The sequence below is a fragment of the Dromiciops gliroides genome, chromosome 1 (genome assembly GCF_019393635.1).
Source record: "Dromiciops gliroides isolate mDroGli1 chromosome 1, mDroGli1.pri, whole genome shotgun sequence".
Classification (NCBI taxonomy): domain Eukaryota; kingdom Metazoa; phylum Chordata; class Mammalia; order Microbiotheria; family Microbiotheriidae; genus Dromiciops; species Dromiciops gliroides.
Genome location: NC_057861.1, coordinates 611,432,874 through 611,504,962, shown reverse-complemented (window position 1 = coordinate 611,504,962; position 72,089 = coordinate 611,432,874). Strand labels below are relative to the sequence as shown.

The 72,089-nt window shown below is 37.1% G+C and overlaps 1 protein-coding gene across 1 annotated transcript; it reads left to right on the top strand.

Annotated features, from left to right (window-relative positions):
* Positions 1 to 21,680: 21,680 nt before the first annotated feature.
* Positions 21,681 to 60,262, top strand: CEP78 (centrosomal protein 78). Its single transcript, XM_043979815.1, is given in 20 exon segments — positions 21,681 to 21,857; positions 22,639 to 22,924; positions 25,958 to 26,133; positions 26,228 to 26,300; positions 27,064 to 27,167; positions 28,004 to 28,178; positions 31,227 to 31,340; positions 32,641 to 32,705; positions 33,003 to 33,111; positions 36,506 to 36,523; positions 38,373 to 38,508; positions 40,388 to 40,433; positions 41,962 to 42,093; positions 53,363 to 53,440; positions 54,774 to 54,940; positions 55,444 to 55,612; positions 59,419 to 59,492; positions 59,494 to 59,669; positions 59,672 to 59,814; positions 59,817 to 60,262. Coding segments are annotated over 19 exon segments (2,367 nt in total). The 5' UTR covers positions 21,681 to 21,857; positions 22,639 to 22,671; the 3' UTR covers positions 59,976 to 60,262.
* The last annotated feature ends 11,827 nt before the right edge of the window (positions 60,263 to 72,089 follow it).

Genomic DNA, 72,089 nt, shown 5'->3' with positions numbered 1-72,089 from the left:
TGGGGTAAGGGTGGGAGGGGAGGGAGGAAGAGAAGTTGAAACACAAAGTTTTAAAAAAAATTGATGTCAAAATTTACATGTAATTTGGAAAATAAAAGTCTAAAAACAACAACAAAAAAAGAAGACTACAGGGCAGATGCTAAATTTATTGGGAAGTAGAGAAAATTAATTAGAGGTCTGTAGATGATTGCAACAAGGACCTGGAATGGATGTTACTATTATGTAGAAAACTTATTCCCTTACTTTTAAAATTCCCTTCTTTTCTCTGTTTGGTACTCCCCATGTTCCCTTAGTTCTAGGTTTTCCTTTTCTTCTCACTTTTATGCTTCCCTTTGCTAACATAGTTCATAACTCTTAGCTGGTATTGCTGATCCTATTTCTAATACCAGATAGTTCTGGGAAGACCCATGTTCCTCCTGGCAGATAGAATAACTGGTATTTATACATCACTTTAATGTTCACAAAACATCTTACACATTATCTTATATGAACCTTACAACAACCCAGTGAGGTAGGTTCTATTATAATCCCTATTTCAAAGATGAGGAAATTGAGAAGACCAAGCTTAAGTGACTTTGCCCAGGATTATCTAACTAGCTAGTTAGTGTCTGAGGGAGGATTTGAAGTCAGGTCTCCCTGACTCTATTTTCTGTACTATTTGCCCAGAACTTTCCTAAATTTGGCAGTCTTTAACCAATTTACAGACATACTTCAAACACATAGGAATTCTAGGAAAGAAACAGTTCTTTTGTGTTTTCTTTTCTTTTTTTCAACCTCACTAGTTGCTTTTCCCTAGAGTCCCTTCCCTAGGAGCAAGAAAAAGATATTTCTGCAATAAAACATGCTTCCCAAATTCTGATCCATTCACAGCATCCAGAAGGGTCAAATTCTACTGCTTTTCTGTTCAGAATTTCATTGCAAGCAGCAGCCTCCAACCCTCACTCTGACTGCTTCCTTGCAGATTATTAGCCAAAGTTTAGAGGCTTCTGAACACTCCTACCAGTTTATTCATCACTGATAGAAAAGTAAAGTCAAGGACAGGCCACATGCATTGCTAGACTCTCTCCACCTTGATCTCCAGCTTCCCTTCCTTGTTCCCTTGTATTCTTCATCCTCCTTTACTCTCCTTGTATTTGAGTTCTGTCTGACTGAAGACTATTTCCCTTCCCTCTCTATCTCCTCAGTTCTTCTCAGCAATTCGGCTTGATGAGCAAGGCTAACCCTATAAAAAGCTGCCTTGGTTGTCAAATGGGGCCTTGATATTTAATCTCCTATTTCAATAGACTTAGAATTGTCCCCTCCCTTTCTACTACCCCTAAGAAAGTATCACATATTATCTTGAATTGTAGTTGATTGTAGAGCAATGGGAATGGGTTGCTAAGGGAGACTGTGGAGTTTTTTTCCCCTAGAGATCTTTAAAGGTAAAAAGAGATACCTTTCTCAATGAGATCATTTAAATTGAGTCCTGTTTTAAGGCAGGAGGATAGACTTAATGAATTTTAAAGGCCCTATACATCTCAGTGATTTTAGCATTTTTAATAAGTAATTCATTCTAATTGTCACGGAACCCCTGCTTAACACAATGCTAGCTTGATAGCTAATAGTAAAGAAAATAACAGCATTTATACAGTGCTTACCCTAGCTAATTTTGGAGAGACCCATTACCAGTTTGGGTACCGGGTGATGATTTTTTTTTAACCACAATAACACTTAAAAACCCATCTAGTGAAATGTAGAAGGTTTGAGAAAATCAGAATTAGTGGAATACTCTCATCAACAAAATCACAGACGCTTGAAGTATTCAAATTAACTCCCTCAAATAGAAGCTGTGTGGCATAGCAGTTAGAGAGCTGGCCTTGAAGCCAAAAGGACATGGGTTTGAGGTCTGTATCTCGCCCACATTGCTTGGGTGACCCTGGGCAAGTTACTTAACTTACTAATGTCTTAAGCAATTCTCTAAGAGAATCAACAAAGAAGTTTTTGATCTGCTTCAACAGAGGGAGTTTTCTGACCAAGTTTTCTGACGCTTTACCTATAAAATCAAGGGTTCAGTCTATGGGGTTGTATGCAGGAGCTAAGAGGAGATTTGGATGTCCTACCCCAGAGGGGAACCAGGAAGAAACTTTGAGACGTGGCAGCCCAGGTTGGGGAGGAGTACAAGCTCATTGGAGCTAGCAAGCACTGCACATAAAGTTTTGCTGCATGGTTGATTGGCAAGTTGGCTGGGGGTTATTTATGGACCAGAGAAAGGGCCAGGAAAGTGAAGAAACTGCCCCTCATTAAATCATAACACCTGGGACCCCCTGAAGCTTAGGACAGTATATCCTGGAAGCAGGACCCCACATAAGAAGGAGTTAAAAGTCAAGTGAAAGACAGGCAGGATGAGCAAGCAGAGAAAGTTGCAAACTATGGATAGCTTCTTTAGTGACAAGGAAGATTGAGGTGCACCCTCAGAAGAGGATAGCTACATCAGGGCCACTATATCTAAAGCTTCCAAGAAAAATATGAATTGGTCTCAGGCCATAGAAGCATTCAAAAAGGACTTTGAAAATAAAGTTAGAAAAGTAGAGGAAAAAATGGATAGAGAAATGAGGGTGATGCAGGAAAGACATGAGAAAAAAGTCAAGAGCTTGAAAAGCCAAATAGAAAAGCTATCTGATGAAAATAATTGCCTAAGAATTAGATTGAACAAATAGAAGATAGTGACATTTTGAGAAACCAAGACACATTAAAGCAAATCAAAATGAATAAAAAAAAAATAGAGGGCAATGTGAAATATCTTCTTGGAAAACCTGCTGATCTAGAAAAACGATCCAGGAGAGATAATTTGAAAATTATTGGACTACCTGAAAACCATGATCAAGGAAAGACCTTAGATAACATCTTCCAAGAAATTGTCAGGGAAATTTGCCCTGATGGTCTAGAAGCAGAAGGTAAAATAGAAATTGAAAGACTCTACCAATTACCTCCTGAAAGACATACAAAAGGAAAACTTCAAGGAATATTATAGCCAAATTCCAGAGTTCCCAGGTCAAGGAGAAAATATTGCAAGCAGCCAGAAAGAAGCAGTTCAAGTACTGTGGAGCCATGGTAAGGCTAGCACAGGATCCAGAAGCTTCTACATTAAAGGATTGGAGGGATGGAATATGATATTGTGGAGGGCAAAGGAATTTGATTTACAACCAAAAGTCACCTATCCAGCAAAACTGCGTATAATCTTTCGGGGGGGGGATGGGATTTTAATGAAAAAGAGGACTTTCAGGCATTTGTAATGAAAAGACTTGAAGTGAATAGAAAATTTGACTGTCAAATGCAAGACCATAGAGAAGCATAAAAAGATAAACAGGAAAAAGAAATCATGAGAGATGTTAAAAGGTTAAACTGTTTATATTCCTATATGGGAAGATGATATGTCTAAATCATAAGAGCCTTCTGAGTATTAGGGCAGATAATAGGAATAAATTTAGACAGAGGGCACAGGTGGGAAATGATTATGAAGGGATGATATCCATAAAGCATTTTTTTGTTTCTTTTTTTGTTGTTGGGGGAGGGTGGAGGGGTGGCAAGTGGGGTTAATGAGTGTCTTATGTCCAAGGCTGAATTTGGGCTTGGGTCCTCCTGAGTCCAGAGCAAGTGCTTTGTCCACTGTATCACCTAGCTGCCCCATGATGACATCTTCGGGGTAAAATTAAGGAGGGAGAGGTATACACTGGGGAAGGGGAAAGGGGAGTGGCAGAATGGGATGAAATCTCACATGATAGAAACAGGAAAGGGTGTATGGAGTGGGGAGAGAGATTGGGGAGGTGTGGGGAAGTAAAGGAGCCTTATACATATCAGAATTAGCTCAAAGCCCTTAATCTCATAAGAGTTGGCTCAAGGAAGGAATAACATACACACCCAATTGGGTAGAATAATCTATCTAACCTTGCAGGAAAGTAGGAAGGGAAGGGGATAAGGAGGGAAGGGTGAAAGAAGGGAGGGCAGAGCAGGGTAGGGGGAAGTCAGAAGCAAAACACTTTTGAGGAGGAATAGGGTAAAAGAGATAGAAAATAGAGTACATATCATGGGAAAGGAATAGGATAGAGCAAAACAGTTATGATGATTGATTATAATGGCAAAATGTATGGTACTTACTTTGCTGGGCTATTGTGAAGAAAATTCTTTGTCAAGTTTAAGGTACTATATAAAAGTTATAATGAACAGGATGCTATCAGAAAAACCTAGAAAGACCTACATGAACTGAAGCAGAGAGAAATGTACTATATACAAAATAACAGCAATAGTATAAGATGATCTGCTGTGAAGGACATGGTTATTTTCAGCAATTCAATGATTCAATATAACTCTGAAGGACTTATGAAAATTACAGTCCATCTACAGAGAAAAAACTGATGGTATCTGAAAACAGATTGAAGCATAATTTTTTTTGATAGTTCCTTGATCTGCAGTTTTGGTTTTGTCTGTTTTTTTTTTCACAACCTGGCTAATGTGGAGATGTTTTGCATGACTACTCATGTATAACTTATATTGAATTGCTGGAGTTCTTGGGGGTGGGGGGTGGAGAGGGAGGGAGGAAGAGAAGTTGGAACACAAAGTTTTAAAAAATGATGTCAAAATTTGTTTTTATATGTAATTTGGAAAATAAAATTCTAAAAAACAAAAAAATAAAATCAACAAGTATTTTTGAGTGCTGGGGATACAAAGAAAGGTAAAAACACAATTGTGTTGTGCCCTCAAGAATCAATGTATGAATTTAGTTAAAAATTACTTTTATGATGTTAAAAAGATGAGAAATTAGTTTTATAATGGTTGTGTTGTTGGGAAGCTGTTATTTACTGGGAAAATTGTAACAAAATTTGCATTTCCTTGTGACCATGTAGCAATCACCTGTTCATACTACATGAACAAAGACACTTAATAAATACTGAGGCCTAGTTCTATTTGGGAAGGGAGAATAGGCTGTTCTAAAGCCACAGACAAATACTCAGCATTTCTCTATACATTTATTCATGTGTTTTGTGTTGCTGTGAAACAGTATATTGTCTAAATACAATCATGTAGCCTTGAAAGTGGAAAGTGACCAGGAAGCAGAGACCATGTGATTATGAAAACTGGTTGAATGATTGATTAATTCATTCAACAAATGTTTATTGAGGACCTACTACAGGCCAGGAACTGTTTTAGGTGCTATGTAGGATATAAACTGAACAAGAAATGATTGCTCTGTAAGAAGCTACAATTCAGCAAGGGAGATAAAACATGCTCACAAATAACTATAGTAAAAGGGGTAAAGAAGAAGGGAACAAACATTTGTGAAACACCTATGTGCCAACACTATGCCAAGTGCTTTATAAATAACATCTCATTTTGTCATCATAACAATGCTGTGAGGTAAATGCTATCATATCATCTTTGTTTTACAGATGAAGAAATTGAGGCAGACAGTGATTAAATGACTTGCCATGGGCTATATAGTTAATATGTGTTTGGGGGAGTTTGAATTCACTTTTTCCTAACTCCAAATTCAACATTCTATCCACTGAACCACCTAACAGGGAAAAAATGTCAGTGCCAGATCATGGAGAGCATTTGATGCCAAGCTAAGGAATTTTAACTTCATTTTTTGAAAAACTGGTATCCTTTGAAGATTTTTTTGAAGAAGAGCAATATAATCTAGTTTAAGAGATTATTTAGTAATGGATATAGGGCAAATTGGAGGGAGGAGCTCCAAGAAACAGTTAGTAGGTAAGATAGTGGGGTATAGCACCAAGAATACTGGATTTGAAGTCAGAAAATCTAGACTGATAGACAGTTGGACTTGGAATCAGGAAGATTTGAGATACTTTCTAGCTGTATCATACTAGTCAAGTCACTTAACCTCTTTCTATCTCAATTTCCTGATCTGTGGGGATAATAATAGCACCTATTTCTCAGAGTTGTCCTGAGGAACAAATAATATAAGATGTGAAGTACCTTTGCATTCCATAAAGTTCTCTAAATATGTTATTATTGTTATTACTGATGGTAGTGATAATAATGATGATAATGAAAATAATAAACTGATTATGTTCTAATGATATATCAAAACATATCAGTGATATGCCCACATGATACATAGGCCTAGGCAGTTGACATAGTAAATACAAACATGTGTTTTTCAAGTACCCTATCCACCTATGCAAGGACATGCATAAAGGGAGCTATCAAAAAATGGAAGGATAGAGAAAGCACAAATATTCAGCAGCAGATAGTGAAATTAATCCATAGAAGTCATGTGAATGACATTTTATCAGCTGATGCTTCTACCTCATTGTGACTATAGAAATAAAAGGCAGGCATAGCTTGATAATGGTTATTTGATCTACCTGCATAATACAAGCAAGGTATTATTGAGAGACATCTGTGGGCTCCCTAACAAAACCAATGAGCTCCTTTGGCACTGATCCATTTCTCTTTCATTAGTATGTTTCTCTAGACAGTAAGAGTGCCTGCTAGGGGACCCATTTGTTATCTTGTGAGAAGGAGGGAACCTATGAACTGACTTTAGTCTGTCATAATAGAATGGGGGAGTAGCTGTTTCATTATGGCACATTGCTTTGTTGGCACTGGAAAGTACTTGAAGATTTGTTGGGGAACAAGGAATATAAGTGATTGTTAAAGATAAAATATAAAATGTTGATTACATAAGATTAAAAGACATTTTAATGAATGAGATTAATAGACATAATAAGAGGAGATACTATTTAGTGGGGGGAAAGTTTCACAGTAAGTTACATCAAAATATCAAATATTTCTGATAAAATTTTGAGATGTAAGATGTCAACTAATCAATCAAGAGGTATTTCTTAAGAGCCTAATATGTGCAAGACATTGTGCTAGGCTCTGGGGAATACAAAACCAAAAATGGTTTGCTTTAAATAATTCCTGACTTCAGAGAGCCTATATTCCAACAGAGGAAATAACATAAAATGTATAGGTGTATGCAAAACAAATATAAGGTAATCTTGAAGGGGAAGAGACATTAGTTATGAGGGGAAGGAGGAAAGGTCTCATGTGGTAGGTAGCACTTAAGCAAAGTATAGAAGGAAACTAGGTAAATCCAAGATGTGGCAGTGAAAAGAGAGGAATGTGATAGATAATGATCCAGCAAAGGAGACTTAAGAGTGGTTAAATAGGTAGGAAGAGCATTCAAAAAGAGCAGGGTCCACCAAAATGCAGAGAGGAAAGAATATTTGGAAGGAGAGGGTGGTTAGCAGTGTCAAATGCTGCAGAGAAATCAAGAAAGAAAAGGACTTAGAAAAGGTCATTAGATTTGGCAAGTCAGGGGTCACTGGTAACTTTGGAAACTTCAGACAGAGTAGCTTCAGGTGAGTGGGGCTGAAAACCAGATTGCAAATGGTTCAAAGGAATGATATAAGGAATGTGGTTAAAGGACATGAATAATTTTCAAAATAAGAAACACAAGGTGTCAACAAGCACATGAAAAATGTTTCAAATCAATAAAAAGACATGCAAATGAAAACAATTCTAAAGTTTATTTAATACCCAGAAAATTGGCAGAGTTGAAAGAGTTATCACTGGAGAAGCTGTGAGAAGACAGGGACACTAAAACTATATGTGGAGCTATGCCTTAGTCAAATCATTCTGAACAATTATTTGGAATCATGAAAAGGTCACTAAAATGTTTATACTTCTGGATCTAGTGGTCCTACTACTAACTATATATTTCAAAGACAGAAAAAATTTCCCATATATCATAAAGAAAAATATTCATAGTATTACTTTTGGTGGTAGCAAAAACCTAGATACAAAGTGAATAACAATCTTTTGGGTAACAGCTGAACAAATTGTGGTACGTGGGCATAATGAAATACAATTATACTATAAGAAATGGGTGAATATGAAGAGTTCCAAGAAACATGGGAAATTTGTTTAAACTGATACACAGCAATGTAAGCAGAACCAAGAGAACAACATACCCAAAGACTACAAGAATATAAAGGAAAAGAACACAATAATGCAGTTAAACTCAGATTAACCACAATGACCAATCTTGGTCCCCAAGAATAGAAGATAAAAAACATTTCCCCTAGTCTCAGTAGAGAAACTACAGGTGCAAAAAGATGCATTTGTTCTTAATTGAGGTAGTTTTGTTGGTTGGTTTCACATAGCTGTTCTTTTTTTGTTGTTGATTTATGGGAAGGCTCAACAAAGGAGATATATTTAAAAATAACTGGTGCAGAAAATGGAAGGCATCAATAAAAACTTTTAAAAAGAAAATGCATATGTAAAAAGGTGTTAGGCTAGAAACTCCTGACCAATCACTTAGATAGTTTTTCTTGCCTTGATCTTCATAGATTTCCTTTAAGTGTCAGACAACAATTTTATTGACTTCAATCCCAGATTAATTTTTTTATTACCTGCTAATAACTTGGAATGGTATGTTTTTTTCAATTTCTATTTATCCTTTTCATTTCTTCTTGCTAATAACCTAGTACTGATGGAAGAGTTTGATTCTTGCTTTTTCTGAAAACCATGGACAGGATGGACAGATTAGCAAAGATAACAATGTGACAGAAAGCTGAGACAAAGAAGAATGACTCAATTCTTAGTTTGTTTCTGCTTTTTGCGCCAAAAAGAATGATAAAACAAAATATATTAACAGGTACTTTAAATCCAAGAAAAGTAAGAGAGCACTTTTACTGCTCTCCATAAGTTCAAGTCCCTGGGACTGAACTAACTACATCCTGGGTACTGAAATTACTGTCAGATTTAATTGTTGAAATTCATTCACTTACTTTTGAAAAACTGGACAATTAACAGGGAATAATAGGGAAAGGAATAAATATTTATATAATCTCTACTATGTTCCAGGCTCTGTGCTAAGCACATTTTAAAAAAAATACAAGTATTATCTCATTTGATCTTCATAACAAACTTGTTAGGTTGGTAGGTGCTATTATTATTCTCATTTTACAGTTGAAAAAACTAAGGTTAAGGGACTTGCCCAGGGTCACATAGCTAGCAAATGTCTCTGAGGTCATATTTGAACTCAGGTCTTCCTGAGGAGTACTTGCAGTCAATACTTTAATAATATGTGATATTAATTAATAATAAATGCTGACCCCATCTTACTGCCTCTAATGGGGGAGGTGCCACAAGATTGAAGAAAAGCTAATACTTCAATTTCAAAAAAAGCAAAACTTTGGCCAAAATTCAAGCATTTATTTTATATCTCACATCCCCAATTAGGTTATGACCTCCATGAGAGAAAGGACTCTAGCTTTTCCTGTATATATTCTCTATACTTAAATACAGTGCTTGGCACATAGCAAGCACTTAATAAATGCTTTTTCATTCATTCATCCATTTGTTAAAGGGGAAAGTTTATGAGTATTTAGGAAGGGAAATGATGATTAGTAGGAGCCAGCATAGCTTCATCAAGAACAGGACATGCCCATTTTTTCGGGGAACAATTCCCCCAAAAGAGAAAAGAAAATTCACCTTCCTCCATTCTTGGTAGAAGTAGGGAATTACAGGTATAAAACCTTGTATAGTCTGTCAGACTAAATCAATGTGTTGACTACTTTTGCTGAATTGCTTTTCCTCCCTCATTTTTATTCTTCATCCCAAGGGATTAGCTCCATTGGTAGGAGATGTTTATATTTTGACATGAAGGTACTATAAAAACAAATCATAGCAACAAAATTTAGCTAAAAAAAACAATTGTGGAATATTCAGAGAAACGTGGAAGATGTTGGATGTAGGGCTAGAAGGGACCTAAGAGATCAGCTAGTCCAATGTCCTTTATTTTACATGTGAGGAAACTGAGGCTAGAGAGGTTAAGCAACTTGCTTAAGGTCACACAGGTGATGGAACCAAAATTTGGTCCAACTTCTTCCATATTAACTTCAGAACTCATTCCTCTTCACTAGACTGCTAACAAATTGTTAGGAATGTGGGAAGAAAGGATTCTTGTTCAGTTAATAGATTGCCCTATATTGCCTTTGAGGTCTTTTCAACTTTTAGAGTCTATAAATAACAGAATTCTTTTCCTTGCCAGATAAGTGGGCAATAGACCCATCTCCAAAAAAAGACTCCTTAAAAAGTTAATCTTTTCTCTAGCAACAAGAAGTTGAAATTAGAAGTTTCACATTTTTGATGTGTTGAAAATTCCTGTATTTACTATGATGACATATTTCCTCCTTGAATATAGAGAAGTTGACTTTTGGAATTATTCCCATGACAATCGACACTGCAATAACAATGAAAACAAATACAGTATTTAGTTGGGTTTGTTTATTAATTTAAAACAATTTCCTTGCTCAAAAATGAAGATGGCTGCCTGGTGTTTATCATCAGGTTCAGGTAACAGCCATACTGCAATTTTAATGGGTTTCTGTTATTTAAATTATTGGGGGGCTAGGTTGGGTTTTCTAAAATATCACTAAATTGTATATTAATGGCTATTGCACCAGTTTTGGCAGTAAGCATTTATTATTAATTAATATCACATATTATTAAAGTATTGACTGCAAGTCTCGCATTTATTATTAATTAATATCACATATTATTAAAGTATTGACTGCAAGTCTCCCTGACTTCCTCACTAATCACAGGCTTACAGGACTAAACAATTACATAACCAGTGTATTGAGCCAAGAAGGAGAAGAGAGGGTGCCTGGAGAGTAAAAGAGAGTCCAGGGAAGAAGAGAGCCAAAAGCCCGACCCTGGAGTGCCCTGGGATTCTATCTTCTTTTTGGTAGAGGTGGGTCACCATAAATTGATCTAAGCTAATTGGTTAGCATCATTCAGCTCCATTGATTGACATGACTTAAGGGTAGGGGTGGGGTCTAGAGATCAAACTCCAACCATCTAGGTGTGCATCTTCTCCTAGCTAATCAGAAGAATCAATCTGCATTCCTTTTGTTAAGATGCCTGGGAAAGTTTCTGCTGTGAGGGGAAGAGAGCAGCTAAAACTAATGTCTGGGTTTCTCCTAGAAATCCATTATTGATAATTATTTTCTCACAGATTCACAATATCAATGCCATGGCTCTGTGTATTCACTGGTGCAGATTACAATCAATCCATGACTCCTTATCCTATACACAATTCCTGTTCATATCTTCTCAAAAATGCTCCATAGATTCAATGCACTAGAGGCTTTTCTTGAAATCTTTTTGCATTATATGGGTATCATTTCAGCAAAAGGATCTGATATTCCTTGCTCTGCCTATGTGATTAAGCCAACAACTTTATCCAGTTATCCATTTCCATTTTGATGTCTTTATTTTACTAGTTCTACTATGTAAACTATTATTGGCATTATGCTACAATCTCTTGGCATGCACTATATTGACCTTTATGTCACCTGCATGTTTAAAAATTCTTTGGAAATGATCTGCAAACATATGGCATCACTGCAAGAATATTGGTGGTGAAAAGATATTTTTTTGTCAAGGTGCAGCTTGGGATCCTCTCAAGTGCTATATAATTTTCCCAAATGCAATACAAATAATTCTCCTTTTCCTATTCTGTTCTTAGTGGATGCCTATGTATAGTACATATCTAACTTATATAAATGTTGAAGAACCAATTCAATAGGCTTCCTATGCAATTGCATATCATAGTCTATCAATTTACATTTGTTATCCACTTGGTTTTCCTGTGTAGACTGTTAGCTTTAACTCTTTTGAGTGGCTGCAGAGCCACTGTAGTCTTCAATACAAGTCAACAAGCCCTGATTAAGCACCTTCTGTGCTCAAGGCATTGTTCTAGGTATGAGTGATAGGAATTCAAAACAAAAACAAGAACAAAATTATCTTCTGACAAGAAACTTATATTCTGAGGCCTTCTGAGGGGTCTGAGGGTTGACCCAATCAATGTTTCCAAATAAGAATATCTGTAAAACCTCAGTCTTTAGAAGATCTCTCTTCCGTTATGATATTGCATAGGACATTGTCCATGATGTCTACACATTCAAAATATGATTGAGTTCAATCCACAACATCATCATGACAGCATCATGAGCACTCATCTGACTATTTTTTATTTTGAATTTGATGACCATAATATTGTTGAATAAAGTTACCTCTGCTTCTATAAAGAATCCTATATTATCCTCCACGAAACCATGCTGGGGCCAAAACTTCAAAGCTATGTTTTCTCCTTATGGAATCTCTCTGGGGAGTTTATTGGAGGATATAGATATCTATACTGTAATGTGGTAATGGCACATCCCTTGCATCTGTCTCCTTCTTAACTTAGGTGACTAAAAGATAGGATTGACTGTGATGGTCATTGTTGGAAAGAATAGCCACAGAAATGAGACTGATTTCATATCACATACTTAGTGTCCCCTTTATATACTTTACATAACAGGCAACCTGGCTTGCATGCCATTCTCTGCAGACAATGTTCTATCTCTTACTTCCTTTGCACACACTGTTCTCTATTCCTGGAATGTTCTTCTGAATCTCATCTCTTAGAAGCCCTACTTCCCTTCACTCACATGCCACATACTACCAGAAGCATTTCCCAACCCCTCCCCCCCCATAGTTCATGCTTTTCCTCTGCTTTGTATGTACTTTTATTTATGTATCTGTATGTTTTTATTTACGTATCTGCATCTATATTTTTGTGTCCACCCTCCCCCCCCCTTTAGACTGTTATGTTCTTTGAAAGTTGATATTGATTAATTATGTATTTATCTGAGTGTCTGAAACTGTGCCTGGCACATAGTAGATGCCTATTAAATACTTGATGAATTATTTTTTCATCATTGAGACAAAATATAAGAGTTTAAAATGATTCCTTATGTATGTGCATTTAATATGAGGTTGCAGGAAATGTATGATAAGAGTTGTGGAAGTAATGCAAAAAACAAATGATTATGTGACTGTGTAGTATTCAAGGAGTGGAACCCCAGTCCACAAACTGAAATGATCATAAGATAACAATAATACCCTACATTTGTATCCCACTTTGTAGATTTTTAGACATCTTTTATACTCATTTTGTCTTCTAATAAGCGTGATGCCATCAAAAGAGTATTGGAGAATTGGTCTATGCACAAGCTCTGGTTCTAAAGCTAATTAGCTATGTGGCATTGGGAAAGTAGCTTTAGTTTCTGAAATCAAGATTATGCTTATAGATAAATGCATATAAATGTTCGAAGTATGATTAAATTCAAATCACATCAGTTCACCTCAAGATTTATTAATGTCTCATTTTTGATGTGCTGGGGCAACTAGGTGGCATAGTGGATAGAGTGCTGGGTCTGAAGTCAGGGAGACCTGAATTTAAATCTGGTCTCAGACACTTACTAGCTTGTGTGACCCTGGGCAGGTCACTTAATCCTCTTTGCCTCAGCTCTTCATCTATAAAATAAGCTGCAGAAGGAAGTGGAAAACCTCTCCAGTATCTTTGCCGAGAAAACCCCAATGGGGTCACCAAGAGTTGGACACAACTGAAAAATGATTGAACAACAACAAAACTAATGTGCTGGGTACTGGGTATACAAAGAAGAAATAAGACAGATCTTGCCTTTCAACAATTTACAGCCTAATAGAGGAGATGAAACATATACAAAAGTAGCTAGGATATAGAAGGGAATGTGGCAAATTCAGAGCTGAGGTTTAGACAAAGAACAGCAAGCAATCTGAAATCAATTTCAGCTGGTAAGATATGAAGGCAGATAAAGATTTCTAATGAAAATATAATAGGGTGGGAATTAATGAAAAAAAAATGTGGTAGAAGGTGGCCTAGCCATAGCAGATCTCAAACTGTATTAAAAAGTGGTAATCATTAAAACAATCTTGTACTAGCTAAGAAATAGAGTGATGGATCAGTGGAATAGATTAGGTACACAATACATGCTAATAAATGACCATAGAAATTTTGTGTAAACACAAAGATCCAGACTTCTGGGACAAGAACTTGCTATTTATCTAAAACTTTTGGGAAAACTGTTTGACAGAAACTAAGTATAAACCAACATCTCACACTATATACCAAGATAAGGTCAAACTGAGTGCATGATTTAGACATAAAGGATAATACCATAAACAAATTAAAAGAGCAGGGAATAGGGGCAGCTAGGTGGCACAGTGGATAGAGCACCGGCCCTGGATTCAGGAGGACCCGAGTTCAAATCCAACCTCAGACACTTAACACTTACTAGCTGTGTGACCCTGGGCAAGTCACTTAACCCCAATTGCCTCACCAAAAAAAAAAAAAAAGAGCAGGGAATAGTTTAACTGTCAGATCTATGGATAAGGGAAGACTTTATTACCAAACAAGAGATGGGGAGCATTATGGGATATGAAATGGATAATTAAATTTAAAAGGTTTTGCACAAACAAAACCAATGCAGTCAAGATTTGAAGGAAAGAAGAAAATTGTGGGAACTTTTTTATAGCAAGTTTCTTTAACAAAGGTCTCATCTCTCAAATATATAGAGAACTGAGAAGAATATGAGTCCTTCTACAATTGATAAATGGTGTAAGGATATAAACAGGCAGTTTTCAGAAGAAGAAAACAAAGCTATGGTCATATGAAAAAAATGATCTAAATAACTATTGATTAGAGAAATGTAAATTAAAGCAACTCTATGGTACCACCTTACACTTATCAGATTGGCTAATATGACAGAAAAAGGAAATGACAAATGTTAGAGGGAATGTGGGAGAATTAGGACACTGTTAGTGGAGTTGGGAACTTATCCAACCATTCTGGAGAGCAATTTGGAACTATGCCCAAAGGGCTATAAAACTGTGCATACCCTTTCAAACAGCAATACCACCACTACTAGATCTGTATCCCAAAGAGATTTTTTAAAAGGGAGTGGGTGGGAAGGACCTATATGTATAAAATATTTATAGCTGTTCTTTTTGTGGTGGCAAAGAATTGGAAATTGAGGGGATGCCCATTAATTGGGAATGACTGAACTAGTTGTGGTGTATGATTATGATGGAATACTATTGTGCTATTAGAAATTATGAGCAAGATGCCTTCAGGAAAAAAACAACAACTGGAAAGGCTTACATGAACTTATGTAAAGTGAAGTGAACAGAACCAGGAGAACATTATACAAAATAACAGCAATATTTTTAGATGAAGAACTGTGGATGACTTAGCTATTCCCAGAAATACAAAGATCCAAGACAATTCTGAAGGACTCATGATGAAAAATACTATCCCCCTCCAGAAAAAGAACCGATGGAATCTGAATACAGATTATTTTAATTTCTTTCTTTTTCTTTTTGTTGTTTGTATTTTTCACAACATAACTAATATGGAAATATGTTTTGCATGACTGCACATGTATAATCTTTAACAAATTGCTTGCCTTCTCAATGATGGGGGAGGGCAGGAAAGGTTGGAGAGAATTTGAAACTGAAAAGTGTAAAAAATGTTAAGATTGTTTTTACATTTATTTGGGAAAACATTAAAATTTTTAAAACAGAAAGGAAAATATAATGGGATGAAGGGAATCATCCAATTAAGGATGATTGCAGGAGCATGAGCATAGAGTAAGGAGTGTGGAGGATAAGAACAAGGGATGATGACTGGTCAAGTTTGGCTAGAACATAGAATATATTCATGAAAATTGTATGAGATAAGGTTGGAAAGGCAGGTTGGAAAGTTATTGTGGACAGTCTTGGATGGCAGAATAAGATATTGATACTTTGTAGAGAAATAGGAGTCAGGAAGATTTTTGACTAGAAGAACAATGGGAAGAATAATGGATTAGGAAAATTTGGTAGAATGAAGAATAGATTAGTCAGGAGATAATGTAGGCAGGATGACCAGTTTAGGAGATTAGGAAAATAATTAAGCAAAAAGGCTTGAATTAGGGTATTTACAGTGGAAGCAGAAAGGAAGAGATAAAGGTGAGAGATATTAGAGAGTCAAAGATGACAATGAAGTTTTAGACCAAAGGTTTGTGACATCAACAAATGCAGAGAAATTTAGGGGGAGGTACAAATTTTAGGGAAGAATTTGATGAAATTGATATTGAACAGATTGAATTTAAGGGGTTAGTGGGATATATAGGTTGAAAGGTTCCATATGGCTGTGGTAAAATAATGGAATTTGGCAGATGCCCAGGGGTATGACTTGATTGATCTGGTAGTGTTTGAGTTGGGTGTGAATAAGAAACTACTAAGTACCCACTTAAGATGATTAGATTTTTAGCCACCTAGTTTAAAATTGTCCAACCCTGAGAAGGAGTGTCCTCAGAGGCTGTGGATTGTGTCATCAACAGGGAACCAGTCTCAGCCACACTACTTGAAGGACCTCCCCTTTGGGGGAGAGAGAAAAAGGTAGAAAAGGGGACCCCAACATAGAAATTACGGACCCCTGTTGGTGAGTTAAATCCAGTCCTTTGAATTAGCTGAGCTGAAAGCAAGTTTGGGTTTGAGACAGCCCTTGATAGAAGAACCAGGGAGATTATCCATTTTTCCTCTTTACCTATTCTTTTGTCCTTGACTTTATTAATTTCACCTTTTCTATGTATTTTATTCACATTAAATAAAACCTGATTTATTCGTGGAAAAGAGACTGTTAAGCTCCTTTCTTATTGGCCTGTGAGAAATAACTAAAAATGGTAGTTCGGAGAGGAGGAAACTTTGTACCTAGAGGTCCCTCATTATTGTGTGAACTCCAATATTAAGGCAAGCCACCCAATTAACTCTCTCCATACTAAATTTGGCCCCTACATGGCACAGAGCCTTAGGAGAGAGGTGAGAACTGAATATATAGACTTGAGAAGTTAAGTCACCAGAGTGGATGTGTTTGACAAGGAAGAAAGACTGAAGAAAGAAAAGGACAAAGGATGGAGCCTTGAAGATTTAAGCACCGTGAAGTATGTAGCTAGTCATTACAATCATCCTATTCAACAGTAAGGAACCAGAGGCATTCATTCCTGTTTATCTTTGCTGTTATGCCCATCTAATCCACTGGATGGAAGTGCTGAGTTTAAAAAAAAAAAAGTTCTCTATGCTTCTCAGAGTTGAAGCTTTTTCTGTTATAGTATGTCATAGTCAATAGTATGAAAAAAAGGATTTTCCAGTCTTATCTCACACTACTTTTTGTATACATTCTATGTTCTAGCCAAGGGGTGTGCTAGTCTGCTGACTGATTTATGGCTCAGAAATCAACCCACACTACAAATCAGGACTTGATCTATTGTTCTGTTGATTGTTGACTTAAGAAAGTGGTGGAGAACATGTTAATATTACAGATTAAACTTAAAAATGTGTTTGAGTACTGATTTTTTTTTTTGAGAACTGGTTGTTAAACATTTAACACTCCTGCCTGACTCAACCCCTTTCTATGTGGCACTTGCTTAGGTGGTTTGGAATATTGTGAAATAACCCAAACAGAAGTTAGTCCTTACATCCCCACCTCTGGCAAACCCTTCTTGTTCCCTAAATTTTACTATGGTTTTCTGATCCCTAGTCATGTAGCCCTGGCATATGGGGTCAACACTCCATAGAAGCAAACATGTTTAATTGTATACTATGATTTTTTCCTTACATAGAATTTAATGACATTATATAATCTAGAACTCTAAGAGACCTCAGAAATTATCCAGTTCAACCTTTCATTTAAAAAAATATTCTTAATTAATTGATTAATAGCATTTCCCCCAAGTAACAAGCAGTTATTTTTCTCTCCTTCCCACTTTCACCCTCCATGAAAAATAAAAACAAAGGCAAAAACCTGTAACATATAGAGTCAAATTCCCACAAAAGAATTCCTGCATTGGCCATGTCCAAAGACGTATGCCTCATTCTGCATCCTGAGTCTACTACCTCTGTCAGAAGATGGGCAGCATGCATCTTTACTGACTCCTCTCCCAAAGAGGAGACCAGGCTAGAAATAAATCTACCTGCACCCTTAAATATTTTACTTTAAAGGATGATGTAATTTCATATTCAAGCTAAACTCTTTATCACTATTTCTTTTTTCGTTTTTGCAGGGCAATGGGGGACAGCTAGTAAATGTCAAGTGTCTGAGGCCGGATTTGAACTCAGGTACTTCTGAATCCAGGGCCAGTGCTTTATCCACTGCACCACCTAGCTGCCCCTATCACTATTTCTTAATAGAGAAGAAAGGCCCCAGGGGCAGCTAGGTGGTACAGTGGGTAAAGCACTGGCCCTGGATTCAGGAGCACCTGAGTCCAAATCCGACCTCAGACACTTGACACTAGCTGCATGACCCTGGGCAAATCACTTAACCCTCATTGCCTCACTAAACAAACTAACAAACAAATAAATAAACAAGCCAACCAACCAACAAATAAATATATAAATAAATGAAAGAGAGAGAGAGAGAGAGAGAGAGAGAGAGAGAGAAAGGCTCCAAGCCATATATTCAAGTCTACTTCTTTCCCATCAAATGTCATTTCACAATGGACATGCATAGTGAATAGTAAAGAAATCCATTTATCTAAATTGGGAGAAAACCAGAAATTAGAGAATACATATTATGAGAATCTATCTATCTATCTCTAATCTATGCCTACATATCTATAAGACAATATAAATTGAAGGAGCTCTCCCATTGGCAGTGAGATAACTCATTCAATCAAGAGAGTCCTAGATCTAAATCAAAGAGAAATTCTTCAAAGTCTCTACCATAGCAATCTGAGAATAAGGACAGAACTGAAGTTCTAAAGTTTGCTTCTTCCTGGAGTCTTTCTTCAGAAACCTGAAGGGAGGTTGGTTATGGCCATCATCTCTCTTAAAGCAAAAGAAGGCAGAAATACTGGAAATGGAATCTGTCTTCTTTCCCAATCTCACCAGTCCCACCTGGCCCTTCATGCAGGACCTGGGCATTGATCTCCAGCCATGAGGAAACAGTTGCATACCAATTAGCTTTGGGGCTTCACTTAGGTATTGCTAACAGGCAATCATGAAGTCATGAGACTTATGTGAAAACCAGGTTTATTAGAAAAAAGATGAACATACATGGGAACCCAACGGGTTTGAAGTTTTATGGAAGTTTACACTTTTATAATAGCAGGACAAAGGGAGGAGGGGATACCAAATGTTATGGGGGAAATGGGGTATGGGTTTGGGTTAGGGGTAGGGGTTCTTAGGAATTCCTCTTTAAAGAATTACACCCTCTTGCACACAAAAGCAGTTAGAATAAGATGGTAGTTTATTTAGGGGCGAGGGAAGGGAAGGGAAGGGAAGGGAAACCAAGAGAAATCCTTGGACTTCTCTTGGGGAGAAAGGCACAAAGCACGTGGCTCTGAGGTACCAATCTCCTTGGGCAAGAGCCTGGCAGGTACTTTTTTTTTTTTTAGTGAGGCAATTGGGGTTAAGTGACTTGCCCGGGGTCATACAGCTAGTAAATGTCAAGGGTCTGAGACCAGATTTGAACTCAGGTCCTCCTGACTCCAAGGCCGGTGTTCTATCCACTGCACCATCTAGCTGCCCCTGGCAGGTACTTTTATAGAGGACTGATGGGTGTGTGTGTGTGTGTGTGTGTGTGTGTGTGTGTGTGTGTGTGTGTGTGACCATTTGACTGTGGAAAGTTCCTTTAGTAAGGGAGGACCATCCCCCACTGGTGGTGGCTAGAGAAATTGGGTGGCTATGGATCTCTCAAGCTTTCTCTCTCTTCAGGACACAAAGGCCACAGCCACACCCAAGTTACCTCCTCAGGGGTAAGGGAGATCAGAATGAAGGGCAGAGGTCCAGAAGCTAGATCAGTCCGATCTGGTTCCGCTTATCTCTTTAGGTGTATCTGTCCTCTGGTTTAGTTTTGTCATGGGGTGCAGAGTACCCCAGAAGTTTTCGGGGGCACATCAAGGAAACTTCTCCTTGAGAAACTAAACCAGAGGACAGATAAAGCCTAGAGAGATAAGCTGAACCAAATCGGACTGAGCTAGCTTCGGATTCCTACCCTTCATTCTGGTCTCCCTTACCCTGGGGAGATAAATTTGGGTGTGGCTGCGGCCTTTGTGTCCAGAAGAAAGGTCTGTAGCCACCCCTCACCCAATTCCTCTAGTCACTACCAGTGGGGGATGGTCCTCCACTCCTCACCCAATTCCCCCAGCTACCACCAGTGGGGGATGGTCCTCCCTTACTAAAGGAACTTTCCACAGTCAAATGGTGACCCCTCCCCCCATCAGTCTTCTATAAAAGTACCAGCCATTCTCCTGTTGGAGGAGATTTGGTACCTCTGAGCCATGTGCTTTGTGCCTGTCTCCCCATCAGAAATCTAAGGATTTCTTTCATGGTTTCCCTCCCCCCACCCTTCCCTTCCCTTGTTCCTAAATAAACTACCACCTTATTCTAACTACTTTTTGTGTGCAAGAGGGTGTAATTCTTTAAAGAGGAATTCCTAAGAACCCCAACTCTTACCCCAAACCCGTATCCCACTTCCCCCCTTATCAGTTTCTCAAGGAGAAGATTCCTTGATGTTCCCCAGAGAACTTCTGGGGTACTCTGGGCCCCATGACACAAGAAAGGGAGAGGGGGAACAGTGTAGGACACCAAAACCATTCCCCACTGGGAGAAGCAGGGGAACAGCAAAAGCCCCGTTCTTTTGCCTTGGGAACTGCTAAACTACGAGGATAGGAGAGTCCCCTTAATTACAGAAGACCCCCGCTGCACAAGCAGCATCCCAGCCTGGCACCTGGCTGGGCATGGCTGGCGCCTGTCTTATCTCCCAGGGACACACAGGGAATCCTGCTTAGCATACAACAACAAATGAAGTCCACTCAGAGGGAGCTTCGTCCTTGACACGTTCAGGGACTCCTGCATGCTCTGAGACCATTGTTTCTGAAAAACATGGCAACTCAAAAAGACAAGGTCAGGGGATCCCCTTAACGATTCATTCAACATAAATGGAAGGCAATCTCAAAGAAGAGCGAGGAAGACCACAGGACCAGAAAAGGCCTCCTGCAGAAGGTGGGATTTATGCTGAATCCGGAAGGGAATCAGGAAAACCAGGAGGAGGAGGTGAGAGGGAGGGAAGGCACAGTCCGTAGACGGAGCGTCCCGTCCCGTACACGGAGTCCTAAGGCCGGTGGATAGAGCGTGTGGATAGCGGTCAAGCGTGGGAAAGCCGGGGGAGTCGGAAGGGGCCAGACTGCGGAGGGCTTTAAATGCTCGAGGATGCTATATCTGATGCTTGGGCGAAGCTGTCCCGTGTTTGGGGTATGTGCGGGAGTTGGCGGGGGGACCTGCCCTAAGGCTGTAGGAAAATCTCTGACAGCTTAGGGGGTCTCCCCTAGATGACCAGGGATGTGGTGCGATCCAGTGGAAAAAGGGGGAGTTGGAGGCAGGAGGAGCAGGTTTCCTATGTGATTCTTTGCAATGACCGCTGATGGAGGGACTGGGTGCTTCTGCCATTTTCTACCTGCGTGCCTTACGTCACTTTTAAGCCCTCTGTGCCTCAGGATCCTCATGGGAAACTGAGTTTGGATTAGATCACTTTTAACACCCTAAATCTTGCATTCCCGGGCCTGTGGGATCCTTCCCTGGTACTGATAACGGGAAGGGAATGTAGAGACACTGAAAGCCCGCCAAGCACTGGCAGCCAGTCATCTGAAGGCGAAGGGTCCGGCCCCGCCTCCTCCCAGCGCCCCGCGGGCGGCGGCGACGCGCTGACGTAGCCGGCTGCGTGTGGACGCTCGCTGGCTCGCTCGGGCGTCGGCGTCGGCGTCGGCGCCGGCGCCGGCGCCGGCGCTACCTTCCCGGGTTACACCAAACAGAACCAGTGCGGTGGGCGGCGCCAACCTGGGCAGGACAATGAAGCAGGAGCTAACGGCCGAATCCCGGGCGAGCACCGGATTGACAGAGATGTAGCTGGGGGTCAGCTTTCTGTAACTGAAAAGGTGAAGGCCGCGGAGCACGGGGCATGGGGTGAGGGAATGGACTGAGACTGGGGAGCCAGGGGGCGGCAGCAGGAGCTGCGGTCAGTGCAGCAGCCCCGGGACCCAGGCGCCTTCCCGCCCTAGGTTGCCTGCGTCTCGCGGCCCCGGTGGATGCGGCTGTTCCTGCTTCTGCTGCTCTCGCGCTTTCCCCCGCGCTGCTTATCCTAGTGTATGTGTAGATTTGCTCTGCCTTTCGGTGTAAAGGAGGTTCGTTATAAACAGCACCCCGCCCAGAGACCTAGGGAGGACCTGGTTCTGATTCTGATTCTGATTCTAACAGCTGCCCTAAGCGTCCTGCAAACAACCCCCCTTCACCTGTAGTCACACAAAATCATTCATGTGTGTGTGTGTGTGTGTGTGTGTGTGTACACACACATATTTTAAATCTACTTTTCGGTGCAAAAGAAGTCCATAAGCAGTATACCAGCCTGGGAGGAGGGGGGAGAACCAATTGCCATCCTAGCATCCTGCAAACATCCCCTTCTCCTGACAACAACCCTTCTTAGAGTTTCTCAATTCTTAGGAAGTGTGGAAAGTGGAGTACAGTAGTCTCCAAGAAAAGTTTAATAAGGCCATTCATTGTTCCCACTTTTCCAGTTAGCCTCAAAAAAGAAAAAAAGAAAGAAGAAGAAGAAGAAGAAATACCCCAAACCCAAATGCCCTATAAAAGTGATTGGTGATTACTCCAGTTCTAATTTCTGTTGGGAATAAATAGAAACTTGCCTTTCTTTTCTCTTCCCAGGGGTCAGGGTGGGTTTCAACTGGTGGCCAGAAAATGATCGACTCAGTGAAGCTCCGGAGAGAGAGTGCTGCAGATTTCTTTTCTCACTATGAATATCTTTGTGCACTTCAAGACTCTATACCTCTGCCTGTTGTGAGAGCCAACCTGAGGCTGGGGGTGCTCGATTTCAATGCAGACCGCCTCAAGCTCCTGGACTGGGCACCTTTGCTAAGCGCCCTTAGGATAAATAAAAATTTGCCCTCTGTTGTCATCAGGAGCTCATATCAACCAGGTTTTGGAGATTCAGGTTTGTGGTTCGGGTCTGAAATGCTACTTAAGCCTTTAGGCTGTTGTGGGTTTGCCAGGGAGGGAAAGAGTGAAATTTTAAACAATTGGGACATTACACTTTCCCTAGTAGGTAGGTGGGTACCCCCAGGCTTTATCTGTAATAACTGTATCCTGTAGGGTAGCTTTAAGAGATGGGGAAAGCAGAATTTTATTTGTCCTAGCAAGGATATACAAGGAAGATAATTGTAGCAGCAAAGTTGGCATTCAGTCAAATAGTCATCGTTAATAGTGTGCCAGGCACTGTGCTAGGTACCTTCCAACCCAAACCTTTTGACTCCAAGTCTAGGATTCTTTTCATTATACCAAACTGCATAGCATTGAATGCTTTTCTACTTCAGCCTCTAATTCATCATTTTCTATGTGACCTTTATCATTTGCTTCCTTTATTACATAGTACCACAAAATAGCTCATCCACAAAACTATTTTCCTAACACCTCTTCCTTGCTACTTACTGATTCAAAACAGTAACAGTACTTTAATAAATGCAACAGTAGTAACGTGTAAAGTTCCTTGTTAATATATTTGGATATAATGTAGTATTGAGTACTTAGTGTTAGTAGTAAGTGTTCAAAGGGAGCTGGGTGGTCCAGTGGAGATTTCCAGGCCTAGAATCAGGAAGAACTGAGTTTGAGATCAGTTTCAGCTGTGTAACCCTGAACAAGTCACTTAACCTCTGTCTGCCTCAGTTTCCTCATCTTTAAATTGAGGATCATAATAGCACCTACTTCACAAGGTTGTGAGGTTTAAATGAGATAACTATAAAGTACTCAGCACAGTGCCTGACACATAGTAGGCCTGTAATAAATGATTGATGATGATGATTATTATTATTATTACTGAGGAGGAAGTGCATAGGATCATAGATTTAGTTCTGGAATGGACCTAAGTGTTTTGCTAGTTCAGTCCCTTCACTTTTACTTTTGAAAAATCAATTATATTTATGTATTTTGCCTTTGTCATTTCAGCTCAGCCCTCCAGATTGAACTTTACTGGGGACAAAAGAAAAGCTGTTAAGTTGAGGCTTCCAATTCAGTGACTCCTTCTGACAGTGTAGATAATATTCTGTCTTGTTAGCTCTCCTCCTCTCCCAGTTAGGACCATTACCACTTAATCAGAGCCAGGCATCTTTGCAGTGTGCTTTGCATTCCTGTTGTTGTGTTCCTTGTATGTATCATTCTCTTTGGATCTTTTTTGCTCTGGTTCATACAAATCTTCCCCCATTGCTCTGAATTTTTTTTTTTAGGGGTGGGGAGGAGGGTGAGGCAATGGGGTTAAGTGACTTGCCCAAGATCACACAGCTGATAAGTGTCAAGTGTCTGAGGTCATATTTGAACTCAGGTCCTCCTGACTCCAGGGCCAGTGCTCTATCTACTGCACCACCTAGCTGTCCCTGCTCTGAATTCTTAATATTTATCATAAAATTCATAAACCATGGGGTTTTTTTGGCTATTCTATAATCATGAACACCTGCTTTGTTTCTAAGTATTTGCTACCACAAAGAGCGAGCACTGTCATTAATATTTTGGTATATGTTAAACCTTTATTTCTGTCTTTATCTTTGGAATATATACCCAGTAGTGTGGTGCCTAGAACAGAAGATAAAGATAGTTTAATCGCTTGTTTTAAATGGTCTCTAATTGAAAACTAGAATGTTTGGACCCTTCACAGGTCTGCCAACACTGAATTTGTTAATGTGTCTCTTCCCTCAGGCTTCCCAAAATTGTTCATTTTTTGTCATTTTTGCTCATTTGTATTGTGTGAGGTGAAACCTCCGACTTGCCTTAGTTTTGTAAGTAATTTGGAAGATGTTTTGAACCCATTTATAGTTTGCGATTTGAAAACTATGACTTGGTGTTATATTGTCAATTCTATATATATTTTGGACATCATACTTTTATTAATGATATTTATGCAAATATTTCCCACATTGAAGTTTCTCTTAATTCTTTTTTCATCAATGAATGAAGCTTTTTAATTTTGTGTAGTGAAAATTGTGTATTTTATCTTCTAAAAATTTACCTCACTGCTGGAAGAGAGAGCATGCAATTATAATCCCAGCCACTAGGGAGTCTGAGACTGGCTGATAGTTTGAAATACTGAGGTCTGAGATACAGTGGGCTGTGCCACTCAGGTATCACACTAAGTTTGCATGCCCTTGGGAGTCAGGGAGCCACCAGGTTGCCTAAGGAGGGCCAACCAGCCTAGGACAGAAATGGAACAGGTTAAAGTTTTGGTGTCAGTGAGATTGAGTCCTTGAGTTTATTTCCAGCCTGGGCGAGCTTGGGGAGACCCAACCTTTTTTTTTTTTTTTTCTTTTAAGTACCCGTAGGCATAGTGGTGAAAGGGATTTCATCCCATTTTCTAAAAGTTTTATGGTATGGCCTTTTTATATTAGTTCATATCCATGGTATAAGGAAGATGCATCAAACATGTAGCTAGCAACATGCCACCTGAAACACTTTTCTCATATTAGTCTACATTCCAGCCGAATTGGACTACCCTCTGCTCTTCTGAACACTCACTGTACCCTTAAAATTTCATTCTTTGTTCTTGATCCCTTTATTATCCCTTCCTTCCCCTCTTTACCTGTCAAATTACTGCCCATCCTTTAATGTCTAACTCAAATACTGTGTCTTCCAAGAAAGCCTTCTCTGATCTTCCTAGACGGCAATGAACTTTTCCCTCAGATCTCACACTTTGTTTTGTAACTTTATATTTGTAACATGATTAATGTAATTAATCATGTATATTATAGCTCTTGACCCATTGCTAAACCTTTCAGCTCTTAGAGAGAGTTACCTAAATTTTTTATCTTCATGCAGTTGTTTAATGTTTGTATTTATGTAAAAAGTTAGAAAGGGGGAAGAGAGCTTTTTAACAGAGCACAGTTTTTATGCAAGAAAAAAGAATGTTTTACACAAGTTCTTTTTTGTTGTTGTTGGTACAAGTTTTCTTTGGATAATAATAATTTTGAAAAACATTTTTTTCTAGTTTCTGATAGGTATAAAGCTTATTTTAAACGGCGAATTCCTACAATTAGATCCAAAGAGGTGACCATCCAAATATGTAAAGCTATTAAAGGCTGTTTAACTGTATCTACTGCTCTGAAGAACCTAGAGCTTCAGGGAATATGTTTGAGAGAACGAGATTTAATATTGTTAACAAAGGTAAGGTTTCTAAAATTCATCATGGCTACATTTGGTAATAATTCTGTTTTTTAAACCCTCCTGATGGTTAACGTTCTGATTTTTTTCATTGAAGGGATTGAATAAATCAGCATCTTTGGTACATCTATCTCTAGCGTATTGTCCAATTGGAGATGGAGGTTTAGAAAGTGAGTTTTTAAATTAATTAATTTTTTTCTTCCAGCTATCCTAATATTGTGTGTGTGTGTGTGTGTGTGTGTGTATTTCAGAGGCCAAACCTTCTAGCATGAACCTAACTAACACTAACTACTAACCTGACCTCCCCAGTCTCTTGCCTTATTTTGTACTATATTAGTCCTTGATTATATCTTGTTATATTCTGCCATTTAAAAAAAAATGAGTATTGGTTTTGTCTTCCCAAATGGATTATAAAGTTGTTCAGGTCATGGACTATCTGTGCATCTTGTAGTCCTCTTTGGAATGCAGTGCAATGATAGCCTCATGTAGTTGTTATTTAATACTTAGTGATTTACAATAAAAACAAATGAAAATAGATTGTAGAGTATGTGATGTTGGAGGGTTTTTGTTTTTCTTTTAGTGATTGTATAGAAATTAAGGCACAGACAAGAGAAAATGTTTATAATTTATGCTTTAAAAATACAGGAAAATTCCTGGTATATCAAAAGCAAATTCCAAACACTTAGACTGTATAATTTTTAGCTAGCTAGCTTGTGATTTTTGTAAATTGGAATAATATCTCAAACGTAATAGACTTTATAGTTGTTGTGTCTTTTCTGTTCTACACGCTTAGTGTATATATAGGTATTATGAAAAAAACAAAAACAAAAAAGTCTTAGTAATACAAAATTGCTACTGAATGAAAATAGACTCGGAAAAGTGAATAATGACTGTGATCTGTTCTTTGTCTTTGGTTTCTCTATTGTTTTTTAGCTATCTGTCAAAGTGTTAAGACCTCAGTAACCCTCAAGACTATAAACTTCTCTGGGTGTAATCTGACTTGGCGTGGGGCAGAACATCTGGCCAATATCTTAAAGGTGATTAATGTTTGGACTTTAATCTTAATAACTTATGTGTCTGGCACAAAAAAATGAATGCAAATTGATCAAAAAAATTACTTTCTTAGATAACTAAACAGAAGGTGATTGTAGCTGTTGCTAAAGAGAGGTGACTAAGTTTTGCTGTTTTGGAGGCACCTACTATTCTGTAGTAGAACAAACAAATGCCCAAGCTTTTCTATTTACCTACAGAAATTCATTTGAGAAGCTTGCTTGGTTTTAAAAATTTTTGTTTTTATTATTTTAATGTATTCTATGGGATGTTCCTGATTAACCACTTCTAGGAGGCAGACTGCATGGTGTGATGGAAAGTTCACTGGACTTAGTAGTTGGAGATGGAGATTCTAGTCCTGGTTCTGTCTCATCAAGTTCTTACATAATATTTATTGTTCAAGTCATTTTATGCCTCTCCCTTGTTTTTAAAGCCTGGAGTTAAGCTTGCCATAGCACCACTGTATGAATTTTCAAAATAATCTTTATTTGCTTTGTCATATGTCATGTTCTCTTGTTAATATATTAAATCCTGGTATTTTAGGATCTTATCAAGCTTTTTTTTAAATCTCATTTTATAGGCAAAAAACAAAACCCAGAAGGGTTTAATTACTTGCCCCATTTTGTGCATTTCAGTACTGGGGACTGGGACTGGACCTGAAGTCCTATGATTATTGGTGCTTTTTACTCAACCACATTTTTCAAGTTTGTTTTCATGGTAGTATATATGAATTTACAATTTAATAGGCATTTTATAAGAGACTTTATTTACATAAATATTGATTATTCCCAGAGACTTATTTCATTTCTTTAAATCTTTCAAGTACCAGGCATTAAGGAGGCATGAGGATGTGTGGGCTGAGAGTCTTCGCTATCGGAGTCCTGATCTAGATGGCATGGCAGGCTTGCAGCGAATCTCACTCAACTGCAACACCCTTATTGGTGATCAGGGTGCCAGTGCTTTTGCAGAATGTCTTTGTGACACTTTGTGGCTGAGAGGTTGGTAAAAACAGTTATTTCTGGGGGACAGTAGAAGTGGTCTTTAACCCAGTTCATCATGACAAGTACAAAAATGACTTATTGCCAGATTCTTTGCTTTGCTCTGTTGTGGAATGAGGCATTTTAGTTTGATTTTCATACCCTAGCTTTCAGAATATTATTTGAGTTGAAGCAAGGGACGTGTGGATCTTTAGTTTTTGTTTCCTCTATATTATAGCTTATATGCTCTAGACAAGTGCCTTGCTCCTGGGAAACATTGACTAGTTAGAAAATTCTTTGTGGCCATTTTCTTTATGCTTTTCACTTCTATTTAATGTGTGTGTGTGTGTGTGTAAAAGTCTTAATATGAAAAAATACGTAAAAGATATTTTGATTATTTTAATAAAATGTTTATGTTTTTAAGAAAAATACTTTTTTAAATGTCCCAAAACTCTTAAAGCTTTAATGGCGTTAAAACATCACTGAGACTTTTGGGACACTGTATGTCTTCATTTTTTTTCTGTGCTTGTCATAATTTTTTCCTCTTAGCTTTCCTTTTCTTCTTTTTTAATTCTTGTCTTTTGCTCTTCTCTCCATCTTTACTGTTGTAGGTCCTCTTCTATTCTCCCTCTACATTGTCTCTCACCTCTCTTCAGATGACTTATAGATCTATCCAGTTTTAGACTGGAGTTTCAGTTCCATAGTTGCCTATTGGACTTTTCAGACTGAACATCAGAGTGACATCTTGGACTCAACATGGCCAAAACAGAACTCATTATATTTTTTTCTCCAAACCTTATTTTTTTCCCAATCTTCCTTTTCCTGTCCAAACAATCCTTACTCTTCCAGTGTCTCAAGTTTGTAACCTTATCCTCCTCCCCTCCCTTTTTCTTTATTTATATTTCATACTCAGTTGCCAGATCTTGCTGTTTCTGCCTCTATGTTGGCTCTCATGTCCAACCGATTCTGTTACACAGCCACCACCTTATTTCAGGCCTGTATTGCCCCATGCCTAGATTTATTGCAACAACTTCTTGCTTAGTCTCCTAGCATCAAGTCTTTTCTCCATTCCAGTTCATCTTCCACACAGCTGCTCATGATTTTCCATAAGTGATCCAAACACATGACTCCTCTACTCCATAAGCCACAGTCTCTGTTGTCCTTAGGATCAACTATAAATTCTTCGCTTTAAGTTTTAAAAACTTTAACAATCTTACCCCAAAGTATCTTTCCTGCCTCATTGTACATCACTCCACCTTCTTCATTCTGTGATATAGCCAAACTTGTCTGTACTCTGCTCATCACACATGACACTCCATCTCCCATCTTTGTGCCTTGGAACTGATCATGCTCAATTCCTAGAATGTGTTTTTTCTTCATGTCTGCCTCACAGAATCCATCCACTACTTCAAGATGTATCCCAAAAGCCTCAGCCTGTCTCAAGCCTCTTCTAGTCTCCCTTAACTGCCAGTGTCTTTTCACAAACTTTCTTATATTAACTATTTTGTACTTTTTCTCTTTATATTTATAATGTATAAACTTAGATGTGTGCTTGCCATCTCTCCCATTAAGAGGTAAGCTCTTTGAGAGAAGAGATTGTATCATTCTTTGTATCCCAAGCACCTAGTACATAGTAGGTAGTTAACTAATACTCTTTAATATCTCATCTCTTGAAGGGCTTGTTTGGCTGACCATTAGAGACCAGGGAGATGACCAGGAGATGTAGCACAAAATTTTTCCTTCTAGCTGTTGTTAATAAACCAGTGAAGACCAAAGAAGCCTGATTAGTTATGGCTCTTTTGCCATAACTATGAAATTTATCAACCCAATTTTGGTCCTGCATGCCAGTAGAAAGTACCTATGCCACAGATTATCCTTTCTGTTCTTTCTCCCGACCCCACCAAAAATGAAATTCAGGCTTTAGAACTCATTGATATTTTAAATTTAGCTTATTTTAAAATTACTTTACATTTCTTTGTGCATACATGCAATAATAGCATCCCACAAATGTTCTTAGTAACTGTTAAGGGCTAAAATTCTAGCTAAACTGTCTAAAATATCTAATGAGTGGTCACCAATAAATTATAAGCTTTAGCAAGAGTTAGACTTTTAAGCATTTATTAAGGAGAATAAGAATTTGGTAAAGAGAGAGAAAGGCCTAGATTCCTATCTATTAAAGGGAGAGCACATTTCTAGCTCCGCTCTCCACCAGAGTCCAAAGGCCAGAGAGTCAGACCGAGCTGCCAGTCTCTTCCTTCTTCCTCCCACTAGCCCGCGTCACTTCCTGACGCCAAAGAAAAGACTCCTGGTCTTGCCCTCAAAGACCTTCGCTTCATGGGCGGAACTCTTCTACAGTAAGTCTCCAGCAGGTGGCATCATTCCAATCGTTGCATAACAGAGAGGTCAAACTAGAATTAAAATGTGATGTGAATAATCTTCAAAAAGCATGATTTAATCTTGGCATAAGGACGGTCAAGTCCCTGCTCTAATGCTTGCTTTGCGACCTTGAGAAGACACTTAGCTTCTGTGGACCTCAGTTTCCTCATCTGTAATGTCGTGGTAATAATACTTGCATTATCTGCCCTCCTTCTGGAGGGAGTTATGAGATAATTGTAGATGCATCGGACAGGAACTTTTCATTTTTATCTTTGTATCCCAAGTACATAGCCAGGTCCAGACACATAGTAGGCACTTTGTTTAATGTTATTTCCAAGTTCATGGATGAAAAAATTGAGACCATATAGTAAACACAGCTAAAGTTTATAGTCTGATATTTTGCTTTGTAAACTTTTTAGGACCATATAAATGTAGTGGTATTGATGATAATAAAAAGGAAGTGAGGAAGGCACCTCATGTTAGCTAGGTCTCTGATGGTGAATTTAAGAGTAGTCTTTGATAATAGTCACATAGGATAGGTAGGCATGGATGGATTGTGATATATATTGTCTATGAGATTACAGATCCATTTCAATATTAGAATGGAAAGAAAAGATACTCCACATATGAATAGTGATGACTATATATTAAATAGATGAATCTAATGAATAGAAATGTTTTCTTTATTTCAAGCACTTGATCTGCAGCAATGTGGAATTAGCGATGAGGGAGCCAAAACTCTACTAACTGCCCTGGAAGAAAATACAACCATAGTGGTTCTGGATATAAGAAAAAACCCACTAGTTGGTATGTCAATAAATTGTTGTTTTGCCAAATTAATCTTGCTTGCTAGTGATAGAGCTTAACAAAAAGTGTTTAAATTATAATTACAAAGTCAACTCTCATAATTTCAATTCCTTTTATAGTTTTGAATTTTTTTTTAATGAATATATTTTTTTAAGTGAAGCAATTGGGGTTAAGTGACTTGCCCAGGGTCACACAGCTAGTAAGTGTCAAGTGTCTGAGGCCAGATTTGAACTCAGGTCCTCCTGACTCCAGGGCCGGTGCTTTAGCCACTGTGCCACCTAGCTGCCCCCCAACATTCACTTTTAAAACTATAAAGGGGGGGGGGCAGCTAGGTGGCACAGTGGCTAAAGCACCGGCCCTGGAGTCAGGAGGACCTGAGTTCAAATCTGGCCTCAGACACTTGACACTTACTAGCTGTGTGACCCTGGGCAAGTCACTTAACCCTGAATTGCCCTGAAAAAGAAAAAATGAATGTTGTATTATTAAATGGGTTTTGCAAGTGAATAGTTCCTGGTTACTCCTGTGATGAAGGCAGGATGGATTTTGGCCCTTGTAGTTGTAGGCCTGGTGCTGCAGAATAACTTCAGCATCAAAACCACAGCTTTGTTTGCCACTTTGTGTATGGCCCACTGGGGTGGGGGTTGTAACGTTTGCTCCAACCTATTTGAACTGTTAATTCTTGCCAGGGAACTGTATACTATTAAATGTTTTGACTTTCAGTACTTCAGTACACATAAATATCCCTCAGACCTTTATTTTTCTTTGCCCCTTTTGTTAAAATTCCCTTGCAAAGGTGCATTTTTTTTTTAGCCAATAAATTCATAATGTTTATATGATTTTTGAGATTATGCTTAGAGTATTTAGAGTATAATTCTTATCTCTTGGCTTTTTAAATACATTTACCATTGGAAGCCCCTCTGTATCCCTAGAGTCTGAGATCCTCTAGAGGTGCTACTGAAGAATAGGTAAGAGTGTGTCAGCTTGTTTGAGCAATGGCTGAGTAGAAACTTTGAGCAAAGATTATTTTTCAGACCAGTTCATCTGTTCTTTCATCTGTGTCACTTGTTATTGACAAAGAAGCCTTTTGGAGGAAATTTATGCTGAGAAATAGCCTCAAATATTTTTTTTTAGGGAAGGGAAATATCCACAAAAAGGTCACATGTATATAATTACTGTAATAAAAAAATTGTATGTTTCTGGAAAAGGGACAGTAGTGGTATCTGGCTAGTTCTCTGTTTTTCAATGAAAACATTTACAAAATCACTGGAGACTTTGTAATTTAATTTTCATTTCACTTTAGATCATTCTTTGATGAAAGCAGTTATTGACAGAGCTGTCCAGAATGGAAAGAGTGCTAAGTCAGAGGTATGGTGTACTTTTTATTTTGTCCAGAAGGATTTGTTGATGTGTTTATTTTTTAATAGCAAAGGCACACATGAAATTCATTTTTTAGTTACAAGTTAGTCATTTTCTGGCTAAATAACATAAAGACAATCTTAGACTTTTCCTTTGATTCATATTGCCAAAGATTATACTGCTAATTATATCACCAAAAGGAAGTTAAACACATTTTTTAAAATTTAAAATTATAATTGCTGGCTGAAGCCAAAACCTCTTAAGTTGCCTGTCACTGAAATGTAGTATTTTACTTCTCTTTTCTAGTACAAGTGGTTAAGTTCTCCAACTTTAAAGGACCTTTTCAAAACTAAACAGAAAAAAAGAACTATAATTCTGGGAAGTGGTCGAAAAGGAAAAGCTACTATTCGTATTGGTAACCTTGCTTTTTTAACGCCGCTTGGAAGTTCCCCCTGTAATATTTACTTACCTTTTTTGTGGGTCCAAAACCCCAATCCTACCTTATTTGCTCTTTTGGGGACTTTTTATGTTGACTGCTATGATTAGAATATGTTTATTTACCTCTAATATTTTGAAAGTAAATTTTTGGGGAGGATTTTGATGAAGAGTAAACCTAAAGATAATATTTATTAAAAGCCAGTGCTATTTCTGAAGATGTCTGCTTTTGTTGTCTTCCTCCCTTATGTACATTTACCTAAAGTGAGTGAATGAAGTGCTGAAATAAAAAATAAATCTAAAAAATATGATATTTTCAGAGGAGGGCATATCTACATTTATCCTCTCAAATATTTAAAAAGTGGTTCACTCATTCAGATGAAGTACCTTTAAAGAGATAAACTCTTTGAGAAATGCTATGGAAGATTAGATATTTGTGTTCAAAAGGACTTCTTGACTATGGGTATTTCTAGACTTTTGAAATTAGAGCTGCAATGCCATGATAAAGTATTATTAAAGTTCAGATATTTATAGAACTTTTGTGCTATAAGAATTTAAAAAATACTGTGAGCAAAGACTGAGTAAGAACTTCCAGCAAAGTCTTTTTCAGATCCTCTCATTTGCTCTTGTTAATTTAATCTTTTCTGTCCCATTTTGTGGCTGGTGAGAATGGTAGTATATTAGGAGTATACCTGTGTCGGAAAATAACAAGATTGCCTTCATTGTAGGTTGTGAACAGTTTAATTAAGGAAACTTAAAGAATACAGGAGATGGCTGTCACTGTACTTTTACAAGAAAAGGAAAAAAAAAAACAACATGAAAAAGTACATCCTAAAAAAACTCACAACTTATCTACTGGTTTGGGAGCTTTTATATTTACTTTCTTGAGTAGGAATTTAGATCTTAATTTGGAGAACAATTTTTACCTGACAGAAAAAAAAGAACCAACTTTTCCCATTATAGATTTACAGAGTTAGTAGTATTATGCAATCTTATGAGAAATAAATTCTTAAATCTAAAGTTGCCTTTTAAAAAGTCTAAATGAGTGACACAGTGGACAACATAAAATTAAATGTTTTAATTAATATATGGTAAAATTAAATATTTTTTGCTCCCAGATTGAAACATGTTTTTACTTGGTCAGCTATGAATTTTTGCCTTGTTCTAAGCCCTTAAATCTTATATTCTGAAAGAAGGAACTCTGGAAGGAGTCTCATTCTTCATTGAGCTTCTTTGAGGAATAGTGATAAAGATGTTTTAAAATGAAAATATACCTTAGGTTTATACTGAATAAGTGGATAAAAAGGAATAATTTTCATAAAGGATTTGATAGACTTGAAATTTAGCTTTTACACCTCTAAATATTTGTACATTAGAACATATTGAACATATTGAAACATTGGAACATATTGAAAGAATGACTTGTTAAAAATTTTATTGTTGGTTTAAGTGTTAATCATTTTGTTATGATGTGGTATATAATTTAATGGATCTTGAGCATTCCTTTTATCACTGTAGATAGCAAATCCATAAATGTCTTTTCATCATGTTCAATTCTTGTCCAAGTTGTCCCACTGTTCTCACAGAGGATCCACTCAACTTGTCAACCCATAAAATAACCCTTATTTGGTACTTCATACACTATACAGAAGAATTTTTTTTTCTGAAATTGTGATTTCATCAAGTAAATTACCCTTTTCAATGAAGATTATCAATTTCTCTGTAACTAGTTTTAGAAAGTGACCTTGGGTCCTGAGACAAATTAAATAACTTGTTCAGAGCCACATGGCCATTATGTACCATCTTGCCTCTCAAAAAGAGCTATCATAGCAATTCTGAAGGGATTTGATGTGGAAACCAAGTATGGATTCTTTTCCAACCCCAACCCTATGGGTATGTGAGAAGAAAAAGAACATGGTCAGTGAGGACATCATGTTTTTTAGCCCTTTCATTGTGCGTAGTAGAGAACTGACCTTAGAGTCAGAAGAACAGTGTGTTAAAGTCTCACCTTTTGACACATATTGACTCCATAAGTCCAAGCAAGTCACATAAGTGGTGACACTGCTGGTGTCAATGGTAAAAGGAAGCTTCTTACTGTAAGACCTTCACCAGTGACATCATAGGTGTATCTCCTATCCCTTTATTAATGTTAATATCTTTAAATCATCCTTTAAATGTTATGTATCCTTGACTTCACACTGGTTCTTTTATTGGAAGATACATACACAACAATAGTTTTTAAAAGTGTGGTTTGCTAAATGGAAAGAGGTAGACTATGATTTGCCTACCAATATTAGTTTTAAATATTTGAACCACATCAAATAATGAAGTAATTAGTATGTTAAAAGAAATGCTTTCGATAATGTCACAATTATCCTTTATTATTTTAAAAATTCATTTTATGCTTATGACATTGTTGAAATTGTGTAAATCATTGTTTACGTGTAGACTATTACATAGAGCTAAATTTCAATAACTTAATAGTGATATCTGATAGTATTTAATAAGCTATTTTAGGATAAAAGGCAGTTGGACATAGTAGATAGACTTTGCCTTGTAGTGAGGAAGATTTGGGTTCCGATGCTATCTCTCCCACATATTGGTTGTATGACCTGGGCAAGGTACTTGATCTCTGAATGTCCCAAGCAACTCTCTTAAGAATAAATTGGGGGGCAGCTAGATGGAGCAGTGGTTAAAGCACCGGCCCCGAATTCAGGAGTAGCTGAGTTCAAATCCGGCCTCAGACACTTGACACTTACTAGCTGTGTGACCCTGGGCAAGTCACTTAACCCCAATTGCCTCACCAAAAAAAAAAAAAAAAAAGAATGGGGAGGCGGCTAGGTGGCGCAGTGGATAAAGCACCGGCCCTGGATTCAGGAGTACCCGAGTTCAAATCCGGCCTCAGACACTTGACACTTACTAGCTGTGTGACCCTGGGCAAGTCACTTAACCCCCATTGCCCTGCAAAAAAAAAAAAAAAAGAATGAATTGGGGGGGGGGGGTCAGCTAGGTGGTGCAGTGGATAAAGCACCGGCCCTGGAGTAAGGAGGACCTAAATTCACATCCAGCCTCAGACACTTGACCCTTACTGGCTGTGTGACCTTGGGCAAGTCACTTAACCCTCATTGCCCTGCCCCCTCTCCCCCCAAAAAGAATAAAGTAGATGAAGGTATCCACCTGCACTGGTAGGTGAAGTTCCTTAGTGGGAGCTTTCAATACCAAGGAAATCCTAGTTCCTTCCTGAGAATAAGAAGAATTAGAAAAACATTCTCACAAAACATGGTTAAGCAAAGTGAAAATGTGACACATTTGCAAGCTTTACTGAGCTACTGAAAAAGTAATTTTGTTTCTTGGGCTTTTTTATGTTGCTTCAGTAATTTGGAGGCACAAAGGTAAGCACTTCAAGTCAGTGTCTGGGTTAGTGTGTTAATAGTATTTAGTATATACTTTAAAAATAAAATTTAGTATCACAATTAGACTTGTATTAAGAAAGAAAAAATTAAATAGCACAAGATGAATGAAATTTTAATGTAATTTGTGAGGTATAAATTATTCATCCCATGGGCATGATAGAGTCTTATAAAGATTTGCATATTACTGGCTTGTAGTGATTAGGACATCTTATATTCTGTGTACTGATTTTACATGCTGTTTGGAATAGTGGGAGAATTGAACTTGGCTAATAAAGTCTTACAATTATATAAAAAATTAATTAAGGTATTCTTAATATTGCAAGAGAGGGAATTTAATTTTTAAATGTAAACTACAGCTTATCTTTTGCTGTCTTTTCTACTTATTAATGATGTCATAACTGACTTGATAATTAAAATAATTATATGATAATATATTAATGCAATTATATAAGCTAATTATACATAATAATAAACTGTTGTTCAGAAAGGCAGTAAATGCATAAGTGACTTGGATATTTAAAGAATCAATTATTGGCTTCTTTCTCCTATTTTGGGGGGCTATTTTTACATTTATATTTTGTCTTCCATATGAAAGTAAGTGCATTATTGAGAGATCGTTTCATAAGCAGTTCAGTGTTAGTCTGTTCAGTGAAAGTAAGGAGCAGATTTCCAAGTTTCATGCTGACAACCCTCTGTCATAATATTAGGGTGAGAGAGTGGTCTCAGAGTAGTTTAATACTGTAGCTGTAAAGTGCAACTTGTCCAAGACAAAGTACGTGCCAGTGTTTTTCCATTTCCCTCAAGTACAGGACTGTCAAAAGTGTTAGCGTGGATTGCTGATATTGATGAATTTGGTAGAAATATATGTTAGAAATTAATTCTTAGCCAATAAATTGGTGACATCATCCTTTACATTCCATGATACATATTTAACTCGCGTATCTAGCACATACTTAGGCATCATGGACCATCATGCTTAGGTTTGGATTATAAGGTGACTTATAAAGTGAGAGGTTAATTGAAAGATTCACAGACGGGAGTGGGTGGAAATCAGGCACTACAGTGGTACATTTCCACTGTCCAATAGTGCTAACACTATTCATCATAGCCATTCCCATGTGATAGCTTCTTCCACACTGAGATAATTCTGTGACCAGTCCTGATATGGACGAATATACATGGCAGCACATAAAATTATAGCCTATTGTCCAAATATCTTAACCACCATTCCCATATCCTTCTCTTCAAAGGAGAAGTTTTAATACTGCCATGCTAAGGCTAAATGGAAAAATACTAAAGTAACCCTAAAACTTCTTGTGTGACAAAGCTTAGTGGCATTTGTCTTCCACACTTGGGCTAATAGACTCAGTTTTTTCAAGCCAGTCTATGAGTAGCTAACTTTCTCAGCCTATAGTATGTGACATAGACATTGTACTAAAAGTATACTTGGCACAGTACAGGGATAATCTAAAAATGAAATGACTGTTCTTTATAAAAGGACATAGAAGTGAATGGGCTGGGGCAGCTAGGTGGCGCGGTGGACAGAGCACCGGCCCTGGAGTCAGGAGTACCTGAGTTCAAATCTGGCCTTGGACACTTAACACTTACTAGCTGTGTGACCCTGGGCAAGTCACTTAACCCCAATTGCCTCACCCAAAAAAAAAAAAAAAAAGAAGTGAATGGGTTTACTCTGTATTGCATTAGCTTAAATGCTACACATTTTTCTTTTACCCCAGGATGTATATAGGTATGAGAATATAATTATATATAAATATATGTTTCATATTGCTTTTAATTTTTTCCTTTAATGCCTCTTCCAACCATTCAGGAGTAACAACAATGAAACCTCTAAGTACAGGAAGAAAACAGTTACGCAGTAAAGATTCTTATACTCCAGAATCATTACCACCTGGTACTTACGGCTTCCTGCCCTGGCGTACTGCAGAAAGGGCCAACAGGAGCAGGTAGAGTACCTTTAGCTTCTGTCTCTGTAATGTAAGAAAAATATTGACTATGTGAAATGTGAGCCAGATAACTTGTCAGATTGCATATCTTTTGAATCCAAGTGTAAGTCACATTAGCATTTTTACTTAGCAATTTTTGTTTGGAAACTGGGGGGAAATTAGCCATCAAATTTTAATTCTGATAAAAGCATCAGTTTGTAAAAGTTATTTTTAAAAAGGCTCAACAGGTTAATTTTGATCTGTAAGTGTAGTTAATTTTTAAAAAATAAAAAAAACATTAAATTCAGTACCACAACATTTTTCGAAGCACTAGGGATAAAGAGACAAAAAACAAATAGTCTTTGCTCTCAAAGAGCTTAAATTCTAATAGATTTCAGTGACACTATAGCAAGATCTTTTAGGCTACTCATGAAAATATTTTGAGGCATGTATCTTTTAGGAAGTTTCATATTTTATTAAAAATTGTGACAAATTAAAATTCCCTTAAAATGTCATATAATCTGAAAGCTCCAGTGTTCCCTTGGCATTCTTGAGTGTCCTATTCTTCTGGTGGTTATTTCAAATACATGATCCTTACATTAACAAATGTTTCACGAAGATTTAATTTTAAATTCTTTTCTTCAAGAAGTATTATAAATTTCAAAGTATAGATGCTCTATTTAATTTGTAGGTCAAACTTTAGCAATCTCAGTCATTCAGAATGTAGCTACAAATCTTAAAATAAGTGAAAAAAGATTTCTGAGCAGTTAGAAATGTTTTAATAATGGTTGTGCATTAGAGCATATTCACTTGACTTAATAAGAACTTGTCATGCCTTCTCTCAGGGTCTGAACTCTTACTTTGAAGATTTCTTTTTTCTTTTTTTTAATTATTCTTTTTTTTTGAGGCAATTGGGCATAAGTGACCTGCCCAGGGTCACACAGCTAGTGTCAAGTGTCTGATCCTGGATTTGAACTCAGGTCTTCCTGAATCCAGGGCTGGTGCTCTATCCATTGCACCACCTAGCTTCCCCTGAACTCTTTACTTTACATACAGTTCTAACAACCTTGGTTGTCTAGGTTCCAGTCCAGAGAAGATGAGAAGCAATAACTTAAATGGGGACAGAAAAAAATAGTATAGTTGTGGCATTATGGGTAGTTATACTGACAGTGATATAAAATAACAGCTTGACAGTGAAGAGGCAAAAAAAAAAAAAAGCTTGGTGGCTGTGTGTGTCCTTGGAGCACCATTGCCTCTGTATGCCTCATCTTCACTTAAGTGGTCAGAGTTGGACTAGAACAGGGGTTCTTAATTTTTGTGTACATGGACCCCTTTGGCAGTCTGGTGAAATCTGTGGGTCCCTTCTCACAGTGTTTTTTTTTAAAATGCATAAAACAAAAATATTTTGGATTACAAAGGAAATAAATTACATTAAAATAGTTATTAAAGTATTCTAAAAGACAAATTTATGCACCCCAGATTTAAAACTCCTGGAGTAAATGATCTCTTTGGGCTTTTCCAGCTTTAAAGTTTTTACACATCAAGTTGTTGTTTTCTTTTTATCCTTAAGGGGAAAAAAAAGACAAACTTAAAAAATTATAGCTTAGGGTCATTTAATGTAAGCCTTATCTTGATATTTATAGTGACAGTCAAGAAATGTTAAATTATGTTCACTGTATTCTTTCAAAAAAGAGAAGGATATGTAAAATATTAAACTTTCAAGTATTTAGAGCTTTCAGATATGTTTGGCACTATTTGAGGGTTGATTCATTTATCTGGGAAATTCAATTATATAAAATAGATACTTCTCCAAAGATGTCAGTTTAATGTGCTATTGTATGTTTTTACAAATCCCAACATTTTTACCTTAAAATATGACCTAAATTTACTGTTTCTTTAGGGGATTTCCACTGATTAAAACCCAAGATTTACCTTGGCCAGTTCAGGTAATATGCTAATATTTATCATATTTCAATCTGGGGGCTTGAGAGGGAATTTCTGTCCTAATTTTTCTATTCAAGTTGACTGTCCCTTAGAAGTCAACACTTACCAGTGAGCTATTTTTATTATCTGCAATATGTATCTTTAAAAATCTGTAAGTGCACATTGCAGATGTTTGACTTAGCAATTGTTATATGTTATTAAGCAGAAAAGAAGGAAGTTAGTGTCTTCCTAATGTGTGTTGTCTTGCTTCCCAACGGGTTTATAGATAGAACAAATTTTAAATAGAAACATTTGACTTGAAGGAAAATAGTAAAATAGTGGTTCGAAATTTACGACTGGCCTGTTTTTCTGCAATAGGAGATGTTGACCTATCTATGGACTTCTGTTTTCTTGTTAATTAGCTGGAGGTTCAAATGGTATCCTGGTTTATTAACAATATCACATAATCTCAATTTGTTTTTGAGATGTAAGTGGTTCACCCTGACATTGACAGTCTTGTGTCCATTACTGCGTGAAGAATTCTTTAAGCTCTGAGAACAGAGAGCTAATGGTGACATATATTTACATTCTAGGTCTCAAAACAAAACATATAAGATGTTTTTCCATTGGAACACCTTCTAAGCTTTGATTTAGGATGCTCTATTCAAAAAAACTATTATTGAGTGCCTACTATTAACAAACCAGGGGCTTTGGGTATCCTTTCTGAAGAGTTTTGTGGTATTAACATCTTGGTGGAATAAACTTTTCATGTACCATGAAGGAGATAGAAGGGAGAAAGAACTCTGTTGCACTCATAGTGTTTCTTCATCCAAACAATAATGTCTACCTCCTACCCACTGCTTTGTGATGTAAATTAACTGTCTTTTTTAGGGATTTTCTACCGATTAAAACTCAGGATATACCTTGGCCAGTTCACTTAACCTCAGGGTCTTAGTTTCTTCAGTGATGAGTTTTGCATTAGATGATCCCTAAAGTTTGTCCTTTTTAGCTCTTAATCTATGATCTTTTTTTTTTTTTTGGTAAGGCAATTGGGGTTAAGTGACTTGCCTAGGGTCACACAGCTAGTAATTGTTAAGTGTCTGAGGCCGGATTTGAACTCAGGTCCTCCTGAATCCAGGGCCGGTGCTCTATCCACTGCGCCACCCAGCTGCCCCCTTAATCTATGATCTTAAACCCAACTCGTACTGCTTGTGTGAAGTTAAAAGAAAAGTATGATTCAGAATGTTGAAATTAACTAATCATAGTGTAACCAGCAGGAAAAAGTATATTATGCTACTACATCATTTCTTTAAGTGTGGTTATTAATAGTTGTATCTTATATCTTAAGATGAAATGGAAGAAAAGTATTTGCAGATAGATTTGAACATTCATCTACTTGTCATATTCCCCAAATATATGTATAGTGAAGTGTTAGATAATGAAGAAGTCAGATAAGGAAATTTTACTTAGAGTTTGGAAGTGTTATGAAATGTGCTTTAATATTTGATAATTTTAACCTTTCTTAAACAATTTCCTATTATTTTCTTTAAGCAAATGGATTTTCCTGTGAAAGTAACTGTGGAGACACCATCATGCTCAGAAACAGAAGAGTCAGAAGACACTATTTCAGAACCTCTTCCTGAAAAAACTAGCCTAACACCATACAAAATAAATGAAATACAGGTATGAGGCTATCATCTTTAAAGTTTGAATAGGTTTATTCCAATAGCTTATATTTTACAAAATGTCCACCATACTTATTCTGAGTTCCTTCATGAGGGCTTCCACAATACACATTTTTATAGTAAAGTTAGGATCATCATGTAAATTTAACTCATTGGATTTTCTCTGAAAATTAATTTGATCAGCCAGCTATCTCATTATTGTGCATTTAAGTAATCATCAGATATTTTTGTTTGTTTGGTTTTTGGTGGGGCAATGAGAGTTAAGTGACTTGCCCAGGGTCACACAGCTAGTAAGTGTTTAAGTGTCTGAGGCTGGATTTGAACTCAGATCTTCCTGAATCCAGGGCTGGTGCTTTATTCCACTGTACCACCTTAGCTGCCCCCCCCCCCCCCAATATTTATTTTTAAAAGAAAAAAAAATACCCCTTTATCTCTACCAGAAGGAGTCATGAGTTTTGAATTGGTTATCTTGACAATAAAGATTTAGAACCAGTCAAAAATAATGTACTATAGATTTTAGCCTTGCAGTTCCTAATTTTGTAGGAGCAATGAACTCTTCATTATATTATCCACTACTTACTTATCGTTTGGGGGCAGGTAAAAAACTAGATGTGTCTAATTATTGGACATGTTATAATGGGAATTTCTTGTGTATGTGGGTTGGACCTAGATAGCTGTTAAAATCCCTTATAATTGGGGCAGGTAAGTGGTGCAGTGGATAGAGCACCAGCCTTGAATGCAGGAGGACCTGAATTCAAAATCCGGCCTCAGACACTTGACACTTAGTAGCTGTGTGACTCTCGGCAAGCCACTTAACCCTCATTGCCCTGCAAAAAAAACAAACAGACAAACAAACAAAAAAAACCCCTTATAATTGTCACATTCTGTGATTTGTGGAGGTACAGAGATGATGACCAAGGTTTCTCAAAAACTATGCAAGTTGTAATGCAAACACTGACATAGTGAAAAGTCTAGGATTTCTAATGATTTTCCTGGCAAAGTATGGGTGGATGGAAGAGTGAGCGTTATTAAACATTTCTTATTTGTAGTGCACTGTACTAAGTATTAAGGGCATGAGGAGAAAGGATGCAGGCAACCAGTGTAGAGGTGAAGTGGAGTGACCTTGAGGCTGAGCCTGATGCAGAGAGTGAAAGGGGCATGACTCCTCAGCTTCATGATGATGACTTTCCCCAGGGGGCCAGGCAGCCAATGAGTAGAATTTGCCAGAGGTTAGTCATCAGTAGACTGGCTACTTGATGAATTCTTTGGCCATGTCAACCTATGAAGAAAAGAAATACAGCATAGTATTCTGTCCTGTGCTACTCTCTTTGTTTCTAGAAATTAGGTGTCAGAGATCTAAAAAAAGAGGGACAGGGGCAGCTAGGTGGCGCAGTGGATAGAGCACTGGCCCTGGATTCAGGAGGACTTGAGTTCAAATCCAGCCTCAGACACTTGACACTTACTAGCTGTGTGACCCTGGGCAAGTCACTTAACCCCAATTGCCTCACCAAAAAAAAAAAAAAAGAGAGGGACAGAGGTTGCCAAAAAACATACAGTTTTTAGGCTGTCTGTAAACATTAACTAGAGCAGTGGGTCTGAAGTCAGGAAGACTTGGCTTTAAATCTATCTTCAGACACTTTAAATAACTTATTACTATGTGACTGTGGGCAAGTCACAGTTTTCTCAACTGTAAAAATGTAAAATCTCCTAAAGTTGTAAGGAAAAAATGAGATAATAATTGTAAAGCACTTAGTACTGTGCCTGGCACAGAGTGGATGTTATAGAAATGTTATCTTTTAGTAGTGGTAGTAGTAGTACTACTCTAACTTTGAAATCCTTATTCATTGGCTTACAAGTGAATATCATACAGGAGGAACTGAATTGTTTTGTTCTTGACATTCTTCCTGTAAACAAGAAGAAAACAAAAAGATGTCAGTTAAATTAAACCATAGCTTTCAGTCTCTTTGAGAGGGAAATAAAGGTTTGGTATAGTGTTTTCATTTGACATTCAAAGGCAACAGGACACATTATTTCAAGGGACCTTTAGTTACATCTTTGAGTAGTGCTCATAATAAATATTTACAGAAAAACCACCATCGAAATTAGAGTAAATTTGCCAGAATATATTGCAGAAGTTGAAGAGATAAAGAAATTCTATGAATAGATGGATGAGATATTCCAAATTAAATAACCATGGTTTCATACTTGGTGTTTTCAATACAAAAGTAGGCTTGGGTCTAGAGAGAAGAAAATGTTAAAAATAAGAGAACCAAAGACTTGTAAATTGCATAGAAGCCTCATGATTCATGATACAGATCATGAATTCAAAAGGCTTCTGAATTCTGAATATAGAGGTAGAGCTAAGATATCTTGAGTAGAGGAAGTATTCAAGCTGAACTTTCTCCATTCCTCTCCAAACAACTTTAAATAACTTATCAAATCAAATTCTGGAGTAGTATAGCCAAAAATAGATCAGAATGAGACATTTTCCTAACCCAAGATAACTTTAGATGTTGGAAGGAGAGGTCTGTGAAACTGGAGTAAGCGCTAGCCCAGAGCATATATGGCAGCAACACCAGATGTGGGCTTCTGAGATGGTTAGAGCACCAGCAGCAGGAGCAACAGTTGTGGGAGCTCTCTCTCCCCAGAGACAGTAAAGAGTTTGGACAACTGGTCAGAAAGAGATTATTGGGGACCCCTGTGTGAGCACTGGGTGCAAGACTCTGCAATACTTGGTATCTCCACTGCCCATTACCTAGTTCTGGATTGTAGTTCAGGGCAGAGAGGAGTGTTTTTGGTCACAAAGGAGCAGGAGGCCTTGGTCACAGTTCCAGGGTAGAAAGGAACATTAATTAGCATTTGTGGTTGAAAGGGAGCAAGGGACCTTCCTGGTAAGTGCCATAATGTAGACCAGGAGAGCAGTGACCACACCTCTCCTTGAATCACACCACTTTAGAATCACCAGAAATTTAGACGGGTATTGCCCAACCCCCCCCCCCCCCAATTCCAGAACTTGTGAAAATAGCAGTGTGAAAAAGTCTGAAGCTTGGGACAGTACACTCCCCCCTCCCTCCCCCCCATTGCCCTTCCCCCAACCCCAGGTGAGCAGAGCCCAACTCTAACATAAGGTTTAAAGTCACAAAATAGGCTAGGAAAATGAGTATATAAACAAAAAAAGAACCTGACAATAAAAAGCTATCATGGTGACAAGGAAGCTCAAGATACAAACTCAGAAGATAATGAGAAAACATCTGCAAACAAATTGGACACAGGCCCAACAAGACTTCCCAGAAGAGCTAAACATTTTTTTTAAAAGACCAAAAATAACTAAAAAATCCCAAAAAGTAACCACCCAAATAAACCCCAAATAACAAAAAATAAAATTTGGTTACGTTTTAAAAGAATATTACTCTTTACTAATGCAAAAGTTGTACCTCAATCATCTTCTTTAATAACTAGGTAGAGAAAAGATCAAAATTAGTAAGTTAGAAGAAAGAATAGGAGTGGAAGAAAATATAGAATCCGGTTAAAATAACTTCAGCCTGACCTATTTAACAGATTATTGAAGCTGCAAATTAGGAAATGAAACTGCGTTAATAATGAGGTCCAAAGAGCCTAAAAACCACCTTTGTCAGTAAGCACTTCACCCATTTGCCAACTAGAAAGATTTGACTGCCAAGGAAAACATCAGTTTAGAGTATAAACTAGTTTTCCTGTGGAGAAGGGCAGTGGAGGATTCAAGAGTATTCACGCTTCATAAAACAGGGAGAAAAAGTAGAAGAAAAAAGTTTGTTGAATCCTTAGTAAATGATCCAGAAAAACAGCCATCTAAATATCAAGATGTAAAAGTTAAACCGTGCCTAGGAAAAGAAACAGATTTCCTTAGGAAAAGATCTGCAAAGATTTTTATAGTCATTTTGCCATGTAGAACTACCATATTTGGACTGTTAACATGAGTTAACAGTCATGCAATGGAGATATCACTGAAGAAAAGTAGACCAAATGTGCATAGCAGAGGGATTGCTGCTTCAGGTGTTTGAGGAAGGGAAAGATACCAAAGGTATGGAGAAAAAAATCAGACTACCTTAACCATGAAAGGTAACTAAAAGAGCACCCATAATTACCAAGTCATATTCCCACTGTGACGTCTGTATAAAATTTGTATCATATTCATTCATCTGTTCATTCATTGAGGCTCTCCTTGATGAGGTTTTAAAGGAACAGGATGGTTTTTAACAGTGATATTTCACTGTTATGAAAGATATCGGAAATCATAACGGAAAAATGTAATTTGATTTGTAAAGTATGGATTTACATTTTAGGAACTAATATATTTTAGGTAAAATTGGGTTTAGCTGTACTGGAATTAGTTTATATAAAAGTTGTATATATAGATGTCATCCATTTTTTAAAAATCTAGCTAAGCTCTTTTATGGTAAATAAGCTTGACTACATCAGACTTTCTATAATTGACACCAAGTTAACAATCTGAACTTATTCTAAAAGAAGGTAATTGTATGATAATTAAGATAGTAAAATATTTATAAAATTGATTTAAGGAATTTTAGAGATTATAAATTTTCACTTTAAAAAGATTATCTGGTACTTTACAAATTTATTCTCAAAATTTATATTAATTGATTTCAAACCTTTTTATAAGAAGAAAGTTTTCATAAAGTCAAAAGTCCTTTGGTCCCCTGCTTTGAATAAAATCAGCCATTTCTTTTAACATTTTAAGGCCATGTAAATTTTATTTCCTGAGTAAAGTCTAATAAAGCACAAGCATTGAAATAGACTTCTGAAATATTAGACAAAAGTGTAAAATTTTAAAGAGGACACAGAATTATTCCCCCCTCCCACCCGCTTCAAAACTCTAGTTGTGGTGTTTCCTGTCTTCCCACCTTTGTTGGTAACCTTAATCCTTCTGATTGCTACAGTGGATTGAAGCAATGCATTGTTCTTCTTTTTAATAATGCATATGTATTCTGTTAGAAAATATTGAGTGCACCCAGAAAAAATGATAGTAATTAAAAGAAATTGTGGCCAAACTATACCCAGTATCCTTGATGTTATATACATTTATTGAAATAAGATTAACATAGGAAATCTAAATCTTTCTGAAATTTATGAAGTATTTTTCAAAGCAATAAAATTAAATAAAAGCTAGTTTTCAGAGCCCCTTAAGATATTTACTATACATAAACAGATAGCTTCTCAAATCTGAGATTATCCACATAATGTAATATGTGCTAAATGTATAGATTATGGCATTATGTAGAAAAACATGTAAAATTAACTGGGCTTATTCTACTTTTTGTCCAGATGTTTATTTCTGTGTAGACCTGGTCTTTGTCATGAATAATGTCAGATGAGATTTTGCGATCCTCTTGTAATTGAGTAATCTAGGGCAGATAAACTGCACTTAATGCACTTAGATGTCTAATAGTTATTATATTTCTAAACTGACAAAGATGTAATTTTTGCTAAAAGAATACACTAGTTCCTAAGGTTTTGTGAGATATAATTTGAAAATCAGTCTCCAAACCATTGTGGTTTGGGTTTTTTTTTTTTATTACAAATTTCTAAGTTGTTTGTATTAGAAATAATATTTAAGTGCAAAAATGAAAGTTACGAAGTCACTTTGTCTTCTAAGTTAGAGGTACATGTCTCTTTTCAAGGGTCAGAATCTAACAGTGTTTCTTTTATTATTTTACCTGGTTAGTTAGGGTCTGTTGGTCTATGTGCTTTGCTAATAATGGCAAGGTTATCAGTTCATAATTGTTGTGGCCTGTAACCACAGTCTGTACCTTTACCCTCTCTGCTTCCTTACCTGTCTCCACCTGCTTTCCCCCTCACCCTCTTCTCCAAATATCTTATTAGTCTCAAAGGTGAAATAGTGTAAACAAAAATCTATGTACATTTATCATTCTGACTAAAAAAAAATATTACAAAGCACATATATTACTGATCACAATTACATAATATCAGAGTTGGAAGGGCTCTTAAAGGATACTAGTACAACCTATATCTGAACAAAAATCCTATTTATAACATTTCCAACAAGTGGTCATCCATTATTCTCTTGAAATCCCCAGGTAAGCAGAAACCTGGTATTTCTAGGAATTGACCATTATACTTGTAAATAGCTCTAAATGGTTAAGAAGTTGTGGGGGTATTTTGTTTTTTAAACATCAAGCCAAATTTGCTTCTTTGCAACTTGTTCCTATCACTTTTAGTTCTCTCCTCTATGGTCAAGTAGAAAAAAAAAAATCCAAGTCCTTTTTCATATAGCAGTCTTGAAAATAGATAACATGGGGGCAGCTAGGTGGCGCAGTGGATAGAGCACCGGCCCTGGAGTCAGGAGTACCTGAGTTCAAGTCCGGCCTCAGACACTTAACACTTACTTAGCTGTGTGACCTTGGGCAAGTCACTTGGCCCCAATTGCCTCACTAAAAAAAAAAAAAAAGAAAGAAAATAGATAACATGTCATATAGCAGACTTGGGGAGAGTAGGTTTCAGTGAGTTAAAAGGAAAAAAAATGGGATTCTGTGGTTTGGGTTCCTACAGAGATAATCAGCTCAAAAAGGATGAGGTGCTCCAGAGAATGAAATTCTGACAACATAGATCCAGTGAGAACTTTTGTGACCTAGCCAAATTGGTCTTTCTGTTCCTCACTCACTCTTGACCCTCCCTCCCTCCACTTCACCCCCTCGCCCCATCTCCCTTCATTGCCAGAGTCCCTCTCTTCCTTTATGATGCAACACAGGCACCATCTTCTACATGAAGATTACCTGACTTCCCCTCTACTGCTACTGCCCTCCCTCCCAAACTGCCTTGTAATTAACTACTTTGCATTTACTCTGTTAGTTCCAGTCTGTATACTTTGTGCTTCAACCAACTTGGGCAATTAGTCCATCTGTTGATAAACATTTGTTAAATGTGCTAAGAGCCAGGAATACAAAAAAGTCCCTTCTCTCAAGGACATAACAATCTAATGGAGAGAGACAACACACAAAGAAAGCTGAAAGGCAGGGGAAAGTATCTGATGCAGGGGTGCTTGAGGAGTGTAGCCCACTGGAAAATAGATGGTAACCTAGGCACCCTGCTTGAATGGAGGTTCTGGAAGGGGTCGTTCAGTCAGAGGGCTAGGTCTTCTGAGGAGTTATGAGTTTCCGGAGGAATTGATCTTTCAGGATGATGAGGTTCCTGGAGTGTGATGTTAGAAATCTAAAGGAGAGTGATTGGGGCAGGGATAAAGAGATGAAGGTTCTTTTGCCAACAGACAGACTGTTCTCACCTAGCATAACTTTGGTAGCATTTTTCCCTGTCTCTGAAATGAATAAGGCCCAGCTCTACAAAGATAAATGAATGAAATGGCATTTATTTAGCACTTAACTCTAGGCCAAGCTTTGTTCTAAGTTCTGGGAATCTACAAATCAGGAAAGAGATTTGTAAACTTCATCCATGAACCATGGCAGATTTTTTTTGATCATGAGGGTAGAGTGGGACAGGGAGGAAAGGAACATATTATGAGGCAGTATAAGAAGTGGCTTGAAAGGAAACTACAAGTGAGACAAGACTGGCCCTTTTCCTGAAGTATGATAGTCGTATGGGACTCAGGAGGGAGGCCCAGCATGGAAAGGTGGATGAGAAGACCATAGAGGAAATGGTGGGAGAGTTAGGATACACTGTGTCCTTAAGATTTTTGACAGTACAATATAGTATGTTAACAATGTTAATGTTGAGAGGAAGAACATCTCTGCCAAGAGATGAGTGACTTACCTCATAATAGGGCCTTTAAAATAATATTTTTGTTTACCAATGTTCTTAAACTTTTACATTGTTGTCTTTGTATAAATTATCCTCTTAGTTCTCTGTTAATTTCATTTTCAGTTGATACCATCCAGGATTCTCTGAAATTTTATCTTTCATTATTTCTTACAGCACACAAAAAAATTGCATTGCATTCATGTGACACAATTTGATCAGCCATTCCCCAGTTATGAGAGAGGCCATCCAAGGCACTCCCTTAGATTCTAGTTCCCTTCTTTAAAAGCTGATTGGGGCAGGGCAGCTAGGTGCCACAGTGGATAAAGCACTGGTCCTGGATACAGGAGGACCTCAATTCAGAGGTGGACTTTGAACTGGGATCTTTTAACTCTAAATCTTGAGGCTTGTGTTGTTCTTCTTCCCCTATCACCTTGGTTTAACCAAACTCCTTTTATACAGTGAAATGCATTTGAAGGACTAGTCTTACTTTGTGCATTTCCAGAAAGTTATATTTTATTCCCAAGCCCAAAGAGACTAGATGGAATTGAGGGTTTGATGGTGGAGTGAGGGTAGGGAGGATCAGTTGCTAGGAAGACTCATACATACCCCATCAGGGAAATTAAAAATAAATGACCAGCATCTTGAATACTTAAAATAGCTGAATAAGAAATTTTAAAAGAATCAAAAGAATTTTGAAAATTATTGAAAAGTATAACTGAATTTCTTCCACCAAAACAGCACCACTTCATCATTCCTGAATGATTTGCAATAATACAAACAACAATCAAGAACTCCCTCTTCTCCCCTTGTCCTCATCTGTCATTCAGATACCTTCTGCCACTCTCTCCTCCTTCACCCCTGTTTCACATGATGAAATGGCCGCCTAAGAGTAAAAACACCTACCTGTTCAAGTGATCCCATTTCACCCGTTCTCCTCGTACAGACTGCCCTCTCTGTCATCTTCACTCTTTGACTTATTTTCATTCTCTCACCCTACTGGCTCATTTCCTGTTGTCTACAAACCTGCCCATGTCTCCCCTATTTTGGGAAAAAAACAAACAACAATCCTCATTTGTTCCATTCATTCCTGCTAACTTATATGACTATATTCTGCCTTTTGGAGCTAAATTCAAAAAAGCTGTCTACAGTATATGCCTCTTTCTCTTCTCTTCACCCCTTACTATCTGGTATCTGACTTTATTATTACACTGAAACTGTTCTCTCCAAAGTTACCAGTGATCTTTTGGTTGCTAGATCCAGTGACCTTTTCTTGGTCCTCTCCTCGACCTCTCTGCAGCCTTTGACACTGTTGATCATTCTCTCCTCCTTCATATTCCCTTTTCTCTAGGTTTTCAGCACATACTTTCTTTTTTTTTTAAGTGAGGCAATTGGGGTTAAGTGACTTGCCCAGGGTCACACAGCTAGTAAGTATTAAGTGTCTGAGACTGGATTTGAACTCAGGTCCTTCTGACTCCAGGGCCGGTGCTCTATCCACTGCGCCACCTAGCTGCCCCTTCAGCACATACTTTTGCCTGGTTTTTCTCTTATCTATCAGACCATTCCTTCCCTGTCTTCTTTGCTAGATCCTCTGCCAGCACATGTCCAGTAAACCATAGGAGTCCCTCAGAATTCTGTCCTGGACCTTTTTTTCCTCTCTTTTTACTACTTCACTTGGTGCTCTCATAAACTCCCATGGATTGAATTACCATCTCTCTGCCAATGATTCTCAAATCTACCTATCCTGCCCCAATCTCATATCTCCAATTGCCTTTCAAACCTCTTGAACTGTATGTCCAGCAGACATCTTAATATCTCTAAACAACTGATTATCTTTCCCGCTAAACCCTCCCCTACCTCCTACCTTCCCTATTACTGTAGAGGGCAACACCATTCTCCTAATCCCTCAGTCTTACAACAAAAGAATTATTCTGGACTCCTCACTATCTCTCACCCTCCCACACCCTGTATATCCAGGCCTATTGATTTCACCTTTGCAGCATCTCTCAAATATGCTTCCCCCTCTCCTCTGACATTGACACTGCTTTGTGCAGGCTCTTCTCACCTCACATTTGGATTATTGCAGTAGTCTGCTAGTGGGTCTGCCTGCTTCAAGTCTCTGCTCAGCCAATAAAGTTATTTTCCTAAAATGTAGATCCATTTCTGCCCCCCACTCAGTAAACTCCAATGGCCTTTATAACTGAGCCCCTTCCTACCTTTCCAGTCTTCTTACACCTTACTCCCTGACATGTATTCTACCATCCAGTGATATCTCTTGGCTGTTCCAAAACTGTCCATCTCTTGACTATAGGCATTATCTCTGACTGCCCACCAGTTGTGTAATATTCTTCCTGCTCTGCTCCAACAACTGACCTCCCTGACTTCTTTTAAGGCCCAATTAAAATCATACCTTCTATAGGAAACTGTCCCCAACCCATCTTAATTTGAAGATCTTCTATTAAATAAATCTTATTTATCCTGTAAATAGCTTGCTTTGTATATATTTGTTTACATGTTTCCTCTCCCATTATATCAAAAGCTCCTTGAGGGCAGTCCTGTCTTTTGCTTCCTTTTTGTATCCCCAGTGCTTAGCACAATGCCTGGAATATAGTAGACACTTACTAAATGTTTATTGATTGACTCAAGTCAACCATTAGATTCCACTGCCATTGAAGTCTCAGATATTTGTCTAATGAACGAAGATGATACATAGGCAAAGTAGAACTAACTTATATTTTTTCTTAATTTTGAGTTTTACCTGAAAAATCTTTTTATTTTAGCAGGGAAAGGGAGTCAGGAAATAAGTACTTTTTAAACGCCTAATTTGTAGGAGGACTGTGTTAGTTATAATTATTATCTCATTTAATCCTACAACAGCCTTGGGAGGTTGATGCTATTATCCCCATTTTACAGTTGAGAAACTATGGCAAAGAGAGGCTAAGTGACTTGCTCAGGGTCACACAGCTAGTAAGTATCTGTGGCCAGATCTTCCTGGTCTTCCTAACACTAAGCCCAACACTCTGCCACCAGCCACCTCATTCTTGTTGAGATTTTTCCAGATGTGTCCTTCTGCTATCTTAGTACACTATACTGAGTATAATTCAGTCCTCCATAGGATGGATGGTACTTTCTAAAAAAAATCTTGAATTTCTCACTTTTCAAACAGAAAAGGCACAAATGAGAATTTACCCTATTTTAGTATTCTTGGAAATGATTTCGTTATGATAGTGGTCCCAGATTTGCCACTGCTTAGACTTAAAAAACTTAATTTCTCTGAACACGAGTTTGTCTATCTCTAAAATTAGCAGATTGGACTACATGACCTGTACCTGTAGGGTATCTAAAAACTCAGTTTTTAGAGTTGATTGAAGCCTTAATGACACTCTATCAAAACCTCTCATTTTTTTGGATGAAGAAGTTGAGGTCTGCAGAGAGTCTGAGACTAAGACCTTTGCCCTTTTTTAAGGTCTTACTAAAGTATAATTTTGCTGTTTCCACAGGAGAAATTGGAAGAGTGCATAGAGCAATTAAAAGCAGAAAGGATTATGAGAGTTAAGGCTGACAAACGAGTAACTGAGGTAAAATGAAAATTAACTTGTGTTTTTTTGTGATTCATGTTTGAGCTAAGATATTTAGGCTTTGGAATGAAATTTAAGTTAGAAAGTGCATTTGCAAATTGGTTGTTCACTATTAACATTAATGTTGATTTCATGTATATATTCCATTAATTAGTCTAGAACATAAGGATAAAAAGTTTAATTATTTCTGTACTTTATTTGGCTTTGTTTACATATTATGTAACAATTTGGTGTACAGTAGTATGTGGAGAAACATAGAGGGTGCAAAAGAAATTTAAGACATAAGCAACCTTGGGGTGTTTGTTATTTGCATAGATGTGGGACCACTTAAGAGTATTAAAGCAAGTATAAAATAATAAAGAAGAGATATTTATGTGCCAAAGGAAACACAAAACAATAGAATGACTCGGGTGCCTCAAGGTTTGGAAAGGCTTTGTGAATGTGCATCCTAGCTTTGTGGGAAGCCATTGAAGGGCATTCGTTTAGCAAATGCAGTTTATAAAGTCCTGACAGAGGCAAGGTAGAAGCATAGATGAAAGAATGAACACAGCAGTGTGGTGAGAGAACACAGGGGAGGCAGGAGTGGTGTGTATCAGTGGGAGGATTGGCTGGCTGATGGAGGACCTTGAACACAGGGCCAAAAAGTTGCCATTGAACTTAAGGAATGAATTCTACTGTTACCTATAAGGAGATTTAAGAAACACAAATGAACACAGTATTTGTTTTCCCTTTAGTTTGAACTGTATATTTTCCAAAAATCAGACTTTTAATTTCATTTCCTAATTGACAGAATGTTTTAGCCATTTTTCTAACAAAGTAAGCATTTTCTGGAAACCTGGTATGAATTGAACTTATCATTGTGATTTTTTTTTTGGTTATATAATATATAGTTTTCTAAATAATCACTTAGAAAAGGCATCATGGGATAATGGATGGAAAGTTGGCTTCAGAGTTAGGAAAATGTGGGTTCAAAGTCCCAGTTCTGACATATACTGACTTCCTGACCATAGGCAAGTCACTAGACCTCTGAATGCTCAGACAGCTCCCTAAAGCAACATAAATTACAAAGCAGTTTCTGGTATTTGTTGGTAGAAGTGATTTTGCTGGGAGCTCCTATACCACTTTGAGAGAGAGATGTTGTCCGTGTTAAAAAGAAAGATTTAATAAAAAAATGAATCTGAGTATTCTATTACCCCAAGATTATGGGGAATGGTATCTGTTTTAACAGTGCGGGCTAATGGAATGTAACTACAAGTTTCCTATTCCTTTTTTTTTTTTTAATTTAAACTTTGTTTTTTTGTTTACAATGAATGACAATTCTATTATTTCTTAGCTGGAACTTGAAAATTCCCAGTTGCGAAATATAAATTTCTCTCTGTCTGAGGCTCTTCATGCACAGTCACTGGCGACCATGATTTTGGAAGATGATGGTGTTTTGGGGAGTATCGAGACTTCTTTTCAAAAGTTCCATGCTTTTTTGGATCTCCTTAAAGATGCTGGGTAGGTTACATGCTCTGTTTTCCCTTGGCTTAGCTTTAGCTTTTGAAATTTTCATCACTTGCCTCCTAAAGAAGATTCAGTATTCAACTACTTGCAATTATAATTAACTGTTTTCTCTGCTGGTATGTGTAAAGCTTCATCAACTTGAAAATCATATTGAATTACACTAAGAAATGAATACACAGTGGTGAAATTATATTTCTAAAGGGTTAGGTAAAAAGCTCATTCATGCAAAAATGAAAGCAATAACTGACAGGTGTGAGACCAAGGTATAGCAAATAAAAGTGATAGCTTTTAAAAAAATAGTTTATTAGGAGATTATTCTCAAAATTTGGACAACAACCCAAGAGAATACAAAGAAGATATGGTGAATTAGATAGAAAAAGGATCCCACTTTGAGGCCAAATATGAGTCCATTTTAGTCCATTTCTTTGCTCTGATCCGAGACATATATGCATTTATAATAACCATTGATTTTTCTCCTCCCCCAATTTCTCTTCTAGACTTGGGCAACTTGCCACAGTAGCTGGTATAAAACAGTCAGATTTTCATTTCCTAGATCATCCCCAGATGAACTCTACAATTAATGCTATACTTATAGAAGAAAAGAAGGGACTTGAAGAAAAGCCAGAACCTAATCAGAATACCCCAGGACAAATGCAGAGCATCCAAGTAAGTGAAGGTGTACTAGGAGCAGGCATGCCATCTTCAAACTATGCCCTTTCTCTCTGTTTCATTTTGGTGTCATAATAAAGAATCTCTTGATTTTATCATTTAGGATATTACTGAGAAGTAGGTTCGTCATTTAACCTTGCAAATGCTGCCTTTAGTATATTATAAGCAATGAACTATTGTTAAAATTACATTATCGGAGCAGCTAGGTGGCGCAGTGGATAAAGCACAGCGCTGGATTCAGGAGGACCTGAGTTCAAATCCAGACTCAGACACTTGACACTTCCTAGCTGTGTGACCCTGGGCAAGTCACTTAACCCTCATTGCCCAGCCAAAAAAAAATTACATTATCATCCACATTTCTTCATATTATTTTTATTTAATATGTATTAGACTATAATTGGGAATCTAGGTGGTATAATGGGTAGAGTGCTGGGCCTGGAGTCAGGAAGACTCATCTTCCTGAGTTCACATCTGACCTCAGATACTTACTAGTTATATGACCATGGGCAAGTCATTTACCCATGTTTGCCTCAATTTTCTCATCCATAAAATGAGCAGGAGAAGGAAATGGCAAACCATTCTTGCCAAAAAAAAACCTGAAAATGACTAAACAACAATAGTAATATAATAATTATTATAATTTACATAATCAGACTGTAAATTAATATATTAGTATTGACTAGTATGTCTAGTCAAGAAGTGAGATCAACAAACATTTTGAGGTACCTACTATGTGCTAAACATTGTACTGAGCTCTGGGGATGCAAAGAAAGGTGAAAAACAGTACCTGTTTTCAAGGAGTTTACAGTCTAATAAAAGAGACAACATACAAGCAACTATGTTTTGTTTTGTTTTTGTTTTTGCAGGGCAGTGAGGGTTAAGTGACTTGCCCAGGGTCACACAGCTATTAAGTGTCAAGTGTCTGGGGTCGGATTTGAACTCGGGTCCTCCTGAATCCAAGGCTAGTGCTCTATCCTTGTCGCCACCTAGCTGCCCTACAAGCAACTATGTAGAAATAAAATACAGAATAAATGTACTCTTTCCCGGGGAAGGCACTAATATTAATATAAAGAGGACTGGGAAAGATTTCTTACATAAGATTGGAGTTTAGCTGAGACTTGAATGAAGTCAGTGAAGCCAGGAAGAAGGTGGAAATGACAAGGGGGAGAAGTCCAGGAGCAGGGGACAGCCACTGAAAATGTGTAGAGTAAAGAGATGGAGCCTTATACAAGGAATAGTAAATAAGGAAGCCAGGGTCACTGAGCCTCACGGGAGGAGTAGAGTAGGAGAAGGGAGATGTTAAATGTGAGATGACTAGAATGGTGAGAAAGGAGTAGGTTATGAAGGGTTTTAAAAGCCAAACAAAGGATTTTATATTTGATCCTGGAGGCAATAGGGAGTCACTGGAGTTGATTAAATAGGGGACATTGGCAGATTTACAATTTAGTAAGATCATTTTGATAACCCATGTGGAGGATGAACAGGGTGGAAAAGATTCTTGAGGCAGGGAGACCAGCCAGCAAACTATTTCAGTAGTCCAGGTGTGAGGTAACAAGGGTGTGGACCGGGGTGATGGCAGGCTTAGAAGAGGAAAGACGAGCGTGGCTAGGTGGTGCAGTGGATAAAGCACCGGCCCTGGATTCAGGAGGACCTGAGTTCAAATTCGGCCTCAGACACTTGACACTTACTAGCTGTGTGACCCTGGGCAAGTCACTTAACCCCCATTGCCCTGCCAAAAAAAGAAGAGGAAATAGGGCAAAGAAAGAGAAGGGCATTATTGAGAGAATCGTTAGAAATGAGAAAGGTAGAAAGATTTAGCAACTCACTAGATATGGGGAGTAGAGGTTGACATACATGTTGGCATGCCTAGAATCTTAGACCTAGAAAACATGAAATTTAATATAATGCTTAGTACTTACAAGGTACTTTTATATATTGTTTTGCTTCTTTCTCACAATATAATAATGTTTCTCATTTTATAGATGGGTAAAATGAGGTTCAAACTGAAAGGAGTCATCTTTGGTTCAAACTGGGAGGAGTCATCTTTTCTGAAATAGAAACCCAAGAAAAATTATGATTTGCCCAGTTACATGTTGTTCAGTTTATTTCAGTCATTTTCTACTCTTGGTGACCCCTTTTGGGTTTTTTTTGGCAAAGATACTGGAATGGTTTGCCATTTCCTTCTCCAGCTAATTTTAAAGATGAGGAAACTGGGCAAACAGGGTTAAGTGACTTATCCAGGGTAACACAGCTAGTAGGTGGAGATTTGGACTTAGGGAGCTAAATCCTTCTGACTCCAGGCCCAGCACTGTATTCATTGTGCCACTCAGCTGTCCCTCCAAAGTTACCTATCAGCAAGTATAACCTGAACTAGAATCCAGGTCCACCTTACTACTGTACCACTGGTTTAAGAAGAGTTTTATTATGAGGAAAATGCTAAATAATTTAGTTTTTTATAGAGAGAAAAAACTGAAAAGAGCTAAAATAGTAATCCTTTAGTTTGATCTAAAACAAAGTTAAATAAGCTTTATAAGGTTATTTGGATTAGGTTAGCAATGGATTCTGTGTCTACAGAAGTTTTTGAAGATGGAATATACGTGGACTTTATCTAGGAAAAACTGAGGACTTTCACATGCTTTGAACTAAGAACTAGACCACTTGACCTCTTTAAGATTCTTTCCAGATCACTGATTAGTAAATAGGCACCTTATAGATTTAACAAAATAAGAAAAGTGAGATTTTAAGAGAGCCTTTGTTGTTGTTGTTGTTGTTTTGGTGGGGCAATAAGGGTTAAGTGACTTACCCAGGGTCACACAGCTAGTAAGTGTCAAGTGTTTGAGGTCAGATTTTATCCATCTGGTGCTTTATCCAATGTGCCACTTAGCTGCCCCCTTTAAGAGAGCCTTTTGACAATATGCCATACAATGTCATAAACTTTTGCAGGAAGGCAAAATAAAATTAGAAATCAGAATAAAAAGCACAGTACTACAAATGTACTACAGTACTACAAAGTACTACAAAGTACAAAATACTACACAGTACTACAAACCATGAATGAATGATCATAGGTCAAAAAGGTGATGGGTTTTTTTTAAGAGTTATATCAGTAAATGTATGTGTAGTTATGTATTTCTAGGGGGAAAAAATTGAGCCAGCTTTTAGTTATACAGATTAGTAAGAGGACTAAGGCAGTTTTTTAAAGTAAGTACTCACTGACTTAGGTGTTTTCAATATATAAAAATAGCCATCTACATGGAAGTTATCCACACAGACTTCCTTTCCCTGGCCTCCTGCCTTCTCTTCCCTCCCTGTTGTAGGCCCTTTTTTTTTTTTTTTTTTTTTTTTTTTTTTTTGCAGAGCAGTGAGAGTTAATGACTTGCCCAGGGTCACACAGCTAGTAAGTATCAAGTGTCTGTGGTTGGATTTGAACTCAGGTCTTCCTGAATCCAGGACTGGTGCTTTATCCACTATGCCACTAGTTGCCCCATGTAGGCCCCTTTTTGAATTACACCTTATTTATGAGTTTGGAACCTGATGATTTGTTGTAAGTTTTCATCTGTTTCTCTACATTCTTGAGACTATGGTAGTCAGTAGGAAAGGGCCTTAGACCTAGCTGAGTATTGAAGCTTCTCAAGAGCAAGAATGACCACAGGAAAAATAGCCCCCCAAACTTTTGTGGGTAATCAACAATTGAATTTTAAATGTCCTTCATGTTTATAAAGTCATAGTAGCTATAGAAATTTCATATTGTGCTCTCAGTTAAGTGGTTTTTGACTAATTTGAATTATACTTTTCAATTTCAGAAAGTTAGTGGTGATGTTAGAACTTCTTTGCCTCTTGACACCTTCCAGTTTCCAGTTTCTACTCAGGAGGGCCTTTTCTTCCAAAGAAGTTCAGGGAAGCAAGGGCACTGATCATCAGCAGATTCCTCTTAAAGAACTTGTCCCCACACCATCATTATCGCTTTTAGCAAATGTGATTGTTGAAGGTCAAGATCAACGAAAAGAAGAGGAGTCTTCCAGAAATAGCAGATGTTCTTCAGAGAAAAGTGGCAGAAGAGTGAACATACCTCAAGACACTCTTCAAAGAAACAGTCTGAAAGTTGTTCTCGTTCCTTCTCTGAGAGCCAGATAAGCCAGAAGAGCAAAGGGCATAGGGACCATACCGCTTTGGCTCATGAAAAAACTAAAACATTTGGCTTTCAAAAAGATACAGTCTTTCTAGGAAAGAGACAGGAGACGTGACTGTAACATCCAAGACAGATAAAAGTAAACACAAAACATCAGAACGTTCTAAGAGTGAAACAGTAGTATCTGATCTTGAAATCCCAGAAAGTATCCATTCTGTATCAAGCACATGACTCAGGTCTTGATATTTGAAATTATGTCTTGCCTTAAAAATTTCAATAAACTTGAAAGCATGGACCTGGAAACCATTTGATAAACTTGACTGTACTTTATGATGATGAAATGTTTGGTGCATATATCCTCATATTATAACTTTTGAACTGGGTTTGTTACAGATGCTCAAATCCCTGAAGGATCTTTGATTTCTTCAGCTTCACAAATCTTTTTTTTTAATATATTTTTTCCACTTATATGTAAAAATTTTAACAGTTGTTTTTAAAAATTTGGAGTTCCAAATTTTCTCCACAGACCTCCTTCCCACCCCACCCCCACCCCCAAAAAAATAAAGTTAAAAAAAGTATGCTTTGATCTGCATCCAGACTCCATCAGTTCTTTTGGGAAGTGGATAGCATTTTTAATCATGAGTCCTTTGGGAGTGTCTTGGATCATCGTATTCCTGAGAATAGCTAAGTTATTCAGTTGATGATCATACAGTATTGCTCTCAATGTCTACGATGTTCTCCTGGTTCTTCTCACTTCCCTTTGCATCAGTTAATGTAAGTCCAAGTTTTTCTGAAAGCATCCGGTTCATCATTTCTTATAGAACAATGGTATTTCATCACAATCATATATCACAACTCTTTCAACATTTGATTGGCATCCCCTTAATTTCCAATGCTTTGACACCAAAAAAAAGTGCTGCTGTAAATATTTTTGTGGTGCAGTGGATAGAGTGCTGGGCCTTGAGTCAGAAAGACCCTAGTTCAGATCTGGCCTCCAATACTTACTAGCTGTGTAACCCCAGGGAAGTCACTTAACCCTATATGCTTCAATTTCCTCATCTATAAAATGATCTAGAGAAGGACTTTAGTATTGTTGTCAAGAAAACCCCAAATGGGGTCACCAAGACTTGGACATGGCTAAAACGACACAACAAGACAATAATTCCATTCCCTTATGGGCAATGCAGCAGAGTCCTGCTCCCAGTGCTAGCAAAGGGTGCCCTATAATTTCCTTCTGACTGGTTGTCTTATCCACTTAAAGTCTGTGAGCTGAGATCTCCGGAAGCAGTTGGCATTGAATCAGTTGCCCTTAAGGCATGCTACTGGCTTGGTTGGGCACAGTCTATACTGACAACCTTTGCACTGGGCTGCATTCCACTCTCACCCCAGTTCTGTTTGTAAAGCAACTGAAAGTATTAATAAGCTTCAAGTATATTGAAAGTCCTGCTTTATGGAATTAGACCACCAGACTAGTATGTTGAATTCAATACTTTTTTCTTATTCTTGGAAAATGCTAAACTGATATTTGCATTCAAGTGTCAGAACAGATTGTAGAGGACCTATTCCTATGAATTTATTCTTTGTCAAGAATGTTATTAGCCAGATCTATTAAATAGGGAGAGGGGTAAGGTCTGAGCCTGTAACTTGTTATAGGGAACTCTCAGATGAGATAACTTCCTCTATAGCTGGCACCTTCTCTGAAACATATTGTCTTTGTTGTTTAGAATACCAGGAGGTTAAGTGACTTGTTCTGTTTTCCTAGTCATATCTGGTTTGGTTTTTTTTTTTAATTCTAGGTCTTTTTTTTTTTTTCCATTATTCCCTGCAACCAGAAGAATTCTCAAATGAAAAGAGAGCAGAATAGTGATGGTCCCAGTTTGGCTTCATGTAGTGTGAATTTAGGTTGGGAACAGAGTGCAAAGGGCTTTATCTTGTAGGTAATCAGGTATCACTGAAGATTTTAAACAGAAGAATGACATTAAAAATTGTATTTTGGGAAGATTATTTTTGAAACAATGTGTAGAAAGGATCAGAGGAAAAAGAAAAATTGAGACCAGAGATAGCATTTAGGAAATTAATAGAGTGGTGGTAGTCTTTGTAGATAGGTACTGTGTTCTACTTCATTGTAATTTCCATAGCAAAGGTATCAAACTTACTGCTGAACTAGATTAAAATATAATTGGGAAATATTAAACAGAATAAATAAAAGTATAGTACAACATAGATAATGTTAATTTGTGATTTTCCAAGTCAGTATTTGGCTAGTTAGGCATCTTTTTCTGAGTTTGACACCCTTGCTCCACAATACCTATAAGGTTTTATTTATACATATTAGGCCTTCAGTAATTAAAAAAAAATTCATATTTAGAAAGCCTCAAGATGTTTCCTCTGATATCTTAAGCCTTATTTACTAGTAGATTGGTAAAGAGAGGAAATTAGTTTGGAGGAGTAGGTAGAGGGGGAAATTGATTATCCATTTTAAATAATTTTGCCTTAAGGAAATAGTTTGAGTCATCTGTATTCCAATTTGTTTCTTCATAGCCATCATGGAATTCTAAAGTAAGCAGTCATTTCAATGGTTTCATTCTAGGTATTTGTTAAATCTATTTCTTATTCTTTAACTTTTTTTGTTTAATCTATATTTTATTTTTTATATGAAGTGAAATTTTTGTAAGCTACTTCAGATGTGTCTTTGGAAGTCAGTATGGTACCAATAAAAGAAAATGACAAGTAGGCAATTGAGGATGTGTGATAGAAGGTAACATGAGAAATCAGAGTTGAATTAAAATTTGGAAATTTTCTTCATGGAGAGTATAATTAAAGTTATGCAAGAGTAAAAGAGTGTTCTGAGAGAAAATATGGTAGAGATAAGAAACAGAGTGGAAGACTGAACCATTGAAAGCGTGCTCAGTTTCCCAAATGTAATCCAACCAGGCTCTTCTCATTCCTCCATTTTGACTGTAGATGATTGATTGTCTGCAGCAACCCTCCAAGATTATACAATGTACAACATTATTTATGACACTGGGTGAACACCTTAGGTGAATGTATTTCTCCCCTGCTTCATTTCTTACTTGATATTCAAACTCAAAGGATCATCCAGCAGTGTTATATCTTTGTCCCCATAGGCTCTTAGGATGCTAACATTGGAAACATTTTGTTTGAAACAGCTATAAGTAAGTTGTGTGGTTCTGAAGGTCTGAACTATTTTAGAACATTGTGAAAGTATGCTTGTTCAGTCTGTTGAGATTAAGTATTTGTTGAGTTAATTTGGAGGTTCTTGTCAAGTTCTTTTAAATTTCTCTACATCTTTGTAACAGATACTGGTTCATAAATTGCAATTTTTTTTCTTGGTAGTCTACTTAATTATCATGTACACAGTAAGACAATATTACCAGATATCCCATGATATATTTCATTAATGTTATATAGTAGCTATTAGTTCACTAAATAACTTTTACTTCAGAAAAGATTAACATCATCAGATTTCAAGAGTGTTGCTTTCCAGCTAATTGGACTTTTCTCATATTTAGAATAAAGTAAATTAACTCACTTTCTGAAATATACAGTTATAAATATGCTATTCTAGAAGGAGGGAGTTTTAAGAGGAATGTATTAGTAGGTAAGGACTTTGCAGAGGATAACTCATACATTCCACTTTCCATCTCATTATACTGTTTTTGTCAGATTTCATCTGAAATATTGTGTTCAATTCTGGGAGCCATGGGCTTACTAAGGACATTTGAATGTCCAAGGAAAGGCTAACAGAATGTAAAGATACTTGAGTCCTATGTCATATGTGGATTAGTTGAAACTACTAGAGATGTTTAGCCTGCAGAAGAGAAGATTCAGGGGGAAACATTATTGCTACCTTTGAAAATCTGGAGGGAAGGAATAATTAGGTTTATTTTCTTTGGCTCCAGAGGATAAAACCAAGAGCAAGGGGTGGGAGATACCAAGAAGACAATTTAGGCTTGACGAGAGGTAGGGTGGTGGAGATTAAGAGTCTAAAAATAAAATGGGCTGCCTTGAGAACTGATGGGTTCTCCCTCCTTGGAGGTTTTTAAGCAGAGGCTAGATGATCAGTTAGGTATATTATAGAGGATAATAATTTCTATGTAAACATTGGACCAAATGGAGGTTCCTTCCAGCGGTCATATTCTGGATGATTGTTCCAGTACCAGTGACAGTACAGTCTCGTCTGTCTCTTGTCAGGTGGCATCTTGAGGGAGTAGATGTTTGGCTTCCTCCCTATTCTCTGATATATTAACTTGAAATCAATGTAGCATTCTTGTTTCCTCCCTCCCAAAGCCTAACACTTCTGAATTATTTTGTTAGTCTTAACATTTTTTCTCTTTATTTAAAAAAAAGAATTAAAAAAATAAGTTTATTGAAGTATTTTACATCATCCTAGTTTTTCTCCAGTATTTCTCCCCCTGTCCCTTACAGAGAGCCATTCCATAACTTAGTTTTTCTAAAAGATAAAAAAAAAAAACGGGGCGGGGGGGGAATCAACACAGTGAATCAATATATTGAAAAAGTTTGAAAGTAAGTACAGCATTCACTTTTGATTATTGTATGTATATTTACATTGTTATCATCTGCATATTGTTTTCTTGGCTTTACTTCAATCTGCATCAGTTCATGTTGAGATTTTTATGGTTCTCTGTATTCATCACATTTATAATTTTTTATAGTACAGTAGCATTCCATTACATTCATTTACCACAATTTGTTTAGTCATTCCTCAATCAATGGGCATCTGTTTCCAGTTCTTTGCTGTCAACAAAAAGTGCTGCTATAAATGTTTTAGTACATAGGGAAACGTTTCTTCTTACCAGTGACTTCCTTGGAGGATAAACCTAGTAACAGAATCTCTGAGTCAAAGGATATGGACATTTTGGTTTTTTAGTTTGCATAATTCCAAATTGCTTTTCAAAATATTTTTACAGATTCCTAGCCCTACCAGCAATGTATCAGTATGCCTATCTTCCTTCATAGCATTGACTCCTCCCATATTTTGTCATTTTTGCCAATTTGCAGGGTATGAAATGAATCCTTGGTGTTTTTTATATGCCTTTCTCTTATTATTTAATTGGGGCATTCTTTCATGTGGTTTTGAGAACTGTTACTATCCTTTGGCCACTCTTTTATTGGGGAATGGCTTTTGGTCTTTTATAGAGCTATTTCTAGGTAGATAGAGCTGTAATTGTTTATATATAGTATCTTTGGTACTAAAGCCTTACCAGAGAAATTTGATATAAAATTTTGCCCTACCCCACCCACCTAATTCTATTGTTTCCCTTCTTATACCCAGTGCATTAGTTTTGTCTATACAGATAATCAAAGTTATCTATTTTATCTTATGTTTATCTCTGGCTAAGAATACATCTTCTACCCATAGCTGTGAGTGGTATATGATCTGCTTCTCTTCTAATTTTTTAATAGCATTATCTTTAATATTAAGGTCCATGTAATCTATTTAGAACTTTGTGACAGTCTTGATGTTTCCAACTAGGTTTTTATTTTCAAAAAACACCAATTTTTGCTTAGCTTTATGACATTATCCACTTGAGTCTTCAAATTAATACAGCTTAAAATATTAAAACGATCCATTTTGACCAAGGGTTAAATCAATTAAATTGCTAAAGGACTCAACTCTTTTGCTAAAGTTTTCCACCTAAAACACACATGATTTTCTTGATTGCTTTCAGAATTGCATGATGTACTGAAGAGTTTGGAAAGATTGATCTAACCTCTTTTTTCTTATGCCAGTTTGTAAATTTTATCCTAAATTAAGGGAAAGCAATACAGGTAGTTTTAACACAAGGATGCCACTTAAAATAGGTAACTCAATTTTCTAAATTCTTTCAAGGATAAGTTGCATTGTTTAACATTCCTACTTTACCATTACCATTCTTGAATGTGGAGGAACTTATGAGGTCTTAAAAATTATCTTTAAAAGACAAAATGAAAAATACTATATTTCTCTGAGTTCAGAATTTTAAACCTGTAGCACATTGACAATTGTACTTTATTGCCAAGGTACAGTCAATGCTTCTAAAATCTTTTAAGTAAAATTTCATTTTTCTTGACTACTGGAGTAAAATTTTGAATTCCTTCTCTATAACCAAATAAAAACATATTTATTATATATATTTCCTTGGTGTAGGTACATCCTTCACTGACATAGACCATAACTTCAAGACTTACTGCAGGGTAAGAATTGAAATGGCTAAAAACATTCATCAGCATGTGGTCAACCTAGTGATGAGGCACTCTACATTTAATGAAACTGACAGGTACTTAAAACATGAAACATAAAGTTTATCATTAATACCATGCTCGAAAATTTTTACAATGTTGTAGGACCTGTCAGAAGTTCCATGCCAGTATACATAGCCTTCGAGTACTTTACGTTACCTCTACATCATAATAAAGTACCCATAGAAGGATTTTTGTGGAGAAAAGATATTCTTAAATTGTAATATTGGGGGGGGGGGCCGAGCAATGAGGGTTAAATGACTTGCCCAGGATAGCACAGCTAGTAAGTGTCAAGTGTCTGGGGTTGGATTTGAACTCAGGTCCTCTTGAATCCAGGGCTGGTGCTTTATACACTGTGCCACCTAGCTACCCTCAAATTGTAATATTTCTTAACCACCAACTTTATAGTCCATTCAATGTTGATCATATAAAAAATGTATCTCATATCAGTGGACCTTATGTCAGAATAGCACATGATAGCAGAGGAAAGTCAGTTAAAAAATAATTTGTTTTTATTGCTTTGTATATTCTTGCCTTTGGTTTATGTAATTTTCTGTAAATATCTTTCTACCTAAATATTTCAAGAAAGCATACTATTATCTCTGCTACTTACTGTGTCACTTTGGGCAAATACTTCTCTGGGCCTTAGTGTCCTCATGTATTTAAAAAAAAAAGCAGCTTGGACAAGATCATTTTCTAAGGTTTCAATTTCTTCATGCTGGTCATGTTTTGTAACTCTTGCCCACATCTTTCTCTAAGTTCTTTGCTAGGGTTCTTCCTTGCTTTCTCTTGACATCACAAGGATATCAATTATCCCTTGTTATTGCCACATGACTAGTGCTGTCTTTTTTGATCCACGACCTATATGGGGAGACAACATGTAAATAATTAGGTATATACATGACCTAGGTGCATACAGAGGAGATGGGAGGAAATCTAAGAGAGGAAAACATTAGCACTTGGGGCTAGGGGAAGAAAACAGGAGAGACCCCAAGCCAAGTCTTGAAAGCCAGGGGCACTAGTAAGTGGAGGTGAAGGGACTCAACATTCCAGGAATGGGAGATAGCCAGCCAGTGCAAAGACAGACCCAGGAAATGGAGTGTCCTGTTGAGGAACTGAGTAGACCAGTACAGCTAGATTATAAGGTATATGGAGAGGAGTATAGAGTAAGACAACTGAGAAATTAGGTAAGGGCCAGGTAATGAGCATCAAAGCACAGAGGAGTTGATCTTGACAGTAATAAGAAGCCCCTAGAGCTCATAATGGGGCAAGGGGTATGTAGTATCCCAACCCTGAGAACAAATGGGAGCTACCAGCAAGGTCCAACAGAGTACTAAGGATTGAAACCCAGAGACAGAAGAAACATTCTAGGCAAAGGCCTCTTTGAATCACTTCTAAGAAGCCCAGTGCAGAAATAGCTGGAGTCCTAGAGCAGGGTGGAAGAACCCTAGGCAGAGTTTTAAGCAGGGAGAGATCCTAGTGCCCTGGAGCAAGAGAAAGCTCCTAGGAGAGGCCTAGCACCAAAGTAGCCCTAGAGTAAAGTCAACAAGCATTAAAGCAAGAGGGGTCTAGCCTTAGAGACCATACTCAAAACCAAGGAAACCCTTCCTACCATTTTAAGTAAAAAGTACAAAATGGAAAGTCTGTGAGGAAAGTGACAAAATTTACTAAGACCTAACTGATCCTCACCTATTTTCCATTCCCAGGCCAATGAATTGCCTGGGGCTGACTAGTCTTTGTCAATTTTAGCTTCTGATTGTTTGTAGATCTCCCAAACTCACCTTTCCCCAATTCCCTTTATTTACTTTTTTGCTTGTTATGTAAAACAACTTGCCTTAAGAAACTTGTGAGAAACTTACTTAAAGCCTGTCCCCAGTCCCCATCTTTGGGTATTCTTAGCAATCTGCTTTGCACTACTCTTGAGTTATAGCTCCTCTGCCCTGATTAAAGACCTTAATTCTATTATATTAATTGTTTCACTAATTTTCAAGTTGAGAAAAGAATAAGAATTCATAACGTGAAACAGTGAAAAATGTCTCCTAAGAACTAAATGCCTTGAAAATTAAAATAGACCAAACAGAAAGCAATGACCCATTAAGACAAGAAACATTAAAATGTTTAAAAAATGAAGAAGAAAAAAGACAACCATTGTATAAAATATAACTGACCTGGGAAAATGGAGAGAACTCAAGGAGAGATAATTTAAGAATCATCATATTATCTGAAAATCATAACCCCCTACCACAAGAGTCTGGATACCATATTTCAAGAAATTATAAAGGAAAATTGCCCAGAATGTTTAGAACCAAAGGGCAAGGTTAAAACATAAAGAATCCAGAGGTCACTTCCTGAAACACCAAAATGAAAACCATGAATATTGTGGCCAAAATAACTTCCAGGTCAAAGAAAAAAAAATACTGCAATCAACCAAAAAAAAAAAAAGTTCCAAGAACCATAGTAAATCTTACTCAAGATTTGGAAGCTACCATTATAAAGTAGAGGATAGTTTGTAATATGGTAATCTAAAAGGCAAGAAATCAAGACTTATAATTATACTACTAAGCATAATACTTCATGGGGAAAAATGGATCTTTAATACAATGGAAGATTTCCAAGTATTATTGATAGAATAGCTAAATATTTTTGCAATGGAAATATAGGCAACAAAAGAAACAGAAAAATACACTTTTGCTTAATTGGAAGGGAAATTTGGAGCCAGGGGACTAGGATCCCATGAACTTCACTTTTATTTGGAGCAGATAAAGAATAAACATAATTACATACATGCACACACACTCTCAATTAAACTCAAAAGGGAAATAGGATACGAGAGGAACAAGATGGGGGAGAGAGTTCTATGAGGAATTACAGAAGAGATAAGCGAAAAGTAAATCAAGACAAAAAATAGAACAGAGTGAGTAGGTTATTTCCTTAGTAGATCACCAGTGTTAGGCAAATCCCCTTTTACCATCCTTTTATTTTCAAAGCGAGATGAGCAAAGAGAAAAAAAAAATATGAGGACAGTTTGGAGGGAAATAAACAGTAAACAATCATGAATGTATATGGGATGTCTTTACCCATAAAATGAAAGAGGATAGCAGGATGAATTAGAAAACAGAATCCAACTATATACCATTTATAAGAAACTGACACAAAGATTCACATAGAGTCAAAATAAAGGGCTAGAGAAAAATCTGATGCTTCAGCTAATCTTAAAAATGCAGGTGTACTGATTATGATTTCAGTTAAGGCTAAAGTAAATATAAATATAAAAAGATAAGGATAGAAATTATGCTTGAAGGAATCACAAAAGGAATCTATAAATTCTTTTAAAATATTTATTATTTTATTTTTACAATAATAAATATTTTTATTTAAAGTTTTGAGTTCCAAATTCTATCCCTCCTTCCCTTGCCTCCCCCCTCCCTGAGATGGTAAGCAATCATATATAGGTTATAGATGTGCAACAATATGAATTCTTAATATTTACATATCTAATACCATAGTGTCTTAATATTTAAAAGTTAATCAAACTGGAAAGAAAATCAATAGTAAAACCATAATGGAGGGACATCTTAATGTACCTCTTTCAGACCTAACTAAAACTAACCAAAAGTTAAGAGAGAAATTAAAGACTTAAATAGAACTTTAGGAGAAAAAAACAATGATGATAGATGCCTGGTAAATACTAAATGGAAATATGCTCTCAGCTGTACATGACACTTTTACAAAAATTTACAATGTATTAGGGCATAAAGCTTCTCAAAAAATGTAGAAAAGCAGAAATATTGAATATACCTTTTACTGATAACGGTGCTGTAAAAAAGCAACACCATCCTCTTGGTCCCTCAAGCTCACAACCTAGGAAACATTCTGTACTCACTATCTCCCCACTTTCCTATATCAATCTTTTACTGAGGCCTGTCAATTTCACCTTTGCAACATCTCTCAAATAGACCCTCTTCTCTTCTTTGACATTGCCAACATTCAAGTGCAAGCTCTCACCATCTCATGTCTGGACTATTGTAGTAGTCTGCTAGTGGATCTGCCTGTAATCCATCCTCCATTCAGCTACTTAGGTGATTTTCCTAAAGTGCAGGTCTGATCGTTTCACCCACCTACTCAGTAAACCCCAGTGGCTCCCTATTACATCCAAGATCAAATACAGAATCCTCTATCAAAACCTTTTATAACCTAGTCCATCCTCCCTTTTCAGTCTTCTTATACTTTACTCCCTGACAGATACTCTGATCCAGTGACATTGAACTTTTCCACAATAGAGACTGTCCATCTCTTGGGTCTAGGTATTTTCTTTTACTGTAACCCATGGCTAGAGTGCTTTCCTTCCTTAGCTCTGCTTACTGACTTCCCTGGCTTTCTTTAAGTGCCAACTAAAATCCCATCTTTTCTTGGAAGCCTTGTCAAATTCCTCTTAATTCTTGTGCTTTCCCTCTCTTAATTAAACACACATACACGCAAGACAAAAATACATACATATCTTCTCTCTGTGAATATATTTTTGCATGTTGTCTCCCCCATTACATTGTAAGCTCCTTGAGGTCAAAGACTATCTTTTATCTCTTATTTTGTCATCAGAACTTAGCACAATACCTGGCATATACCAGGCACTTAATAAATGTTGATTGATTGAATATAGATTTTTTTTCCAGGGCAATGAGGGTTAAGTGACTTGCCCAGGGTCACACAGCTAGTGTCTGAGGCTGAATTTGAACTCAGGTCCTCCTGAATCCAAGGCCAGTGCTTTATCCACTGTGCCATCTAGCTGCCCCTGAATATAGTTTTTAAAAAAAGAACTTTTAAAATTATTGGATACCAAATAATATAACTGTGGGTCAAAGAAAAAAAATTGTGGAAACAATAGAATTTCATCAAAGAAAATAAAAATGTACCAAAATTCATGGGAAATTTTGCATATCAACACTTTTATTAACAAGGAAAAGGACAAATCAATTAACTGTGTCTACAATTAAAAATTAAAAAGCTAAAAATAAAAAATCCCCAATTAAGCAACACAGTAAAAATTCTGAAAATTAGTGAAGAGATCAAAAACATCCAAAAGAACAATGAATTGATTTTTGTTTTTGCAGGGCAGTGGGGGTTAAGTGACTTGCCCAAGGTCACACAGCTAGTAAGTGTCAAGTGTCTGAGGCCGGATTTGAACTCAGGAACTCCTGAATCCAGGGCCGGTGCTTTATCCACTGCGCCACCTAGCTGCCCCAGAACAATGAATTGATAAAAACTAGATACTTATTTTTCAAGCAAAAACAAAAAACCCTAATAAAATAGCTAATCTGATTTTTTTTAAAGAGAGGAAAACTAATTTGTTGGTATCAATAATGAAAAAGGAGAGCTAACAATGACTGAAGAGGTAAAAGCAATTACTAGAAATTATTTTACCTAATATATGTTAATAAAACCAAAAACTTAGAGGAAATAGATAAATACCTAAAAAATACAAGATATCCTGATTATAAAAGAAGAAACAGTCTATTTAAATAATCCAAAATGATAAAAAAGAAATTAAACAATCTATAAATAACTTCTAAAGGAAAAAAATGCTAAACTCTAGGACCAGATGTATTTACAAGTGAGTTATATTAAATATTCAAAGAAAAATTAACTCCAATACAATATAAACAATTTGCATTAATATTAAAAAAGATACCCTTCTACTCTTTATGATACAAATATAGTCTTGATATCTAAAACAGGGAAAGACAAAACAGAGAAAGAAAAATACAAACCAATATTCCTCATGAATTTTGAAGCAAATATTTAAAATAAAACATTAGAAAGCAAGCTGCAGGGGGCAGCTAGGTGGCACAGTGGATTAAGCACCGGCCCTGGATTCAGGAGTACCTGAGTTCAAAACTGGCCTCAGACACTTGACACTTACTAGCTGTGTGACCATGGGCAAGTCACTTAACCCCCATTGCCCTGCAAAAAACCAAAAACAAACAAAAAAAAAAAAAAGAAAGAAAGCTGCGACAACCTATTAGAAAGAGTATACTATACTGGAGAAAGTATTCTTGATTTGACAAAAAAAAATTGTTGGGAAAT